General features: G+C 43.1%; 2 protein-coding genes across 2 annotated transcripts; one reads left to right on the plus strand and one right to left on the minus strand.

The window, feature by feature from the left end:
• Positions 1–11,126: 11,126 nt before the first annotated feature.
• Positions 11,127–16,172, minus strand: LOC122125034 (collagen alpha-1(III) chain-like). The gene is made up of 5 exons (XM_042699598.1): positions 15,831–16,172; positions 15,046–15,593; positions 14,472–14,825; positions 12,748–13,404; positions 11,127–11,502 (listed from the first exon to the last, which is right to left on the minus strand). Exons 1-5 carry the CDS (start codon positions 16,170–16,172, stop codon positions 11,127–11,129), a joined length of 2,277 nt encoding a protein of 758 aa, XP_042555532.1.
• On the plus strand, positions 14,675–58,430 carry Gabra1 (gamma-aminobutyric acid type A receptor subunit alpha1). The gene is made up of 10 exons (XM_042699579.1): positions 14,675–14,731; positions 16,509–16,597; positions 19,721–19,833; positions 29,415–29,482; positions 36,260–36,480; positions 37,123–37,205; positions 42,793–42,936; positions 49,845–49,997; positions 54,992–55,194; positions 56,988–58,430. The coding sequence occupies exons 2-10, from the start codon at positions 16,524–16,526 to the stop codon at positions 57,297–57,299; spliced, it is 1,371 nt and encodes a 456-aa protein (XP_042555513.1). The 5' UTR covers positions 14,675–14,731; positions 16,509–16,523; the 3' UTR covers positions 57,300–58,430.
• The last annotated feature ends 13,659 nt before the right edge of the window (positions 58,431–72,089 follow it).

Below are 72,089 nucleotides of genomic sequence, written 5' to 3' on the forward strand. Positions count from 1 at the left end.
AGTATTGCACGAGTGTTTCTGAAGCCTGGAAAAGTAGGTGAGGCTTTGATCATAGCTCTTGGCATAGAAGTGCCCTCCTTCCCCCCGTCTTCAGCCTTCCCGAATGTTCTCCGGTTTTACATCACAGTTATATTGTGATCTTTAATAGCATTAAAAGTATGCGTGTGTCAGTAGCAACTGGGGTGAAAATTGCTAATTGTAGTTATCTCTGTTTCCAGAGGTTTGTAAGGAAAGACTTTCCTTTCTTATTTTGCTCTAGAAATCCACACTCCTACCTTGTGCAGTGTAAACGAAACCCTTTTAGAATCTGCAGAGCACCTGTAAGTTTCATGTCTTTTAAAAACTCCTAAGGAAAGTGAAGCATTTAACTTCCTAAAGGACCAGAGACAGTGTGTTTCCCATCTGGTTTCAGCAGGAGCTGATTCCAACAGAAATGGGAGGAGAGGCTCCCGCAGGTCTGCCTTTCCTGTCACTCACTAGGTTCCAGCTATTCAGCTTTACATTCTCTTTGTACAAAGGAACTAAACTTGTTCAGTCCTCAGTGGTAGGAAACTGAGTCATGCGGGTACTAGAAGGAAGCAAGAGTGGAAAGTGAACTCGACAGACCAGATCAACCTTCGTGGAAAGTTGAAGAGGGACACCATGGAGGAGGTTAGCAGAGACAGGGGTGGAGGGACTTAAGTCGGGTCCTAGGTAGGGGTAGGGTCACAGGTAGCTGGAGAGTTGCTAGGCTTGAGAGTCTGGGAATGGCCTGAAATGTCCTGGTGCTGGGAATCTCTTGCACAGGTTAATGGTTCAGCCAGGTGTTCATTCCAGCTGGGAATCTCCATGCTGTTGTCATCTAGAATGTTCTTTCCTCAAAATTCCATACCTAAAACCACAGACCAGACGTCATTGTTTCACTGAGACTTTTCTTGACCACCTAATGAAAGAAGCTTCCACTCATGACATTAAAAAAACAAAAACAAAAAAAAACCTCTCTAGCATTTATAACCATCTGGAATCACAACACCTATTCATAGCATGTTTGGCTTCATCTCTGATTGGTAATAGGTATGCAGCAAAGGAGGAGGGAAAATGTCAGCCGCAGCCAGTGCTGGACCGTGTGAATGAGAGTCACACCTGCACTATGGTAGATTCCCAGTCTGCGAGTGAGCTGGTGCTAAGCAAGCCTGTGTTACACAAGAGGAAGGGAACCGCAAGCTGTGTTTTACTTCTCTGCCTTCTTGAGTTCTTTATTTTCTGCTCACTTTGTCTATATAGGCTCAGGAGCTCTATAGTACAGAATACTTCATTTGCAAGCTAATATGCTCCTATTACAGTTTCTGGAATGGGGCTAACTTTGCCTGCCAGTCAACAGGAAAACAGCATAAGCAAAGTTATAAACTTAGAAACAATGGCCACCAAACCATGGAAAAACTATCAACCAATAATTGAATTTGGTTTTCTGTGGATCTAGAAAAATAGGTGTCCAAAGTGCATATTTATCAATGGAAGTACTATCTTTCTTTGAACAATGATATAAGAAGAGTTATAGTGATTTTTTCTTGACAAGGTTAACTGTTTCTCAAAATACTGAGTTAATGTGTTACATTTTGTAGGAATGAAGACAAAGGAATTTGGGACATTTAACTTTGTTCTCTATTTTAAAACTTGCTTTTTTTTTTTGCTGAGCTGTGTGGGAAAAATATTGGCAAATGGGAGCAAAGAATATCTTTGATAGAATTTTGTAACTGCTCACTTGCATAAATGGTTGTACAAAACCACAGAGCCCAACTTAGAAGCTCTTCACTACAGGAACAAGACTCACTGAACAATCAAATGATGAGAACTACATGACTAGACAGGAACACTCTATCACTAGACCTGGCAGACAGGAAACGAGTTGAAGAATTCTAGTACCAATGAACACAAAGCTAACGTACCTAAACATAAGCACCTTATGGGATGTACTGTCATAAAATGATTCCTCCAAGAAACCTAAAAAGGAAGTAGCTACATGTTGCCTACCAGTGATCCTGGAAGAAAAAAAGACCCAAAACAATCGGGTATTTATAGTGCGAACCAGAGTGTTTCTTGCTCAAATATATCCTTTCCATTAATTGACAGCCTATATTTTCCAATTCTTTGCTGCTGTGTTGACAGTGGGCCTATAATCGTGTCTGGAGTAGTGACTGAGATTCTGAACTGAGTTATCTCGTTTCTGAAGAGATGTGTTACTCCTGGATGATGATATAATTAAGAAGACGAAGAAGGTGAGCTTGAGCTTCTAGCACGCTTCTGCCACTTCCTCCTCAGCGGCTAGAAGCGCCTGACATCTCAGCAGTCTTGAGAACCCAGCTCTCTCCGGGTGATAATGATAACAAACTCGTCTTTGCAAATAAGAAAAACAAGTGAACACAGCATCTATCTCCCTACACATAGTTTCTTCTGTGGAAGCACTAAGGGTTTAATTCGAGCCTCAAGCTTGCTGGACATCGCTCTACCACCTGACCCAACCCTCGATCCCCGGAGATCACACTCCTACCCACTTCCTTTCATGTCATTAAAAATCAGATGCTCGTTTAAGAGAAATCACACCATATGAAAAGGATAAAATGCAAAGAATTAATCCTTGAGAGCAGGTAATGTATGTAAATCGTATGCTATTCTGTACCTATATTTTATATTGCCTCTATGTGTATGCATATCTTCATATTTATAACTCTGTGTGTGTGTGTGTGTGTGTGTGTGTGCGCGCGCACGCGCGTGCAGACAGAGTCTCATCATCTACCCAGAACGGCCTCGATGTTACTATGTAACCCAAGCTGACCTTGAAACCACAATTCGGACTCTGGAGTCACAATTCTGATGTCAGCGTTTCCCAGTATGAATCCAATTTGAATTAGTATTTCACTTTTTGTTTCAGGTTAGCTTATTCTGATACACAGTCTATGATCCACTCCATGTATCAACCAATAAATTACATTAGTTCAGAAAGCTATCTATTCATGTAAAATGCTCACATATAACCACGTGTCTGTTTCTGCATTCAGATCTATCAACAAATAGTTTATAGCTGCACGTCTTTCTCTAATTAAACTATTCAGTTCTATTTACTGCAGTTTCCTGTACATTTTAGTATTGGATAAAACATATGTCTTTTTTTTTTTTTGTCGGTAGTGGGGCTTGAACTCTGGGTCTGGGTGCTGTCCTTCAGCTCTTCAGCTCAAGGCAAGCACTCTACCACTTGAGCCACAGTACCACTTCTGGTTTTCTGGTGGTTAATTTGAGATTAGAGTCTCATGGACTTTCCTGACTGGGCTGGCTTTGAACTGTGATCCTCAGATCTCAGCCTCCTGAGCAGCTAGGATGACAGGCGTGAGCCACTGGCACCCAGCAAATGTTATGTCTTATTTCACCCTCCCTCTAATTACTGTCTTCACATTAACTCCTTGAGAGAATTTTTGAATCAACTTAGATAGTTCCAAAAAGTCTAATTAAAAAATTGTCTGGAGCCGGGCGCTGGTGGCTCACGCCTGTAATCCTAGCTACTCAGGAGGCTGAGATCTGAGGATCACGGTTCAAAGCCAGCCCGGGCAGGAGAGACCGTGAGACTCCTATCTCCAATAAACCACCAGAAAACTGGAAGTGGCGCTGTAGCTCAAGTGGTAGAGCGCTCGCCTTGAGCTGAAGAGCTGAGGGACAGCGCTCAGGCCCAGAGTTCAAGCCCCACGACCGACAAAAAAAAAAAAAAAAAAAAAAAATTGTCTGGAGGGCTGGGAAGGTGGCTCAGTGGAGAGTGCTTGCCTCCCATGCATGAGGCCCTGGGTTCAATTCCTCAGCACCACATAAGCAGAAAAAGCCGGAAGTGGCTCTGTGGCTCAAGTGGTAGAGTACAAGCCTTGAGCAGAAGAGCTGAGGAACAGCTCCCAGGCCCAGAGTTCAAGCCCCAGGACCAAAAAAAAAAAAAAAAAGTAAAAAATTGTCCAGGATGTATTTTAACGATTATATATGAAATAACTTCTGGAAATGCCAAGGCAATAAATCCATATAGGAATTCTGCAGCTGACCATAGAAAGGGACACTGTGGGACTATAAATTTAAACACAGGCATGTCTTGAAATGCAGTATGATGCTAAATGAGGAAATGTCATCTGGATTTAGATTTGGAAATTGTGTAAAAGCAATGACCTACCAAAGGAAGTTGGTCTCTTTAAATGAAAATCATATGAACAAATAATAATTATTCTATGATTCAGAATTTTTTAAAGATTTTTGTATAAAATTTCATTTTTTCTGTAGTATTTAACTTAATGTATTCACAGAACTGTGGTTCTCTTTATATCTTAATCTATGTTGGAAAAGGGGAGAAAACTTACAGCAAGCACTGTATTTCAAAGGGAAGGAAAGTCAAGAGAATTTGGGGCCCACAATTGTCAAATTTCACGCAGTCACTTACATTGTTGTAAGAGGAAGTCCTATAAACTAAAAAAAAAAACCACTTCTTAAAAATCTTTTATTTCCTTTTCGCATTTTCCTGGTGCCTCATCAGCGCTGACGTGAATAGTCTACTTGCTGGTTTTTATCCTTTCTTTCTTTTTTCTTTGTTCTCACGTTGTTGATAGTCCAATTATGCATTGATTTCAGAAAATCTTAGGAGAGTTAGTCACATTTTACAATGAGCTTTCCTTCCTTCCTTCCTTCCTTCCTTCTTTCCTTCCTTCCTTCCTTTCTTCCTTCCTCTGTTCCTTCCTCCCTCCCTCCCTTCTTTCCTGTTTTGTGATTTTCCAGGACTTCTTTATATATAAGGAACAGATACCATCCTGTCTGAAAGCAGGGCTTGTATTTGAGCCCTCCTTAAGCTGTCTACAAAGGCTTTCTGAACCTTGATTGACCTTCCCCGTGTTCCTCCAAGCCACAGGGCAATTCGACTGAATTCAATGACTTATTTGGGAGCCTGACAAATATTACTCCAGGCACTGAAATCATGATTTAAACATATGGCTGTCAGACTAACTTAGGACAGTTCAATCTGTAAAACAGCTAGTTTTCCTAGAGGTACAAAGTCTCTCAAGGTCACCGGGAGAACGATGACAGCGTGTGGTTCACAGAGCTAACGAGGAGGAGAAAGAGCAGAGCCGCAGACTAGCTGAGCTGCTTTGCCGACATGGTATCTCTAACCTGGCTTTAATCCACGTTCGTAGTTTCGAAGAACTATCAGCACACTTGTGGTTCAAACTGACCTGAGACCAAGAAACGTACAACAAAGCATTTCATTTTGTTTTCAGTGCCACCATCATTGGTATTTGTGTTTGATGGGGATTTTAGAATACTTCTATGATTCACTCAAAAGAAGAGAAATGGCATAAAGGAAGACCTCTATAAGAGTATTCCTGAATTCTTTTAGAACTTGCTAAAATCAAACAAAATAATCTTGTCTTTCAGCGTTGCCTTCTGGGGTCCTATGAATCACCTCCTACTCCAGCTATGTTCCTTCTAGTTGCCAGAAAAAATAGTAAGACAGCCCGAGTGGACCTTTTCCCTCATCCTCTGATCGACTCATATTTCCATATTTTCATCCCATTTGTTCTATTTTTTTTGTATTGGTCCTAGAGCTCGAACTCGGGGCTTGGGCTCTGCCCATGAGCTTTGTCACCCAAGATTGCTACTCTACCACTTGAATCACAGTTCCACTTCCAGCTTTTTGGTGACTAATTGCAGGTAAGAGCCTAACAGACTTTCCAGTCTGGGCTGGCTTCAAAAGGTGATCCTCAGATCTCAGCCTCCAGAGTAACTAAGAATCCAAGTGGGAGCCACCAGTGCCTGGCTCTATTCCATTTTTTTTTCTTTTTTTGTATTTCAGTGTAAAATTTCTTTTGGTTTCACTAAACCTCCAGTATCTTGTTGGAAAAGTAGTTGAGTAGGCATTGGGGAGAAAGAGAATTCTTTATCTCCTGTCCTTGGGTTATGGTTTGAAACTTGTAGTTCAAGTCTTAAGTGTTTGATGTCTTAATGTGCTAGAAGGCCAAGGCTTCTTTGCTTCCAGCTGCAACTATATGATGAAAACCCCCAATGGTCAAGTGGTATTTGATAAATACTGGCTAAGTGTGTCTGCTCAACTTACAGCCTCCACCAAATCGATCAGCATGCCCAAGATCTTGATTTCAAAATAGAGAAGCTAAGAAATATTCCGAGAAAAGTTCACCTTTCCACAGACAAACTGCTGCAAGGTAAAAATAGTTTTAACAATGACCACGGATGCCAATTGGCGAGAATTTTTAAGGTCTTAAAATAAATATTCAATATACAATGAAAATGAGTCCTTGTTTTTATTCCAAAGAAACTCAAGTTCAGAGAAGTGGCCAGACAGTGAACAATTCACAGAGGGGGAAAAGGAAAAAACCACTTCCAAATTGTTTCTTAAATACAAAATATATTTTATGTGTTTATGGAGTCACCACAATGAAACTCCCTTGGACTATCAATGTATTCTAATAAAAAATAAAAATAAATATCTAAATACTATGTAAGAATGCTTTCCTAAGCGTTTATTTTTTTAAAGTCTTAACAATGTTGTTGTTGAAAATATTTAATATTTGTCATCAAAAAATAATTTCAACTTTTTCTTGACAGTTCTACTACTGACACTGTGCTATGATCATAAATGTTTGGCAGTAACACAATTCATGCCTGGGTTCAAATCCAGGCTGTGATTTATACGCCATCCAGATTCTTTATCGGAAAGCAGCACTAGTGAGAATAGAATGAAGGATTGTGTGGGGGAAACTGGTGCTATGTCTGGTATATCATTGCTAGAGAGTAACTGCTGATCTCCACAAAGAAAGGAGTGTCACCGTGAAATTCATCCTGTCATTTCCTTCAAAGGAGTTTAAGAATGGTCTACCTTCTATTGGATTCTACTACTGGAGTGTGTAAGTAGTGACTACCAGAAAGTCCGCTCCGTTGCTCTCCGAATCACTCTTCACATCTTTCAAAGGCAATTATGTGCTGCCACCTCTATGCGCAGTTGCAAGAGGAGGACATATAGAGGTATCTGTATTTGTCATTATGATACTTTTGGTTGTTGGGCCTTGGGCTACGGCGTTTCTGAGGTTGAATTCTTTTTTTCTTACTCAGATCAATTTTTTCTGAGTAAAATTCAAAGCTCTCATGAAAATCAGTCTTTTTCTGAAATTTGCATGACTAATTCGTAAATAATTGTGCAAAAGTGACAAGTCTTTTTAAATTCTTCAGTTCCTTTTCCTCTTCACAAGCTTATGTATCAGCTTATTTATAACATATATGTGATATGTATATGACATATATATGGAGAAAGACTGAAAATGATTCTTTTATATACACATACATATACATATACACATGTATGTATGTATGTATTCATATAGAGAGAGTGATAGAAGCTGGAATCACTCTATACCACATGCGTGTTCTCTCTAGATATATATATATATATATATCATACATTTAGAAAGAAACTGGCAATCTCTGTAAATACATAGCATATATAGGTATATACATTTTAAGATATATGATATAAAGAGGAAAATTGGGGTATCTCTCTATATAAGCTATATGTTATACACAGGAGCTACATGTTATATACAGAGAGAAGTTAAAAATCTGTCCATCTCTATCTATCTATGTATCTGTCCACATATATCTATATCTATATGAGAATATTACATATTTACACACATATTTTTAGCTTTTCTCTTAAAAACTTCTTAATGTTATTATAATAGGGTAGGCTAAACTTCTTTCCCATAGTTACAAATTACAGTAAATAAAATCTAGCTATTTGCATTAGCTAGATGTAACACAGGGCATGGATTACATTTCAATACATTCATATACAATCATAATAAAAATCCATATCCACAAGCCCATTTTAATTTCTTTCCACAGAGCACAATTATTGTAAATATCAGGGAGGGAGCTACTGAACAGATGGGGCATTAGTGTCTTAATTCTTGATTTTTGTTCTAGTAAATCCTTCCGTTTCATATCCTTTTCCCAAATCCTGTGGCCATTCAGGGCATGATGCATCATGTTTTAAATGCTGTTTTAATGTTAGCATTACTTTTTGTTGTACAATTTTAAACAAATATTTGAATGTACAAGTCCAACAGGCTAATGAAACCACATTAGACTTCAAGTATTTTAAACCAGCCCTGCCATAATTATGCCAGAAGATGCTGAATCAACTCTAATTATTTCTTGGAACCAATAGATCTACTATTTTTTATGTCTGATAAGTAATCTCTCTAAATTGATTGTCTAACTCAGATCCTTTTTTTTGCTCCATGCTTCATACTTCATGCATTACAGATTGAATATCTATTTATTCCATTTACCTTGAAAAGAAAAGTAGATATAAATACATATTTCTACAGTTTAAAGTGAATTTATGGAGATAAGGTATACATCCACATATGCTTTAAGTTTACAAAAAAGATAATCACATCTTAAATGCCTTAGTCATAAAAATAGAGAATAAATGTTTCTCCATCATCCTGTGGCACGCAGCAATTTAAAACATCAAATCTAGAATAATGAAGAATTGAAGCACGTTGTGTTTTTTCACCTTCCTTAAGAAACCACAGGTTTCAAGCTCCTGAGTGAATCTACAGAGCTAATAATAACTTTAGAAAACCTTCCTCAGTTTGGAAATTTACTTATACTTTATCAATATTTTATTTAAAATTATTTTTGTCAGCCATAGGGCTGGAACTCAGGGCCTAGGTGCTGTCCCTGAGTTTTGTTGCTTAAGGCTAGCGCTCTGCCACTTTGAGCCACAGCACCACTTCCTGTTTTCTGTTAGTCAATTGGAGATAAGAGTCTCACACACCTCCCTGCCAGAGCTGGCTCGGAACCGTGATCCTCAGCTCTCAGCCTCATGAGTAGCTAGGATTATAGGCATGAGCCACAAGTGCTGGCTCTTTCTCAATACTTTAAAACAAATTCTTGCTCCTACCACCATTTTATTATTCTTTCCCTAACTCTGAATAAATACACATTTATTTGCTTGAGTTGATGGGCTTGATATTCGTGAGAAGGAGATTTCTGAATCTGGGTGACATTTGGGTTACCAGGAAACTGAAAGATGCCAACAGGGGTAGCATTGTATAGTTACTTATGTAGCTATTAAATAATCTCTGGTTCCCATATACAGACGGTAGGTTTTGGTGGATTTTCTGACATCCTATGGAGAGAACAACAGGGCGGTAGATGTATCCTGAGGGGAGTGTACGACTGTGGAGCAGGAGTGGCGTGTTTCCTTGTACTTGGCTATGTGAATCCACACGTCCTCTCTTCTTGGACTGGGTTTTATGTAAAATACTATGACTAAGGAATGGGTAGTGAGATTTACTTTTCCTCTTGGAACATCTTATCAGTAAGAATACAGCCCTAGGGATAAGGTGGTCTTAAAGAAGTAACTTGTCCCAGTAACTTGCCTGATGATTGGCGATTTTATGTGTCGGTGGTTTTTTTATGTACCATGTGGGTCCTGGGGTATAGGAACGTGCTATAAATAGTGCACGAAATGCTGGATGAAGAAGAAATTGATGGAGAGAAGAGACACAGGGAAATTTCCATTCATTAGATACCTTTTAGGTGTTGAACTGGACAGCTAAGCGATGAACATTTGCTTTCCCATGGAATGCCACAGGTAGAATACGAAGTGGTAGTACTACTCAGAAAAATGTCAGAAAATGAGAGAAGCTGAGGCTGTTACACCCGCACACGGGTAAGTGTGGAAGCAATCACTTCCATTCATGCTTAGCCACTTACTGTGTCACAATGAACTGAGTTTGCTTTCTACAAGAATCAGAAAAGCATTACATATTTGGGGAGCTCCACCATCATGGTCGGGATAAACAAACTCTCATTCCCATTGGAATGGGAAAACTTTTATGGGTCAAACAAGGAAGGGATTTTGCTTGTGTTTTTATTTTTATATTCATCATGTTTCTCAGTATGTGGAAAAGCCAAACTATGCTTCTAATCTTAAGTAATAATTTATCTGAGTTAACCAGATAATGAAAGTGTCTAGATTAACATAAAAAAAATATCCTACTTCGGGCTAGGAAGGTGGCTCAGTGGTAGAGCGCTTGCCTCGCATGCACGAGGCACTGGGTTTGATTCCTCAGCACCACATAAACAGAAAAAAGCTGGAAGTGGTGCTGTGGCTCAAGTGGTAGAGCGCTTGCCTTGAGCTGAAGAGCGGAGGGACAGTGCCCAGGCCCAGAGTTCAGGCCTCATGACCAACTAAAAAAAAAAAAGAAAGAAAAAAAGAAAATTCGATTTATTTATTATCTTTAAGTAGTCACACCTAGTCATTAGTCTATTCTTAAATCACAAGTATTTTTACTTTTTTCCCAATGAATCTATTACTTCAGTGTCAATTATAAAGGAATGACCATTTTTCAAATACAGTAGTTTAGTTCATGAAATAAGCTGGCTTGAATTATCTGGCTTGAATTATAACTATTGGAACTAGCAAACTAAATATTCATATGTATGTATGTATGTTCCACTACAACATGTACATGTGTCAATGTATTTGGTAACCGTGTTACACGGTATAGCAACATTTAGACATTCGTTCAATGCATGCATCTGAGCCATGCATTTTGTATTCTAGGTTCTGGCTGAAGCTTATTATTTTATTATTTCTTTATTTCTTTCCCTTAACCCAATTTTATTTTTGGGGGGGTCCAGTCATGGGGCCTGAACTCTGGGCCTGGGCGCTGTCCCTCAGCTCTTCAGCTCAAGGCTAGCGCTCTACCACTTGAGCCGCAGCACCACTTCCGTTTTTTTTCTTTTTCTTATGTGGTGCTGAGGAATCGAACCCAGGGCCTCATGCATGCAAGGCAAGCGCTCTACCACTGAGCCACCTTCCCAGCCCCCCAAATTATTTTTTAATGACACAAAACTGCACCCAATAGAGGAGAACACTCTTGCTATTTTTCCCCACTTGGTTCACATGTAGTTGGAGAAGTAAAAATATTTTTCTATTGAATAGAATCAGCACTGCTTCTTCAATTAGGTCAGGGCTTCCTGCCATTGAACATCGACAGGGGAAGCAGAATGTTCCAGACTGAGCACTAGATGCAGAGCTATTAGGCCTCCGCAGGATTTCTGGTCCCAGGTTTGACCTCAAATGCCTTCTGCCAAAATCTACTAATAGGAGGGTCTTGGCTCCCTGCTCCGTGGGAGAGGAGGGCAGTAAGAGGCGTGGGAGCTACTGGCGTGGGCCTGACCTCCCGCACGGGGCCGGCTGGACCATCACCATCCAGGAAGGCAAGGGAAGGGAGGACGAGCCGGGGATGGACATCCAGAGGCCTGCTTTGCGGGACCTGTCCCCGGTAGGGCCGGGGAGAGACCGGACCAGAGAGCCTCCGCCACCAGTCCCAACCTCGCTTCGCCAGGGAACAGCCAAGAGATGGCGGCCTCGAGGCCCCACGGTGAGGACTGGCGCCATCTCCCCATCTGTAACTGGCGCAATGACCGGTAACGGGGGTGGGGGGTGGGGGCAGGCTCTTTCCCACGTTGTTTCCATCATTAAATCATGATCGATCGTTCGGACCCGCCAACCACTTCGACAATGACTTCCTCAAGGCCACACACACCGAGGAGACAATATGTACATATACACACACATGCATACACACATGCATGCATACATATACACGGATGCACATATACACATCCACACATACATATGCATACACGGACGTGCATTCATACATATACACGCATGCATACATATACATGCATGCATACACACATGCACGCACATATGCATACACACGTGCATGCACACACACGCGCGTGCACACAAACATGAACACATACATATGCATACATGCACACACATGCATGCATACATATACATGCATACACTCACATGCATGCACATACATACACACGCACATGTGTGCATAGATGCACACACGCATACACACATGCACACATACATGCGCATACATGCATATACACATGCATGCATACATATATACAGATGCACATATACACATCCGCACATACATATGCATACACGCACATGCATGCATACATATACACACATGCATACACACATGCACACACATATGCATACACAGTGCATGCATACACACATGCATACACACATGCACACATACATACGCACACATGCACATACACACGCATGCATGCATATACACACATATGTACATGCATGCATACATGTACACATGCATACATACATGTGCGTGCATGCATGTGCGTGCATGCATACACACATGCATGCAAACATATGCAGGCATATACACACAGCCATACATATTTGTACACATTTACATACAGATGCATATATACATACAGATGCATACATATATACACACATACATGCATTTGTGTATACATATACACACATGCATACATGCATATGCATACACACACGCGCATGAATGCATACATATACAGGCATATGCACACATGCATACATATGCGTTCATACATACACATCTACGCACAGATACATACATATATACACGCATACATACGTTTGCGTGTACATATACACATGCGTCTATACACATACATATACATACCTATGTATACATGCATACACACATAAAACATGGTTTCAACGGCTGTGTGAGACACTATTACGAGACAATCAAAAGCACGGTACTTCCGCTCACCCGGGTCTGGGAATCTCCTCCTCCGGCCGCGCGTGTTCGCAGCCATCACACCCACCTGTCAGAGCGGCTCTGAGGGGCTGTGGGGACATCCGGGGACTTCCGCCTCCTGAGTCTTGGCCTGGCGCTGCCCGGGCGCCAGCAGCCGGCCTGCGCTCGCGCCTGCGCTCCGGGGGCGGGGGGGGGGGGGGCGGCCCGCGTGGTGTCCGAGACCCGCGTGCACAGGGGCTGCTCCGGATCCTCGTTGCCACCGGAAGTCCGTGCGTTGCCACGCTTGCGTCCAGACTGACGCCCCTGCGGGGCGGGGCGGCGGCACGCGGGACAGACCGGCGCGGTGGCCCGGATGTTCACTCGGGGTCCTCCCCCGTGAGCCATGGGGGCCACTGCCCGCGGGGACACCCCGGGACCTCCGCGGCCCGGGAGCGGGGCCGGGCCTGCGCCGTCCGGGCGCACGGCAGGGGACACGCGTGGGCCGTGCGGGTGCGCGCGCCCGGCCCGGAGCCCCGACGTGACCCAGGACCCCGACGTGACCCCCAGGCCCCAGAGCACCGGCGTGACCCCCAGGCCCTCAGCCCCGACGTGACCCCGGCCCCGCAGCCCCGACGTGACCCCCAGGCCCTCAGCCCCGACGTGACCCCGGCCCCGCAGCCCCGACGTGACCCAGGCCCCGCGACGTGACCCCGGCCCCGCAGCCCCGGCGTCGGCCGAGCGGGTGCTGAACGGACAGCGCTCCGCTCGAGTGAGGGCAGGTCACAGAGCGCGGGCGGAGGCTCACCGAGCCTGACCGGGGCCGGCGGGGGGAGGGGGGGGAAGAAAGGGAGGGAAAGGGGGGGGAGGAAGAAGAGAGACAAAGACCGAAGGGGAGAGAGGGAGGGAGGAGGAGAGAGAAGGACAGAAGGACAGAGGGAGAGGGCGGGGAGAGGGAGAGGGAGAGGGCGGGGCGGGGGCGGAGGGGAAGCAGGGGTGTCTGACATCCACGTTCCTCCCCGGCCCACCCACCCCACGTCGAGGGTCCGCGGCCGGGATCGGGGCCGGGAGTGGCCATGGGGAGGCAGACGTGACCTCCGGACCCAGACACGACTTAAGCAGCAAAGATCAGACAGACAGACAGACGGACGAACGGACGGATGGACGTCTCTTTGAGCCGGGCGCCAGGCGGGGGGTGGGGGGAGGGCTCCCGGTGGAGTAACGACGACGACCACCACCGCGACGACCTCGGTAATCATCACGACGGCGACGACGGCGACGGCGAGCCGAGTCCGAAGCGCGCGCTCCGGGATAACCGGCCCCGGGGGCCGCGGGACGCGCGCGCGTGCGCGAGGCCCGGACGGGGCGGGGGACGGCGCGCGCCCCGCACGTGCGCCCCGCGGCCTCCGGTGCGCGGCCCGGCCGGGGCACGGGCTGGGGTGGAGGGGGGAGCCGTCCGTGCACGGGCACGCGCCGGCCGGGCCTGGGATCCCGGGGCGCCCGCCCCCCCCCGCCGCGCCCCGCCCCGTCCCCGCCCCGCCCGCGGCCGAGCCGGGCGGGATCGGCGCGCGACGCGGGAGAGGAGGGGACCGGGGCCGGGGCCGCGCGGGGCGAGCGGCGGGCCCGGCGCTGGCGAGGGGCGGGCCGGCGCCCGCGCCCGCGCGGCGGGTGCCACCTTCCTTTCTAAAATAAAATCTGCCTGGCATGAAGTCACCGCCTATTCCACATCCGGTTGGCCCGGGGACGCTCTACTACTGTGGCGGGGCGCGGCGGGCCGGGCGCGCGGGGCCGCGGCGCGGGGCCGGGCGGGCGCACTCGCGGGCGAGCTCCTCACGCGCCGCGGCGGCCGTGACGATGGCCGGCGCCCAGTGACCGGCGGGGCGACGCGAGGCCGGGCGAGGCCGCCCCGGGGCCGGCGCTGCGCGGCTCTGCGCGGCTCTGCGCTCCGCTCCGCCCGGCGCGCGGGGACGCGGGCGCGCGGGACTCCGGGCTCGGCCGCCGCCGCCGCCGCCGCCGCCGCCCGCACTCGGCTCCGGCTGCTCTCCCCGCGATCCGGTGCCCGCCGCGGCCCCGAGGTAAGCGACGCCGGGCGCGGGCGGCGGGCGGGCGGGCAGGGAGCCGGGCGGGCAGCCGGCGAGGCGGGCGGCGGGCGGCTCTCGGGGCTCCACACTGCAGCCGCGGGGAGCTCGGATCCCTCTCTCCCTCTCTCTCCCTCTGTCTCTCTGTCTCTCTCCTCCTTTCTTAGGCACATTTGAATTCTTCCCACGGGGTGGGTGGTGACATGTTGTTTTGGTCTCTCTGTGTCTGTCTGTGTCTGTCTGTGTCTGTCTGCCTGTCTCTGTCTGTCTGTCCCCCCCCCCCCTCGGCCCGGGGTGAGCTGGGGAGGGGCGTGGGTCGGGGTGGGGGGGCATCGCCCGAAGTTGGGACGCGGCCCCGCGCTCGGGTCCCCGCGGCGCCGGGCGCCGTCCGTCTCGCCCCGCGGGGGTCCCCCCGCCGCCGTGAGCCCGTGAGCGCGGTCCCCGTGGCGGGGTCGCGGGGCCGGGCGGGCGCCGGGGCGGCGGGGGGCGCGCGGCGAGCCGGGCCGGCTTCCGACTCCCGCGTGGGGACTGGCGAGAAACTTTCCCACTGCGCGGCTCGGGCGGCGCGGCGGGTGCGGGTCCCGGTGCGGGTGCGGGCGCCGGCGCGCGGCGGGGTCCGTCCGAGGGTCCCTTGGGGAGCCCCCCCCCTATTGACGAAGAGCAGCCATGCGCGCCAGGCTGAGGGCAGCTCGGCCGGACCGACAGATGTCCGGGACCGACAGATGTCCGGGATTAGTGCCGGGCGAGGCGGGGCGGCCTCGCGGCGGCGGCGCGGGCCGGGTGGGTCGGGCCCTCCTCCCCCCCGCCGTCCCGCCCCGCGCCGTCCGCTCCGCTCCGCTCGGCCCCCGGGCCGCTCGTGCTTTCACCGGACGCGGACAGGGTGGGGTGGGGAGCGGCCCCCGGCGCCCGCGGGGGACCCCGGCGCGGGAGGACGCGGCCAGAGCCGGGCCGAGCCCCTGGGCGGGACGGGAGCCGTGAGCTGTCACTGTCCACGCCGGCCGCGGGCTCCCAACTTCCCTGCCCCCCCCCCCCGCCAGCCCCCTCCGCGGGCCAGAACCAGGCCAAAATCCAGCAACCGGACCGCGGTTGCTCGCACCTCAGCCCAGAGGCTCGGAGGCCCCTTCCGCCGCCCGCGAGTCCCCACCCGTGCCCGGGGCCCGGCGTCCAGCAGCCCCGTGTGCACGTGCGTGCCCGCTGGTGAGCACGCGCGCGGGCTCCGCGTGTCAGAGCGGTGCCCTCGGCCTGCTCCGACGCCGGCGCGGACGTGCAACAGTGTGTCTCGGCGTGCGGCCCGGCCCCGCGCCCCCGGCCCCCCGCGCCCACACCGGCTGCGGACGGTTGGCCCGGGCCCAGCGCGGACCCGGGCGGCCAGGGCGGAGGCCGCGACCTCGCGGGGACGCGGCGGGCAGGGCTCAGGCGCCCCGCCGCCGGGAGGCATGGCAGCGTGGCTTGGCGGCGGCGGCGGCGGCGGTTTCAAAGCGAGGCGCGGGAGAAGCGGGGCGCGCGCGGACCCTCGGTGGAGAAGCGGGGCGCGCGCGGACCCTCGGTGGAGAAGCGGGGCGCGGGGACCCTCGGTGGAGAAGCGGGGCGCGCGCGGACCCTCGGTGGAGAAGCGGGGCGCGCGCGGACCCTCGGTGGAGAAGCGGGGCGCGCGCGGACCCTCGGTGGAGAAGCGGGGCGGGCGCGGCGCCAGCGCGGCCGCCTCCCCACGCCGAGCACGCGCGGCCTCGGCCGCCAGTGCCCGGGGCCTGACGCGCCTCCCTCCACTTTTCAGCCGCCGAAGCCGGGGATGAAGAGCTGCCCGGGCCTCTCCGACCTGCTCTGGGCCTGGACCCTGCTTCTCAGCGCGCTCACGGGAAGAAGGTGGGACTCTTTACCTTACTTTACATTGGCGGGGCGCGGCGGCCGGGCCCTGGCCCCGCAAGCCACCAACGGGAAGGAATTAGCCGTGGGTGAATCCGTGACTAAGGGGAATTCAACCAACTCTAGGTCACAGCGCGAGGCATCACCTCCTCTCCACCCTAGAAGGCACTGGAACCAGCCCGGGCTGCCCCTCCGGTCGGTGCTGGTGTGCCACTGTCACCAAGGGAACCCGCTGTTCGCTAGTTTATGGGGCAAAGTTAACTTGGGTGAGCGTCCGCACGCCTCCCGTGCTGGAATCGTGTGGCAGTCGTGGAGAGCACTGAGCCGCAGGCGGAAAGTTTAAGCTATCACCTGCATAAGTGCATGTGTATGTCACACCTGCAAACCATCAATGACTGAAGCCATACGTGTGGGGTATATGAACCACGTATTTAGAAAACAGCTCTAGTTAAGCTACCCAGAAAAGTGAATGAGAAACAAAAAATGTGTAAGTTTAACCGCATTTGAAATAGTTCCTAATGATCTAATCAAGAATAGAAGAAAAAAAGCACTGGAATATGGTCCAAAAGGTGAACGACTCCCCTTCTTCTATTCAATATTTACTGTGTGGCCTATTTCGACAGTCCTTAAATTCAATCTGTCGATTGCACAGATGGCAAATCCCTCACATCCTTCCCCAGAAAAGGAAAGTAAACTCTTCAACTAAAGGTAGAGAGATGGAATAACCCGGAAAGATGTGGGCTTAAGAGGTTTTTTTTTAATTGAGAAGTTGTCTGTTGTTATTTTTAATATCATGCATGGTAAATCTGTAAGCAGCGGGTCATACATTAGTGTCTGGTACTCCTAATTCGAGGCGTTAAGTGGTCTTCAGTGCTTCTGAAAGACTGTATGAAGTGTTACGAATATAACGACCTGTAGGTGGAGGTAGTGATCAGCGTTTTATTATACCATGCTTCGTGTGGAATCAAAATCAGGTATTGCAACTGACATTTCTCTTCAAAATTTATATTCATTTTGGAACACTCTACACTGGCACGACTGTTGATTCCCAAATAAGTAATCTTGAGCTTTTTTCCCGAAGGTTCAGTGGCAATTACAATGTGACATGGTATATTAAAAATCCAAACGAGGAAGAATCTGATTCGGAAATCATATAAAAGAAAGGTTTCTTCCCGCATATGATGGAAGAGCTGTTTTTTTTGGGGGGCAGACGGGGCTAATTTTGAGCTTTTGTGTCAGAATGCCAATTGGCAAAAGCAACATCGAAACAACAAAATACAGAGAGAGACACATTACTTGGATTTTACATAAGTTGTGAAAAATAAAGGAGATGCAGGTGAAGGGAATAGGCACCCTGGACTCCAAGGATTGTGTGAATAATTTAGCAACTTTGTGTGTCACCCCAATTCACCTTTTCTCCCCTTCCCTTTCACATTGCTTTCTGCCTTTGGGTTCTCTTTTAGAAGTTCTCTACGGCTTAAGGTGTCTTAGCATTCCTCTTCCACCTTTATCAAGATGACCTTCCAATATCCTTCAAAAGTGCCTGCATGGCAGCTAGGTTTGTGACAATGAGTTTGTAGAAATAATCACATTCAGAAAACTATCTATTGCTTTACTGCTGTCATCTGCCAGGGAGATGTACTGGAAGTCACAGAACTAACTGAAAATCTGAGTTTTTGAAAAATAGCAAGATGTTCAATTTTAACAAAATGTGTGGCATTAATGTTGTTTAGGAGAATGAAAATTGCTTCATAGACATCCAGTCCACATAGTTAGTCATTCAAAACTTATTCAATGAAAACTTCATCTGAAAAATGATTACTGCATCTTGCCCATACAAAATTAGTTACTTGCACAACAGTAATTCTGAAATGATAATCGATTGTATTTCTTGCTCCCACCAAATAAGTGAATTCTGATTGAAAATGATACATTTTCTCCTGTACTTATCAACCATAGAAGCACACAAGAGGGAAGGAAAAAAGTGTGTTGAATAGAAAATGGAAAGTTACAGATAACGTGGCCCTTTCTTAGTTTACACCCTGCATACTTTAAATTCAAGGTCAGAGCTGTCATTGAAATCTGTCACCAAGAGTGATCCATCCTAAGATAGAAAACGCTTCCCTCAAAGGATTTTGGAAGTGTCACGCTAATCATTACATAAAATACCATTCCATGAGCAAAGATGTATTAAAGTTGATAGAGGAAACACACCATATTTGAATTATAGTCACTCTGAAGTTTGTAAATGAAAGACTAATAATGATAAGAGATATATGCGACAACCTCAAACAGAAATCTTTAGATATGAGTCATTTCATAATTTCTTTGTCTATAGAAGGATGGTAATGAAGTCTCACGCACAAGTTGGACAAACTTGAGTTCTACGTCATGCTTTGCCCACGAATGCTGTCTTACGACAAACTGTGCTACAGTTCAGTGGAGCATTAACTTAGCCTTTTTAAAAAACGACTATGCCTTCATCCAGAGAGGATGTACATTAACTGGAGATTTGAACAACTTTTTAAAATGGCATCATAACTCTGAAGGGGAAGGGGGACTTTTCACCTTGATTAAAATATAATGAACCTAAGAAATATGTTTTGAATGTTTCTTTCTTAAATATATCAAAACAACAACCAAAGCCCAGGGCCACAGAAAATGGATAAAGGGTTGTTAATAGGGAAAAGTTGAGGTTCTGCTACCTCTGAAATTAAAAAGCAAACTCATCTATTTTCAAAATTCCCTTCTGCCTTCTACATAGGTATTTTTAAAACTTTGGTCTCTGCTTGCACAGTGTTGACATTCTTGTTGATGCAGAGAAGACATACATCGCAACATAACGAACGCGTTGAGAACTGAGAAATTAGATCTCAGTCTGAGTAGAACTCATTTCCTATAACTTTCCTCCCATATTTAGAAGGAATAGAAAAAAAGAGCCTATCATGAATAAAGAGGATATGCTAATGGTTATAGTATGGATATTCTTTTAATTCTCCAGAAGGAATTTTCAAAGGCTCAATAGAAAAGAAAGCAGGGAAAATCTAAAAAAGGTTTTAACTGATCAGAGGTTTTGGTTGAAATGTATAATTGAGTCCTAGCTTCTCTTTATGCTTTTCTCAGCCATGAACAGCCCTCGTTACAAGATGAACTTAAAGACAACACCACTGTCTTCACCAGGATTTTGGACCGACTCTTAGATGGTTATGATAATCGCCTGAGACCAGGATTGGGGGGTAAGTCCTATTTTTGTTTTAGAGAAGAATACGAAGTCATTACGATTACAGCCTTGCTTTCCCTTAAATGGCAATGAGAAAAGTAGCAGAGTAGCATGTAGGTTAGTAATTACTCCTACTGTTAATAGTTTAATATGCATTCAATGTGCTGATATGTTGTGCACCTATTGAAACGTATTGAAAAACAGATACACAATTTTCACCATGATGCGCGAAGAGGCTACATTTACTTGCTTTCTCTCTAATAATTGTGATTGTGCGGGATGGGAAGGAGACGCCATTCTGGCTTCCAGACTATCAACTCTGCCATCTTCCTAGGGAACTGCTGTTTACACTGAATTCCAACAGGACATTTCTGATTCTATGGCTTCAAACGTTTATTTTAGTAGATTACGTATCGATCTACTATTTCCTGTTAAGTTATCCATTACCTCTAGGATCAAAAGTGAATGAGAGAGATGGCATTTGTGTGTGTGTGTGTGTGTGTGTGTGTGTGTGTGTGTGCGCGCGCGTGTGTGTGTTTTAAAGCATTTGAACTCACATTTCAGTTTTCTGTACTAAGATTTTTTTTCTTGGCATACCACTTAACTGGTTATATTGATAAGCTTCTGTTTGAGAAGAAAATAGAGCTTAATGTGTATACACATAACCACATTATTAAATATTTCCAGAAATTACACGCTAATTTGAATTATCCGTGGGTAAAATAACCAAACAATCTCATTTACTTAAAGATAATGAAGCCAAATCAAAATATCGATCTTAGAGGAAAAACCAGTACAGTGAGGAAGGAAGTCAGCATTCACAGTCCTGCAGGGGCCCTTCCGAAATAACACGGATGTGACATCGTCTCCAAGTTACTTGTTGAAACTATTTAATGTCAATAGTAAGAGAGCATTTTGATAGCACAGAAGCTTAAGAATGCAAACACTGGTTTTAAAACCAAAAGGTAGCAAGGATTTCAGATTAGTTATTTGCAGAGCTAGGGACTGGACCAGGGGCCCTGTGAAGCTCAGGAAACTCCACCACTGAGCCACATCCTCAGCTCTACAGTGATTTAAAAAAAAAGTGTTGCATCTTTAATCGTAGGCATGAAGCTGTAAAATTTCATTAGTGTCTCAGAGGCTTCAAAAATGTATCTTTAATCCTTAAAGGATAAGTGAGAAGTGTTTATTAAGGGGTCATCAATATTTTGCATGTATTTTATCGATCACTAGAAAACTAATTTTAATATGAGATGTATTTTTAAGACATTGATAAAAATAGAATCAGCTATCAAATTAGGAAATCATGGTAGTACAATTTCTGGCTAGTATAATTTAAAATTATCATAATTTTTTCCTTCATGAATACATCATTTAATTTCACTTCTCCTATACACTTCTGGTATTTTAAGGATGACATGGATTACAGTAACTTTCTATTGAAAAACAGACCTTTTATTTTTTGACATGACTGATTTGTTTTCAGATGAAAAGATTATGTAGATGAAAGTTCCTGAAAGATTGTACCTAGAGTCTAAGCAGGTAAAAGTCTCCTCTTAGTAAATCTGTGATCTAAGCTAGGTTACTTTCTTTTAAAAGAAAAAGACATCTGCTATATTCTTTGTTATGAGAAAAGTCCGATTTTATAAAAGGTAACAACCATGCAACAGACAAGGATATTTTATTCTGAATATCCTCAGAAAATAGAAAACTGTGATAAGCTGAAATTTGAGACTAATGTAAGAAATGTTTCCATGTGCAAATTCATCATGACTTGTTTGTGCAGAAACACATAATGCATCAGAAGGTATAAAATTTCTCTTTGGAGAAGCTTGGGTCCAGTAGCTAGAATGATAGAAGATATTGGGGGATAGTGTAACACTATTTGAAAAGTTTACTTTTGTTGTAGGACATAAAAATACAATACTTAGGAAGAATTCTTTTTTTCAAGATCAGAGTGGTAAAATAGAGTAGAGTATGTAGAGATCTAAGAGTCTAATATATTCTCCTCAGGAGCTAAAGGAGACAAACAAGCTAACCAGGTTCATATTTCAAATATGAAGTAAAGGAAAACTCTAAACAAACATGGATTGAAAGGATCAATAGCTAGAAAATACAAATTAAATAGTCAATAACTATTGAATGGAGTCTCACTTGTAAACGTTTTCGTGGTGAAGGAGAGAACTAGGGAGCTGAACGTGTTTTTGAGAAGCTTTCATCTGAGGCCTGGTCAATGTAGAAGAGTAACAGACTTGATAGGAGAAAGATAAAAGTCAGAAGAGGGGGAACACATGAAAGAAAGTTAAAGAAAAAGAGAGCAGAAGAACAGGACAGAAAAGACAGAAGATGAAGAGCTGAGCGGGGCAGAGGAGTCAGAGGACCGGGAGGAAGGGTGGAAAAGCAGAGGGGCAGAGGCCAAGGCTGAGCTGCTGGGTGGACCTCCAGGCTCGCTTGCGCAGGCAAGGCTGAGTTCATTTTCTCCAAGTTTTCTCCTCAGTGCTTGTGATTCTATCAGTGGTGTTGCAAAGAAAAAAAAAATCAAATAATGTTAAGCTTCACAGATGTGGGGCAAATGTGACGCGTGTTCATACTGGCTCTGTTCGCACTCTGAGGATGGAATAAATGCTCCACGGGCAGAGATGCAAAGCTGAGTCCCCAAGGAAGGCATCAAGCCTTCAAAAATAAGCAACATCTTCTTCTGGCCACACAATGTGACCATTGCAGTCTGATGAGTAGATAGAATAGCAATTCAGACAGAGAGTGGACTTGATCTCTGCTATATTCCTGTTAACTTAGGTCTTAGGTTGTTTACTAAAAACATTAAAAAAAAACTAGAAAACTGAGAGCGTGCCACAAAAACAATAATTTTTGTGATATTTTGTGTGAGTTTGTAAAACTTTACTGGAGGATACGTACATTTTATTGGCACATTTTAATTGTACAAAGTTTATTATAGCATTTCCGTGCAAGCGTAAAATGCTCGTTTTAAAATTCAAATTTGATCTAGCTGGAGTTTACAAGATGATTGATACTCTTAAAACTTTTATTATTAGTTTGCATCTCATGCGATACTGAGATCTGAAACAAAAACTGTATTCATATTTAACTAGTGTTACAACACATATTTTATATTTATATTACAAACAGGATTTCAAAAATAGACACAAGATGTGTCATAATATGGCACTGTTAAATAAAATAAAAAGACTCTGCTGACAATGTATCTGAAAGTCAAAAAGGTTCAGCTTATGCAAATCTCTTCTTGCTGTTACCTTCACCAGAAAATGGTCTTTGTTATGAAATCTTCAGTTAAAATCTTGGAATCTTTCCTTTTGAGCATGATATTGTTTTGCTGTGTTTTAATGCAAGGTGTGGAGATGCTCAGATTTGGCAAATTCAACCTACTTCTTTAAACACAGAAATACTGTGCTTAAGTAATCTGTAACTCAGCTGAGTTTCAGAGAAAAAAGTTACCAAAGGGAACTGCTAAATGAGCAGGAGAGCCACTTAGCAATTCCTGCAGTCGGCTCATGAGTCCAGCTTGTCTAACAGATTCACTGACGTAGCCAAAGGAATGTTCTAGCTTGTTTATAAAACTGTACTCTCACCTTGCCTCTTGTGTATAAACCATCTCTATCTGATCAATGCCAAGCACTTCTTGAAATATTAGAAAGCTGCTGAGGCTATACTCAACTCACAGAGGCCAGTGTTATAAAAAAAAAAAAAAGTTGCATTTGATTTCTGTTACTACTTGATCTTTTTTTGTTTAATAGGTTTTACCAGTGTAGGACCTTTAGAAAATGTTTTCTGTTGAAAATTGCTTATTTATGGCAGAAGGTGAATTGTAATATTTGAAAAATGTCATGGGTCTGAGATGTGAATCTTGATGAGATCATCACAGATGTTTTTGTTTTGTTTTTGTTTTTGAAAAACTTAATAGGAAGAAAAGAGGTCCTGGGGAGAGAATATACAAGATTGCTATATATAATTGTCACGTAACTAAAATGCTGCACCAGGAAATACAAGGTCTCCTATTTCTAGAGCCCAAACCAAACCCCTTCCTCCAAGGGTCCTCTGCTGGTAGAAAACACTCCTTTACAAGGAGGGAAGAAGAGGGTGATTTCTTGGTGAAAATGGGATAAATGCCTACTCCAACAAACCTGACTTTTCCTACTCAGAGCTAACTTGCATCATCTGACTTGTTGGAATCCCCAAATACAGAAGAGTCGCAGATTGATTTGATGTCCTGAAACTTGGCTGTCTACTCTTGATCTACTCATTAGCTAACTATAGGCAAAATTAAATAGCTCCACATAAAAACCAGAGGGGAGGCTTTATAAGGACAGAAATGAGTGACAGACAAGGGGCAGAGATGTTGCTTCGGCGGTGGGCACAGCGGGAACATGGCTGCGGGGAGGTGCCACTGAGCTGGAGTTGGTGAGGAAGCCAGGGTGCTCTGCAGTCCCAAACAGCACTATGTGAAAGCAGCATCTTGAAATGCATGTGGTTGCCAGGGGTGACTAAGACATGTCCACGCAGCCTCCATGCCCCGCGCCTCTGTGTGGACAGACAGACCAACGTCCAGCAAGACGTCTCCAGTCACCCCCTCTCGGTCTCTTTTAGGACGGCCATGTTTACCACTCACTCTGCACAGCAGCATCAGCTACCTTCCTAAGCCGCAGGGCGCATCCTGTCACTTCTGTACCCAAAGGCTTCCTCTGGCATTAGGAAGGTCAGCTGCTTTCCAAATAAACGCCTCTTCAGCCAACACTGCCTCCAGACAGTGATCGCTAGAAGCCCCAGCTCTGGATAGGCTGGGCTCTTTCTTAAAACCCAAGTTTATTCTCACCTCAGGTCCTTTGTCTTGTTTGTTTCTGGTCTTTTCTTAGACCTAGCCATCATTGAAATTTTGTTATTGTTCAACTCAAATGTCAGCATTCAAAAGACATTCTTTCAGAGCATGTAGAAAGAGCTGAATTTCACTAGGAAAATTTGTGTACATAGCTAGATACATACTTAATCTATCATCTATCTACTTGTATGTCTGTTTATCTATCTATTTATCTATCTATGTCTCTATGTATCTATCTATGTATCTATCACCTATGTATGTATCTATCTATCTATCTATCTTCCTTCCTACCTACCTACCTACCTACCTACCTACGTACTTATCTACCTTCCTAATCAATCTAAAATGTTTTCCCTATAAACAGCTGTGAGCAATATAAAGGAACAGGAATTTCTGCATTGTGGTCAATGCCCGTTCTTTCTAGTCTTCTCTGGAGCTGGGCCTACCTGGCATATAGAAAATACCAAGTGAACATTTAGAGGCTAAATTAACAACCCCCCCAAAATACTTCTGGAAGTACCTTCACACTGTAATCTCTTGCTGCACCCCAACACTGCATTCCATTTTGTAGGCATTATTTCTTCATTCAAACTGTGAGCAACTGGCGTCACAAAGATTATATGATTGTACCTAAAATAATACATCTTATACTCAAGGACAATCTGAGTCAAAACTGGAACACTGCGTCTTCTAAGCCAACGTGCTCACTTCTGACTTTATTACACTGCAACTCTTGTTTGTATTTCCTATACTAGTCATCTTCTTGAATGATCACTTCAAAACATCTATTATTTCAATAGTTATTAGCAGGATATTAGCACTGTAGCTTTATAAAGGGAAAACATATCAATTGGGAGTCCGAATATATAATACAATATTTGTAGTATATTGTTTATAGATAAACTTAAAAAAATTGATTTTCAGTCATAGGGCCTGAACTCAAGGCCTGAGTGCTGTCCCTCAGCTCTTTAGCTCAAGCCTAGCGCTCTACCACTTGAGCCACAGCACCACTTCCAGCTTTTTCTGCTTATGTGGTACTCAGGAATCGAACCCAGGGCCTCATGCCTGCAAGGCAAACACTCTACCACTGAGCCACCTTCCCAGCCTTATAGATAAACTTTTGTAAGGGCTGCAAGTATTGGTGACATAGTCAGTGCTAGTTCTATAAGCACACACCAGAGTGCAAACTCTATTACTTGATTTCCTAAATTTATGCTGGAAAAAATGCTTTTTATAACAACACAACGCATTACATTGACCTCAAGCTTACTCTACAGTTTTTTTTTCCTAAAATGTTTTATTAGAGTAAGATCCCTGATTAATTTTGGGAAATGCACAGGTAACTAAGGTTGACTACATTTACATAAAATGTTTCCAGAAATATGGAATAAGCAGGGTTTTCAGGTTAGGGAAACATTCACTAGACATTCCTCGTAACAGCTGATGATAAATCAAAGCTAGTTATTTCAGTATGTGGCAAGAGAAATGGGTTAGAAGGGAAACAATAGGGAAAGTTGGGTCTTCCTCCTCTTCCGTTGCCATCCGTCAATAACTGGTGGTATGTGGAATTTTACTTGCTTCTGACCCCTCCCCTTATTCATTTATTTACCAATTTGTTGTTTTTATTGTAAAGGTGATATGCAGAGGGGTTACAGTGATGTGAATCAGGTATTGAGCACATTTCTTTTTGAACAGTGTCACCTCTTTTTTTCTAGTAGTTTTTCCCTCCCTTCTCCCCCTTCCCCCCAGGTCGTAGAGTTCATTTTCAACCAAGTGTCTCGTGAGTGTATCACTGCTGCATTTGTCCTACCATTTCTGTTTTTCCCCTTATCCTTCCCCAAACAGGTAAACTTACATACAAGACAGATGGTACAGATATCAAAAACAGCTACAAAGAAGAAAAATAAAAACAAACCAAAACAAAACAAAAAGTAAATAACAAAAACCTCTTGTTCCCTTGCTTGGAGTTCATTGTGATAAACATCGTTTTATAGTTTCATATGGTCAGATGCTCACAGCTATTGAGCCCTTGTGATCCTCTCCTAAGAATGTCTTCCTTTGGTCTCACTGTGTGAATGTTTAGAGTCCTGTTTACCATGTTCATGTCTGTGTGTAATTTTTTTGTCTTTTGCCATCCATTGGTTTTCTTGTAGATTTACAGGCACATTCTGATTACGAATGAGAGGACAATGCGACCTATGTCTCTTTGGGTATGGCTTACTTGGTTTAATATGATTTTTTTCCCCAAGTCTTTCCATTTCCTTACACCCCTTCCCTTTACTCTTCATGGTTAACTAGTCTTTTTGGTCTTTATCAGCCTCCTCCAGTTTTGTAACATGGAGTCTTTTGTTAGAATAGAAAGCAAATATATCTATCTATCTATCTATATGTATGTAGAGCATAGTCAGAAGCTGTAATGATATATGCATGTGCATGTGTGGCTCTAAGGTCATGTAGGGACACATGATATGGTGCTCACCCCTCTCCTGCCAGTTCAGGTTATTTGCATTGGAATCTTGCAGTGGCAAATTTCAGAGAATCTCGAGAGTATGGCTGGGAATAAAGTAAGATGAAGTATCTGCAGATGGTAAACTTGTATGGTAAATAAGTTTATAGCCAAAGATAGATAAAATAGGAAAAAAAATAGACTTGAAAAATGTAGGCCCAGTCATTTATGTAAATTGCTTTCCATTTATGCCTAATCTCTGTATGGCACAGAGACAATTATGCACAGAAATAAATGTATCTAAACTTAACTTTGTTTTACATTGTTTGATTGGTGGTAAAATCTTTAGAAAAAGCCATTTAGGTAATTTAAAATTTGATTCTTATGTAGTTCCCTATTAGCAATCTACAACTTAATGGGTGGAAAATCATGCCGCTATTTAGTGAGTTGATCTCTCTCTTCTTCATGATGCTGTATCGTACAAAATAACACAAACTAGTGGCTCCTAACTCACGGAGTGAGTCATTCTGGAAAGCTGTCTGTCTGGAGGATTTCTCTGAATATTCAGCATATATTCTGCCACACTCAAGAGACAGGTATTGATGAGAAATCTCCAGGAGGGCAGAATCAAGCTGCCCAAAGTGGGCATGTGTGTGATCAGGATTATCATTCCCCCAATTTAAAAAAAAGTCATGTGCAGTGATATTTGACTCTAATCCCTGTCTGGGGAGACTTAGGGACTAATATAATTTTAGTTCCTATAATCTATAGGATATAAATGATACATCATAGAGAACTCAAACTGAGCCTTGCACTATGAGGTTAATGAAGGAATACTGTTAAAAGCACAATAAGAAGCGTTTGGTTTGATCAAGACTTACATGTTGGAAGATAAATTAGGTATGAATTCTTCTGACCATAGTTAAAGCAGAAGTTAAATTGCAGGGAATTTATGTATAACTATGTATAAATATGAAGCAGCAGACTTATTCCAATAAGGGGGATATTTGGTATGAAATAATTTAGATTCAACATATGCCCATAGCTCTCATATCTGTTGTGTTTTTTGTTTGTTTTTGGTCCTTTTCATGATGATAAGTGTATATCTTATTATCTCAAAGAAAATCCAAGTGATGGCTTTATTGCGTCATATAGAAATGAAATGCCAAAAGAGAAGGAGAAAATCAACTTTATCTTGTATATGTAGTTTTTGTGAGTAAGTGACATAGCCTTGTATTTTTTCCCGATTGTTTTAAAATTAAAAAGTGGTCCTGATATTCTAGTTAAATGCCAGCCTAGTACAAAAGAATGCATGGGCCTAGAGAGAGGGGGCTAGCACAGAGGGATCCATGTTGGAGGAATCTAGAAGGGACTAGAGCGGGAACCCTCACGGAAGATGGAAGAGAGGTTGAGATGGATGGCTAACAGCTCTGCCGTCAAAGGATTTTATTGCTCGTGGATAGAACTGTGTTTATAATATCCTATCCCGGGCCAGAGAAGCAAATGTACAGAGTTTCTGGACTGTTAGTTCTCGGAGCTAAGGTGAAAATGACATGGCCACCGTTCTCACTGTCACCCTTCCACCAATTGTTCCCTTTTATGTAATCAACATTTTTCTCTTTCTTGATGAGGGACTGTATTTCTGTGAAAGCGTCCCTGTTGAGTTGTCACAGAACTACAGTAAAAGTGTTTTATTGGTTATATATGCCATCAGAGGCCAATAATAAAAACACATGGAACGTGCAACAGAATCTATGCCACAATAGGTCTGCCTTATCTTCTAAATTAAAAATACTTACCTTTGTTGTCCAATATTTCCCCCGGGGTGAATTTGGATAATTTAGTTAAACTTTACTACAAGAAAGCCATCATTTCTAAAACATACTTTTGAGGTCTTCAAGAGTTAATAAAGCTTGCAAAAGTCGACTATAGAATTCCCAAGAGCAGTCTATGTGTGCCTGAGGAATCTGCGTAAAAATATTTAAAGTGTATTACCCTGCTAACATATTTTTATTACTACATAAAGTGATTTGGTAACATTCAAGCAAGAGTGTCCGTCCCTTCTTGAAGAATTCATTCACGTACCCAAGGCGGTACGTGTGCAGCCTCTTTTCTCCACTGAAAATGTTAACTGTGAAATTTCCAACGTAAGCAGTAAATTATCAGGACTATTCAGTGGACCAGTTTTAGAAGTAGCTAATCAAAGCCAATGAATTTCCCATTCGGGTGTGAGGGTGTGGTGTGAGATCTAATGAGGGACTTGCGAAAAACTCACTGGCCCAATTTCCTGCTCCATCAGAGCGCGTGACCGAAGTGAAGACGGACATTTTCGTCACCAGCTTCGGACCTGTTTCCGACCATGATATGGTAAGTGATGGCCGCTTTAGTTCTTTTGGGTTTGTTTTTACATTGAAGTGGTGAGAGGAAAATATAGACTGAATATTTATGGAATCGTTTGTGTATGGAGCAATCTGTGAAGGCTTGGTTGTGTCTCTTGTTTCTGCATGTCTAGTATCTATTCTAGAGTAGAATGTATCTGTGAGTGGGGTGTGCGTGTGTGTATGCCATTTGCTTCCCAGATAAATCAACCCTTCTTCTCTGTCCTTTAAATGCCTTGGTTTCCATCCTACAGGGCATGCAACGCCAGGACTTAGGAGGCTAAGTTGATGCAAAGGTGTTAAGTTTACAGAGAACAGGACAGCCACTAATTCTGTGGTCTCTGAATGATTATTTTTGCCATAAAGGAGAAATGGCTATTGAAGTTGAGGGAGCACTTGAGCAGCATGAGAGAAACAGGTATGGAAAACCCTCGGATAGGAAAGGTTCTGCTTCATTGCAAAAAGTGCATCAAATTATGACCAGAAGTGGGAATAAAATTATATATATGACATATTTGATATATATGCATATATATTTCATGTTTTTTCCCCTAAGGCAACTAAGTCAACATGAATTTGCAGTCTACCAGATGGGAGTTGATAAATCAGTAGAACTCTGCAGATACTTTATGTTTCTGAATTTGTAATGGTCAAACGACTATAAGTGAAATGTCATAAAGAAGCCATGAAGACATTCCACTATGAATACTTCACAGCTACATCAATTGAACGTGTTTTTTTTTTTTTAATGCTCTTATGTTAGCAGTTAGTCAAAAAGTCTTAGAAGGTAGTTCAGAGTGACTCACAATAAAAGCTGCAGAATCATTCTGGCTAAAAGCCAAAGTCAAACTGTCATGTCTGGCTTCCGTTGAGCTCAGAACCATGCACCATTGGCCCTAGGCTAGTTGTTTTTGAACTCTGGGCCTGGGCACTGTCCCTCAGCTCTTCAGCTCAAGGCAAGCACTGTACTGCTTGAGCCACAGGGCCACTTCCGATTTTCTAGTGGTTTATTGGAGATCAGAGTCTCATGGACTTTTCTGCCCGGGTTGGCTTTGAACCATGATCCTCATATCTCAGCTTCCTGAGTAGCCAGGATTACAGGTGTGAGCCACCTGCACCCAGCAGCCCTCATTAGTTTGCCATAGGAACTGCCTGCTTTCTCTAAGGTAGCAACACCGGCTGCAGGATTACAGGCTGTGGGATCTTGGGCAAATCCAATGCATTTCCAACATTCTCTCAAATGATTATGATGGTTGCCTGTGCCAGTAGGATTGTTAGGAATTTAAATGAGATATGTAAATCAAGAGTCTATCAATAGTCTTCAATAAAAATGAGCTGTTATTGCTTTTATCTCAGTTGTCTCTGATTCCCCATCTTCTTCATGGAAATTTCCTCTCTGTATTCATCTAAAACCTTTAGTTTTACAAAGGCCCACATTGAGACCCAAATGCCTTGTAAAACCACTTTTTGATAACTATAGTAATAAACTAACATTGCCTTTTACTTTCTAATCACATTTATTGACCATAAGATACATTTAGGCTTTTGGCTACATACCCAGTAGCATTTGATCATTATTTTTCTTATCTCAGATCAATGCCAAAAAATTGAAAATAATGTCATCTCACAAATTTCATAGTATTAGTGCACTTCTGGCTTAGGTTGAATATTGAATTATGTACTTGATGACAAGTGTAGGAGCCTGTATTGTTAAAACAACAACAACAACAGCAACACTGAAGTCTTATTGAGGGCCTGAATAAATCAAACCTTCATTTCTGAGTTTTGAGCCTTTTGAGAAAGAATAGAATAAAGGTCTTGGGAAATCAAAATATCATGTTTTCTCTAACAGTTTGACCTCCCTCTCTGGCATGTGGTATGGTGCCTCACAAAACAGAGCAATCGATATTTTCGGAAACTGTAAGAAGGAAGCCACCTGTGATTAAAACATTAGCTCCTCATCAGGTGTGGTAGCTCATGCTTACCATCCTAGCAGCTTGGAGGCTGAGATCAAGAGGATCACAGTTTGAGGCTATATCTAGCAAAAAATTCACACGAGCCCACCCCTGTTCTCAACAACAACAAAGCCATGTGTGCTAGATAACAGGTCTGTAATGGTCAGTGTCCAGGACAGTTTGGGCAAGAAGCAAGATTCTCTCTCAAAACCAACCAGAGCTAAGAGGACTGGAGGCATGGCTCAAACTTGCCTGACTAGTAAGCATGAAGCCCTGAGTTCAAACACCAGTGCTGTCAAATTTTTCTCTTCCCTTGAAGAGCGTTTGTCTCAGATTCATTGAGATTTCAGGATCTATTAGATTATTATTTTATTTTATTTTTGGGTCTGGTCATGGAGCCTGAACTCTGGGCCTGGGCACTGTCCCTCAGCTCTTCAGCTCAAGGCTAGCACTCTACCACTTGAGCGACAGTGCCACATCCGGCTTTTTTTTTCTGCTTATGTGGTGCTGGGGAATCGAACCCAGGGCCTCATGCATGCAAGGCAAACGCTCTACCACTGAGCCACCTTCCTGGCCCTCCATTAGATTATTTTGTCTTAGAAAGAGAGTTAGGATCTGTCATGCACCTTAACCCATGGGTATCCTCATAACTGACGTTCTGTGTGCAGTGTGATCTAGTACTAGACGAGTGTAACAGTGTCCACGCCTGTACCACGCTCACAGCCTGACACTCCTGAAACAGACAGGACTTGAGTTATTCTCCCAAGGGATCAAATGAGGCGTTGGCCTGCAATGGATGAGCTAAGTGGCAAGGGAAATTGTCCCTGATCACCTCCCCATGCTATAGAAGATGAATCAGTTAAACCACGTTATGATGGGAGGGTCATGTTTAAAGGGGGAGGGGCAGTGTGATTTAGAGGTGATCGAAATCAAAATGATAAAGCTATGCATTTCAAAAATGAGAAAAAGTATTATCATTTTGAATGTGAGAATAAAATACCTAATTAATAAAAATCAGTAACAGTGTCTACCACAACTGAATCTATAATGTAAGACACCATGATAGAACTCTGTAAACCATACTCACAAGCCCTCATTGGAAGCCTCTCAGCCAAGCATAATTCTCATCCACTCTTGCCAAAACAGAGTGACCCATTGGTGAATCGTACCAACTGTAGCCCGGGCCTTCCTCCCCTCTGCCCCCCCCCCCCGACTCCCGGGCCCCAGGGCCTCCTACTTCATCTGGAATAGGACACAAAACGAGGCCAGCTCCTTCAGTTTATTTTAAAAACCATTAATTGGCTATCAAACAGCAAATTCCCAGGGCACTAGGTTGTGACAGAAATATCCAGACAGCTCCGTGATCGGCCCTGTTTTCTAGAGTGCTTAAAACGTGTTCAGTCCAGGCACGTACAGATGGCGGTGCAAGGTGGAGTGAGAACACTTCAGAATGAGATTGATTTAGGAACATAAGGATGCGCTGTCACGAATCTTCACAAGAAGGCTCACGTTGGCCAAGGACCTGCACTAGGAGGCAGAGTAGCTCTGAGAGCCTTGCCCCTGGGCTGGGGACGGGAACTCGGAAATCTACCATATACTTTAGCAGAATGTTCTAGTTGCTCAGGCTCTCTTTCAAAAAGTCCCGTGTTTTAGGAGGCTTTGCTTCTCCACTTACTTCAGGGTTTTCCTGCCCTGCAGCTTTTCTAAAGAAACAACCACTCTTTGCTTTCCGCTGCATACAAATCTTTGTTGACAAAATGATAAAGTGAGAGATAACTAATGGACTGTAAAATTTCCGGCGCGCTTCCTGTGTTCTAGGAATCCGTACAGCCGTTCTCCAGTATGAACCTGCTTCTAGTTACAGTCAGGTTGATGCTCTCTATTTCATAGGTTAGGAAACAGCGTTAGCGAGAAGGTGGCGAGTACCTGAGGTGTCTGTTCTTGAGAATCTCTGTCCATAGTCACCGATGACCCTGGTGTCTGACTCCTCTTCCAACTCCATGAAAGAGGGGTCTGGCCCGCCTTGGCCCAGATACCAATTCTGTTGTTAATCTACTGAACAATGCACACTGCCTCCTGGGGCAAGGTCATGCTCTGGCCAGGGCCACCAAGGCCACCTAATTGCTAAGGCGGTCACACAAGGACAGTTTTCACAGCATGTGGGGGGGAGATAATTACCCTCTTGCCCAGCATTGGTGGCTCACACCTGTAACCCTAGTTACTCAGGAGGCTGAGATCCGAGGATTGCAGTTCAAAGCCAGCCTGGGCAGGAAAGTCCATGACACTCTTGTCTCCAATGAACCACCAGAAAACCAGAAGAGGTGTTGTGGCTCAAAATGGTAGAGCACTTCCCTTGAACAAAAGAAGCTCAGGGACAGAGCCCAAGCCCTGAGTTTAAGCCCTACAACTGACCCTCCCCTCAAATATATGTCTATATCTAGTTCTATCTATATCTATAATATAGATATGTATTTACACTTTCAGTTAGGCTGAGACCGACCCTCAATTGTGTCATTCAACTTTTATTTCTGCTTTGAACAGAGGGAAAATTAGAAAGAAATTTACTTCATAGTGTTGTTGTTGTGTGTGTGTGTGTGTGTGTAGACACAGGAACAGAGGAAGAGAGGGAGAGAGACAGGCTACTGAAGCATTTGAGGAAAGAATGTCTGAAATGAATTTGAGAATTTCATTGTGCGCCAGTAGCCGAGTCAAGCCGGGCTGATGTCAACACACTAAACCTGTATTTATTAGGACTCTCATTAAGTCCTAATTTTGTAATGGAATCATTGTCTTTGAGATATGTTTTGCCAAAGAGTTGATAATAAAAATCTATTTTAAGCTTATTTTATATTCAAATTATGTTATTAGCAACCCAGATTCCTGGAAGAAGCAGACAAAGGAGACAATAGTTTAGATCTGTAGGGGTCTGGTCAGCTTGAACACCTTTGCAATCTTAATTTATAAGTGGCCATTTTCCTGTACTTCGGAGCAGACTGACTGGCTCAGTTGGAGAGCAGATAAAATGCGTCACACATCATCTCCCACAAATCTAGCTCTTGTTCAGAGGAAGAGAAAATGCAGGGTCCAGACTAGATCTATCCACCTGCTTCCCTGACAGACCAGCACTGTCACATCCCATCCCTTGGCCATGCAGTCCCTACTCCACCTCCCACTCCTCTCCTCCAAGGAAATACTCTTCCAAGCTCATCACATCCACCATGAGTGCATCTGACAGCACTCAGGGCTAAACAGTTTCTCTCTCTGCTGAATTTAATGATGCTTAGCAAATGTTTGCCGTGTGTAAATTCTGGTCATGGATCATGGTGACTTTCACCTGCCAACTCCAGACAGAAAATCCTAAGAAATGAGGCAGCTTGCATGGCCTACATCAACGGAATGGCATCAGGCGGTTTCTTGGTATCTCAGTAATGAGCATGATGACTGGCACGTTGCAAACTATTCACGAACAATGTGGTTTCCTCCACAAGTTAAGGAGTTCAGCCAGAGGATAGTGCTTCATTCAGTCCTTACCCAATCTTTCTTAATTCCCCTGAAGAGGCAGGTAGTGAAATTCATACACACAAGGCCTGAACACTTGACACTAGTTCTGTCCTGAAGAAGGTATGTTTAAGATTAAGAATAACCCACAAAACCAGCTGCTTTCGGATGCACCAGAGTTTAGAGGATTCAAATCACATGGCGTGATGTTTTCAAGTTAGTGTTCCTTCTGGTTTGGAGCCTTTGGAGATGAATGAATGTGGTCATCTTTATTCTAAACCACTGAGCTCCAAACTTAATGCCAGGAGACAGGCATTGCAAGGAGGAGTACTACTCTTTCATTCTTAGGCGCTGGTAAGTCACGTTGGTTATTTTCAGATTGGCAGGTGCTATCTGTGGCTCCTGCCATAAGGAATGCTGTGTTTATTCAAATAAATGGCTGTGAATGATGATGAAGCTCACACATTTCTCATGGGACTTAGCTAACACAATCACACATATACACACACCCCATAAACATGCCCACATGGGCCCATTCTGAATTCCTCTTCTTTCCCCTCCTCTCTCTCCCCACCCCTCTCCCCTTCCCTTCTCCTCTCGTTCCTCTCTTCTCCCTACCCTCCCCTCCTATTCCCCTCAACTCCCATGCTCTCTGGAAGGAATCCTAATTACCAGTGGATATTGATATCTTATTTTCATAATCTTCTCTGTGTAGGAGGATTGGAAGTCTATATACATTATCTGTGAAAAAAATGTTTACTTAGCCAAAAAAGGAGATGAGATTTTTTATACCTACTTTAAACCTATGATTGCCTAGGATTTGGTTGTTAATTTCGGGCGGAGCCCCCACAGAACACTCTGCTTTACTTTTATGACTGGGATTACCTAATTGAAGGGTTTTCTTGATCATGCTGCCTTCTAACATGACTTTTCTTTTCATTGCATTGCATTTTGTGTCTTCTAGTGCTGCAGTGTGGTAGGTTAACTTCATCTGACATACACAACAAGGTGAACATTGGGGATGTTTTTTTTTAATCCAATAAATATATCAGGGATTACATGTTACTTCTTTCCTGGGGTGGTGCTGGGGTTTTGAACTCCATTCCTAGGCAGACATACTATCCCTTCAGCCACACCCCACCCTATGGTCTGTAAGAAGGAGCCAGTGTGCCCACGCCACCGCGGTTTCCTTCTGGAAATACCATCTAACCTCTATTCTGCTTCCGGCATGACGACAGCCGCTCTCTTTGCAAGCTACTGGCCTTGCAGGATAGGACACCGTGTCCTCTTTTCCGTTTCCCCAAACCGCCCAGGAGTATACAATAGACGTGTTTTTCCGGCAAAGCTGGAAGGATGAGCGGCTGAAGTTTAAAGGACCCATGACAGTGCTCCGCCTGAACAACCTCATGGCCAGCAAGATCTGGACCCCGGACACCTTCTTCCACAACGGGAAGAAGTCTGTGGCGCACAACATGACCATGCCCAACAAGCTGCTGCGGATCACCGAGGATGGGACCTTGCTCTACACCATGAGGTGGGGGGCGTGGCCGTGTGCCAGGGGGCGTGGCCTGCATCAAGGGGAGGGTGTGGCCATGCACGGCGGGGGCGTGGCCAGCACCTGGGGCGTGGCCTGTATCTAGGTGGGGGCCTGTATCTAGGTGGGGAGGGTATCGGCTGCATCAAGGGGAGGGTGTGGCCTGGACCGTGGGGCGTGGCCTGCACCAGAGGTGAGGGGCGTGGCCTGCACCCCGGGGGAGGGCGCTGCCGAGCTCCGCCGGGTGCCAGGGCGAGGCTGGAACCTCCAGGTCCTATGGAGAAGATGACTACAAATTGCTTTGTAGTCATGTGAGATCAGACACGTTGCGTGAAACACTGAATACTTCTCTTTTCAAAGCCGTGACCGCGGCTGGGGAGGTGGCTCCGGGGCAGAGCGCTCGCCGGAGCGGAAGAGCTGGGGACAGCGCGCAGGCCGGGGTTCAGGCCCAGGCGCGCACGCGGGCCTCGCAGGCGGACCTCTTCCCCCCGCGTCCGCGGTGGGGTGGGGGGAGGCCCCCCACGCCTCGGCCCGCACGCGCGCCCCGCTTCGACGCCCCTGGGGACAGGCCTCAGCCCGGAGGTGGCCGCCAGCTGCGGGTTCGCGTCTGACTTCTCCTGACCCGTGTGTGTCCTGCCCTAGGCTGACCGTGCGAGCCGAGTGCCCCATGCACCTGGAGGACTTCCCCATGGACGCCCACGCCTGCCCGCTCAAGTTCGGAAGCTGTGAGTGACCCCCCCCCCCGTGCTCCCTGCAGAGACTTGGGGGGGGCGGGTCTGACCCGGCCCGGCCCCTGGGCTGCGGGGCCTGGGCGCTGGGCTGCGGGGCCTGGGCGCTGGGCTGCGGGGCCTGGGCGCTGGGCTGCGGGGCCTGGGCGCTGGGCTGCGGGGCCTGGCCCCTGGGCGCTCCTCGGGTCCTCGGCCTGGGCGCTGGGCGCTCCTCGGGTCCTCGGCCTGGGCGCTGGGCGCTCCTCGGGTCCTTGGGCCTGGCCCCTGGGCGCTGGGCTGCGGGGCCTGGGCGCTGGGCGCTCCTCGGGTCCTCGGCCTGGCCCCTGGGCGCTGGGCGCTCCTCGGGTCCTCGGCCTGGCCCCTGGGCGCTGGGCTGTCCCGGCAACCACTGACAGGCCCTGGGGCCGCCATGGCCGGGTCTCTGTTTGAGTTCCCGCTTACCCCTCCTCCTGGCTGACGGGTTTGGCCTGAAGTTACCTAACCCGAGTGCCAGATGAAAGGTCTTCAGAAGCAGCATAGAACAAGAGAGAAAGGGCTCTCCATAGTGGAGGTTCTTGTTAGAAAGTTCTAGATCATCGGGATTCCCCCTGACGGTCCCCTACCGGATTGGTCCGCGTGCAGTCCCCCGGGGAGGGGCCCGCGGGGTCCGGGCCTCTCACGACAGCCCAGCGGTGGTGCAGGAAGGCAGCGCGGCCATGGAGGAACGGCTGCGGCCTAGGACACATGCGCTTTACATCGGGGTCACTTTTGTGTCCCCCGAACACTGGCTCCCTTTCCTGCAGGGGAGGTTATGTTGATATTTAATATCAACTATTAAATGGTATGTGTTTGAGTGCCTCAGGAAGGTGACACAGTTGTTAGGATTTATTTCACTAGTAAGAGTGGCTGTTTACATGTGATAAACGTTTCATATTTTATATGTAGTTTATATTTTCATATAAGGTGGATGGAGGGAAGTGATGGGTGGTGGGCTGCTCGTTTTGACTTCTGAAATGCCAGCCATGGCACCTTCTTTTCAAGAAGCGGATGAAACATTGGTGGAAAATAAAAGAGTACCTTTATCAGAAAAGATAAAAGCTCATGCTAAAATCCTAACAGGCTTCTCCTCATATCCCATTAATTAAATGTGTGTCACGTTGCCAATGTTATTTGAGAAGGAGGTTGGGAAGAAAAATATTTTTATCTGGGTACACTTGCAACCTGAATAATTTTGGAGATAATTTTAGGAAGAAAGAAATGGATTGTGCGTGGAAAACAACTAGTGAATCACACAGGAAAACTGGAGGTAAAGAAAAGCACCTAAGCAGCTATCTGCCTCAGTGCCTTTGCACGGGATCTTTGCTCTGCCGGCATTAACTCTACCCTTGACAGCTGGACAGGCCTACCACCATTCTTATCTAAACATAAATATCCCCAGGGCCTTCTTTGGCTATGTCGTAGACATTTGGCGACAGTCCTATCGATCTCAGCCTGCTTGATTCAAGAGCACATTAATTTCAGGCTGCTTCTCAAAGTGTTATTACTTTTATTCATTGGTTAGTGCATTTAGTTTCTGACGCATGCCACTTTTGTGAGAGCAGGGCCCCCGGAACGCATTTCCTAATGCAGAGCTCAACGCGACGATTTCTGGCACTACCTGCTGATTGTACAAAGATCGTACTCATCGGCCTGCAGATGCGTCTTCAGGGCTCAGGCTGTGGAGAAGAGGGGTGTGAGGTGTGGGCAAATCCAGCTAAGAAACTTGGCTTTCCCCGCAGACCCGGCCTGGAGAGAGGAGGGGAGCTCGGCCTGGATGCTCAACCCTTGCTCCACTGTGGCGGGATTAGCCTGTTCAGCCAAATGCAAATTGGTGGGACTTGGTTTCTGGAGCAAAGACCTTGCTAAAATGTCAGCAAGGAGGATGCACCAGAGGGGCTCAGGAAGGGAGAGAACGCTTCCCCGTGGACGGTGAAGAGAGGGGCTCCTTTCCACACGCCCCCCCGCTCCCCCAGGATCAGAGCCAGGGAAGCAGAGAGCAAGACAACCACAGTTTAGGGTCAGCCCAGGAAGGAGCTGGTGAAGGATGCCCGTAGTTCCATCTGCCCAGGGGGCCCAGACAGGAGGAGCCCCAGAGCAACACCAGATCCTGCCTGAGAAGTGAGTGGAGCAAAGAAGAGCTGGTGGCATGATTCAGGTGGTAGAGCCTCTGCCTACCTGTCAGAGACCTGAGTCCAAGGCCTAGAATGTACTGCCAATACAGACTAAATAAGGAATAAACGAGAGACTCGGGTGCTGGATTCTGATGTTAAGATCCAGGCAAATGTCGGGTTTGGAAGCTCTTCGTAATTGTCTGCTTCTTATCTGACCGGTTATGAGGCATGGTGCCTTGTAGACAAAAGAGAGAATGAATAGAAACTTAGATGAATTCTGGCAAATACATAGCTTCAGACATGATTTAGCTCAGCTGCCTCCTGCAGATGGGAAATCGGAGGCCGACAATAGAGAAGCGATAATACCAATTACACTCTGCTATTCCAATACTCAAGCTACCATTCCAGTATTGTACCACCACCGAGTCCTGGAGTAACCCTGGCCAGATCATCGTATCTCCATCATGTTTCCTTAGGTAATGCGACTGGGAAACAGAGTTCGAAATCTATGACTAAGTAGTTTTAGACTATTTTAATTATATCTTCCTTTCCTTAGGCTTAAGACATCTCAGCCCAGCATGGTGGCTCATGCCTGTAATTCCAGCTACTCAAGAGAGTTGTTGTTCAAAATCAGGCAAAAAGTTAGAGAGACCCCATCTCAGCCAAGCACGGCGGGGCATCTCTGTCATCCTACCTCTACAGGAAGCACAGATGAAAGCATAAATAGTTGAGAGTGACCCGTGTTGAAACCTGAGACCTTGCTTGAAACCAGTGAAGGCAAAAGGGACTGGGCAATGGCTTAGGCTGCCTAGCAAGCAGAAGGCCCTGAGTTCAAACCCCAGTAAAACTGAAATAAAGTAAATTTCCATAGGAAATATTTCTAGATACTGGAATCTGAGGAATCCGTAGGATCTATTAGTCTTAGGCCTTGAGGTTATGACGTCTCTACTGCAAATCGTCTGCGTTGGCCATCTGAGTGCATTCTTTGCTAGTAAGAAGTGACCGGCACCCCCAATGAGTTGTCACAGCTGCTCTGTGGCGGATGTCCTGAGGACCTGCATGTGAAGAATGCCACAGCTCTATGGAATGAGAAACCAGGGGTGCCAGGCTCCGTGGCTCTCTACAATCGGCTCTGGCCATGGCTGCTAACAGCTAATCCATTTGTGGACTGCCTCATCGCTAACGCCCTGAACACCGACTATACTTGCCTGGCTTATGAGCATCGAATACACAGTGTCTGCCTCAAAAATCTTACAAATGACAGTGGAGTAGAATGCATGACCTGTTACCCCATTGTTACCCCAGTTTTCCCACTAGTCATTCAGTGCTCTGTGCCTCAGTTTACCATCTGTGAAAGGTGAGGACACTGTGTAAACTGAAGTCAGTCCATACTGAGTTTCTTCTACTCAGTGTGTCTTCTTAAGAATTCAATTAGAAAAAAAAAAAGGTTTTGGCTACATGTAGGGATTTTGAAGTCCATAATAATGCAATCTTTCTCAAACTAGTGTGTTCTGTGCTCCTCTGAGAGACTTAAAAGATCCTAGTTTATACTCTTCTCACATGATATGCAAAAGCTGACACATTTCACTCTTTAGGCCAATAAAGGCAACAGCGAAAGAGTTGAAGAGTCAATACGAACACATTCCAAAATATCTGTTTGTCACCTTCATCCCTCTCAGGAACTACTAAATTATATTCTTTCAGACTCCTTGGAAAAATTTGTGTTAGAGATATTTGATTATCAACCGATCTATATATGATGTCAGAGCAGATAGGATTCCTACAGAAAAACACAGAGCGTTGATGACGTTTTTTTCTCTCACATCAACTTGAAGAAGAGATCTCTTGAATAAAAAACTCTGTCTCAGATATGAAATAATATTATTTTCCAGGCAGCTTCATGGTTTTACATTGCATAGTATTCCAGCTTAGATGAAGACGGATCAGGACACAGCCCCCAAGCCTGGTCTCTGGGAACGGTGGGGGAAGAGCCATGAGGAGCCATTCCTCCAAAACAAAATTCAAGTTATATGCAATGATTATGTCAGAATAAACAGGAATATAGTCCAGATTAGAATGTATCCACTTTATTTTCCCATTTAAAATGGATTAAAACATCTTCAGGCCCTGGGGACTGTGTCCACTAAGGAAAGAACTGGCCACTGGCCAATGAGTGGAGCTTTGGCCAACTTTGGCTTTCATGCCCTCATGCCCTGGAAATAGCTTATTTTCTCTACTGTAATATTCCTTATTACTTCAATATCCCTTTGTATTTGACCAGAGAAGAGCAAGTAGTATTTCCACTTATGGGAAGCACAGGTTCTTTTTTTTTTTTTGTCAGTTGTGGGGCTTGAACTCTGGGCCTGGGCGCTGTCCCTGCACTCTTCAGCTCAGGGCAAGCGCTCTACTGCTTGAGCCACAGCGCCACTTCCGTTTTTTTCCTAGTGTTTTTTTTTTTTTTTTTTTAATTGGTGATAAGAGTCTCACGGACTTTCCTGCCTGGCTGGCTTTGAACTGCGATCCTCAGATCTCAGCCTCCTGAGTAGCTAGGATGACAGGCGTGAGCCACGGGCGCCCAGCAGCACAGGTTCTCTAAGTGGGAATCCCAAGTCTAGGACTTCTCCTCCTCCCTGTTGCTGTTCTGTTACTGTCCCACTCCAGTCTTTGTGGATATCAGATGTGTGACCAAACCTCTCACAGGAAATGGTTAGACTGAAGGTGACCTACCGTCATCACCACCATCTGCACAAGGAAAAGCATCACCAAGAAACAAGGGGCAGACTCGGCAACAGTATTTCTAGAATTACTTTTCACATTGATCCTAACTTGCTCCTGGCTTGATGTACTGTGGATCCAAGCTACGGACCTTGTTCTGTTCTCTCTCCTGCCTTTCAATCTGAAAAGGTTTTCCTCTAATGCACTGGCTTTTTCTTACAAGAGAAGAAACATTTGCTTTCCTTTTAAAAAGTTATCTGCCATTTAATGAAACAGTTAATGAACATCAGTCCCTTACAACACCCTTTCCCTAAGCTCTTCCCCATCATGCTGATCAGACACTTGTATCGACATCAGCTCCTGTGAGACCCCCTCCCCCCATGTCAATCACCTGACTTGAAATGGTTCCCCAGTCAGTCTCTGACCCTTTCCCTAGGTGTGTATGGTTTTAATGTATATCCTCTAAGACCAGCAACCTTGTTTTCGTGCATTACTGTATGCCTAGCACAGAACTGGGTCCATCGTAGATACTTAACGATCATCTGTTGGGCAAATGAGCAAATGGCTGAAAGGAGAAACAAGTGTTTTGGTATTCCCAAGAGAATGAGCACAGGTGTTCCTCTCCTAGCCTGGGCCCTGAAACCAGGAGATTGCAAATAGGAAGCTGATAAAACACACTAACCAGTTAGGAGAACCAATGAGGCGAAAATGCATTGATAGTGCCCATCCTCTCCTTTTAGACGCTTATACAAGAGCAGAAGTGGTCTACGAGTGGACGAGAGAGCCGGCTCGATCCGTGGTGGTGGCAGAAGATGGGTCCCGCCTAAACCAGTATGACCTTCTTGGACAGACCGTAGACTCTGGCATTGTTCAGTCGAGCACAGGTAAGTGCCGTTGGCCTTTCATGACTCTTGTAGGAATCTCTTCCAGATCACCCCATTATTGTCATGAACTAATGAATCTTGGCGAGCCTTTCACAATGATTGGTACAGTCAGACATTCAAACATCAGCTGCTGTACAAATCCATTTATACGTCTACCCCTGGAGCTCCTCAGGCTAAAGCCACTGGAGATGTAGCCACAACGCTGGTCACCCAGGTCAAACAGTGGCAGTGCCACCCTCTCTGACAGGGGTCACTGATGTCCTTGTGATATCCTCTAGTTGCATTAGATACTATTAAAAAGCTGAACCTAAGCAGGGTCCTGGTGGTTCACACCTGTCATCCTCACTGCTCAGGAGGCTGAGATCTGAGGATCATGGTTCAAAGCCTGCCCAGATAGGAAAGTTCCCACGAGACTCTTATTTCCACTTAACCAGTCAAAAATGGAAACTGGAGCTGTGGCTCAAAGTGCTTGAGCACTAGCCTTGAGCAAAATTGTTCAGGGACAGTGCCCAGGCCCTGAGTTCAAGCCCAAAGCCTGATCCAAAAAAAAAAAAAAAAAAAAGCTGGGCCTGAATTTTTGAAGTTCCTTCAAACAATGAGGTTAGCAACATCCTAACTGTCTTAAATCTGATTATGGGACCTGATAATTATAAATAAAAGCTGACTTTTTAACAATTAGGTAAACTTCCATTCCCCGTACATAAACTTCCATTCCCCGTAAATATTTTAAAACATTCAATTCCTGAAATACTTTCAAGGGCCAACAAATTATTTTCACAGGTGTCTTAGAAAACTGGAATTTATGTCATTTACTTTGATTTGTGATTTGTTTAAAAAAGACAATTTAGTAGTGTTTAAGGATAGTGATATTAATATTCTCATAAAAGTTATTTTAAATATTAGATTTTTATCTTGGGACATGCACAATCACTACACATTTCATTTTTTTTTCATTATCTCTTACCATGATTGTTGAGTAAGTACTGCTTTAAGAACCCACAGTTATCTTAGAAGTTCAAAAATATTCCTATCTCTTGGTTTTGAAAATGGGAAACACTGTTGCATTAAAGATGAGCTTGTAGCCAGGCACGTGGCTCAGTAGTAGAGAAGTTGCTTCATGTCCAAGGCTTTGGGTTTGATCCCCAGCAGAGGAAGAAACACAAGAAGGAAGGGAGGGAGGGAGGGGGACTGGGAGGGAAAGAAGGAAGGGATAGTATAAAATGATGCAGAATGTTCCATAGTGGCTAACTTGAAATGGCATACAGAGCTATGAAAATACCCCAAGGTGGAAAATGTTAAACATTTGTCTTTCTTACAGTCTGTTGTGTTGTAACAGATACTAAAATAAGCAATGTTTATTTCTTAAACATGGATGCTATTATAAGCTGGATATGATGACAGGCCCTAGAGAATCACTGCTAGAGAAGGCACAGACCTTGCTCTCTCGGAATGTGGACTCTCTGAGCAGACAGCACGTAGACTGCAATTATGGAAATGGGTGGCAAGTGCTGTGATTAACCCTTCGGGCGAGGTCAGGGGCCATGCCTGTCTTCAGTATCCCTGTGATTTCCCGTGGCAGCGGGTACACCAGAGGCCCTGTTAATGAACATCTGGAGATAACCTAGATAATTGAAGGAGGCCTGCTTCAGGAGCTGGCTTTTCACTTTTCCCGTCTGCATGTGCTGGGGGACAGAGTACCAGAGTATCAGATGCAGCAGGTTTCCATGCATTGGTATCAGGGTGGAGGCTGGAGGGTGACGAGACCAGCAGGAGCAGCGTGCAATAGTAGGACAATCGGGAAGGCTGGAGGAGGACGGCCTTCCCTCCAGTTCCAGTCCTGAGAACCTTGACCACGTCACCAGAGCCCTCCATGGCCCCTCGTTCCCATGTCTGTAAACAACTTGAGACGTACTTCACCTATTGCTCCCTAAGGATTCAAACTACCTACTTTGTAGGTAGAAAATATCTCACTGTTTCTTCCAGAAGTCTAGAGAATAATGGAGGAAGAGAGCCCATGAAAATGGTTAGATAAAAGGCCTCTGTGTTCACCTGAACTTCTCCCAGGGACAGCAGTCTCCACAAATGAACTGCTTCCTACTTGCCACCATCAACACACAGTGAACACAGAATCGTGCGGATCCTAGCATCGTCTTTGGGTTTTACAAATCCAGAGTGCACACACTGAAGAGGCATGCCCTTCTCCCACAGCTAAAAATGAGCTTGATGGAATCTTATGGAACAGGAGCAAAACCAGGATGGAAACGGCAGAGTGGTGAATTCTCACCAGGTTTCCAAATCAACCCGATTCTCAATTACTCATCCACTTATCAACTTGTTTCTTCTGCCATTTGATCATTTTCTATGTAAAACACAGTGACTTCACCCAGATAAGAGAGATGGAAGACACCGGCCCTTCGGGCAGGAAGTGAGTGAGGCAAGGAACTAATATTGGCATTCTTCTATTCTACTACCTTCACAGAGTAGTTCTAGAATTGTAAAATTATCACTATCCTCATTTTATAGGCTGAATATCTGTCTGCACCCCAAGGATGTTTGGTCAGTTTCAAGGTCACACGGGTACAAAGAAGGAAAGGTAGAATTAGATCTAGGGCTGTGGGGCTGTAGAGTGAGTGCTGTTTGTTACACAGCATACATGACTGCTAGACAGGACTTTGAAACATTCATCCTCTCCAAGTGTACCACCGCCAGGATCCAAATGCTGGCTATATCTCTTATGGATTCTGTGAGTTTCAGAAATGTGTTCATTTTTCTCTTCACCTCTTCCTGTATATCTAACTCATAAACTGCTGTGAGATTCAAGTGGGAAAACGTGTATCTGCTGCTTAGAGGTTTCTGGTGTGTAAACACTCTGGAATGTTTCTATTAGTGATGGTGGGGCTGGGGCCAGGGAACTTCATGTTGCTGTAGAGGAGGATGAGGTGTGACTGGAACTAGATCCCAGCTGAGACCCCCAGGCCCCTCCCATCCCATCCTGTGACGCTCACTAAGCATTTCTTTAAGGAGAATCGCTGACAAAGTCACCATGGTGACCACAGATCACACACGATGACTTAGGCAGAAAAGTAAAGCAAATGAAATTAGCGTTAGGCATAGAAATCACAAGCGTGTTGAAAAGCCGACGAGACTGGATGCACAAGCAGTGTTTAAACAGATGCAGTGATGACCCCAAGTTCCTCATATTTGCCAAGTTAAAGCTGATCTAGGTTAGTTGAGGAAATAAGATGTACCTTCGGAGCGACTTTCATCATTCCTCAGAACAGAAGACTAAGAAACTATGGGTCCTTTTTTCTCAGATACCCCTGCTTTTCTGGATGATATGATTAAGGTTGACCTTGCTAAGGTCAAAGTACTGAGGAAAGTAACTGACTCCTTTTGACCACAGAGCCTCAGTGATCATCAACACTCCTCAAAGAGTCAGAGGCGCTCATTTATAAAGCCCAGTACACGATTTCTACAAAACTAATTATAAACATAGAATGCGAGACCTAAAAAGAAAAAAGAGAGAAAGAGAAAAGGTGCTCTCTGGTTACCTGGTCAATTCTTTTCTATTTCAAATCAGGAAATAGCTCGAGGTTAAGTGGACTACCACTGGTCCTGAAATACTACCACCAATGTCTGAAATACGTTAATACAGCACTTCTTTTCAAATGGTCTTATCTGTAGGAAATACTGAATTTAAACAACTTGGAAGGAATATTATAGCATTTTGTGGACTCAGCATGCAATAACACTTTATTTAGTGGCTGAGTGGTTGATTTCCCGAGCTGGTCAGAGTGTATATATCTGTTGTTCTATCTTTTAATTAGTAACCTGAGTAAGAGGGGAACCAGATTTTAAAAAAAAATTACTTTCACATTTTCCTCAAAGCATCCTGGAAAATAGTTCGGCTAAATACTTTTCTATTAATTGGACAAATCAGCAAAGCAAAATCATTTGAATTATTTATCTTCTAGTAACTAACATTTGGGAAAGTGAATATTATGAGGCAGATCTAACCCCACATTACTGACAGATTTTGCCACATTACATCCCTTTTTCCATTCTTCTACTCTCATTTATTTTATATTGTAATAGATCAGAAATACTGTTACATCTAATTTACCCAGTTCCCCTGGGGCTCGATGATATGTAGAAGGATATTTGCAAGTCTTCAAGACTGTTGAATTAGAGAAAAAGCATTTCACATGCTTAGAGCATAAGCATTTGGTGTCTAGACTCTCAATCCAATTTTGTTGTCGTGTTTTCGTTTTATTTTTAAATTATTACAACTTGATTCAGACGTTGCTGTCCTTTCTTTCCCTCACTTAAAATTTTAGTGCCAACCCTCCTTAAATTTCACTTAATTTAAGGAGATGTTTCCAAATATTACAAATCCTCCTATGCTTTCCACAATCTGTAAGGGAAATAACTTGTTTATAAAACAAACATAATGTCAAATAGTGGCTCCTTAGATCTCTAAAACACCCTCTTCTTTTCAGACTCTCAGCAAAAAAATGCCACACCGCACACAACAAACAATAATTAGACCTGTGTAGGTACTCATCTTCCTGGCATTATAGGAAAGACGGATTTTTTTTTTTGCTTTGAGATGGTGACATTTTGCTGGGCACCCGGAACAACTGGTCAGGAATAATAACGCGCACCCTGTGGTGCTGAGAGCCAGGAGGGGTTTGTCCTCACAGGAATGTATTTTAGCTGAGCTTTTGGAAGACTGGCTTTCTGAGTTTTGTTTTCATCTTTGGATCACTCCTTTCTCTTTTATTTGACCTTTAAGGCATCACCAAAGGCATATAGACAATATAGAAAATTAATTAGCTCGCGTTTGGCTTATTCTTCAAATGCAGATAGTCATGGATTTCGTTTTGTGTGACCATTTCATCACAGACAGGTGTGGCTTCGGAGGACGTGTGGGGTCACGCTGTATCTGAAGAACTGCTTCTCTCTTTCAGTTTGGTAGGATGGGCATAAACATACAGATAACTAAAATAAAACATACGAGACACTATGGTACATATAAACAACAGCTATAAATTAAGCTGAAAGAATTTAGGAGACGCTTGGCAAATAGCAGGTGTTGTCATTAGTAATCATTACTACTGAGAGAGCAGGAATGAATGCGCGGATGATTCTCTCCTGTAAACAGTCAATGCATTTCTCCTGCCAATACATTTACCAATGTGGAAGAAGAGTGGGGAAAACGGAGGAGTGAAGGGCACTCGTTACTTAAGGCTGTGCCACGCGAGCAACCAGCTGCCAGATGGCTGCTTTTCTTTCCTTTTCTCTGTAATTTTTCTCCTTTGGGTTGGTGCTATAGATCTAACTCGGCTCTTTGCAGAGCTGGCCCTGTCTGTCTGATCAAGGCTGGTCCTCTAACACTGGATCACTACCTCCAGCCTGGTATTTTTGCTAGTTAATTAGGAGATGGAGTTTCTCAGGCTTTTCTACCCTGGCTGGCTTCAAATCAAGAGCTTCTGATCTCAGTCTTCTGAGTGGCTAGGATTACAGGCATGAGCCACCAGTACCTAGCTACAGAGTGAGATTTGTAAAGAGGCTCTGTTTATGGGGATCAAGGGGGTACTAAGTAGTGGGAGTCATCTTATAGGGGTTGAAGTCAGGTGTCCAGAGGTCTGTACAAAGGTGTAAACTACACAGGGGAAGTTCAAAGGAGAAAAAAAATGAGGGAAAAAGAAACCCTTGTAAATAGAATGAAGCTTTCTAATGCAGAACACATCTACTTCTCTCCACCCACAGAGAGCTAAGCTTATCTTCTCGGTGACTCAGGACAAGAAGTTCTAGGATTTGTAATTGGAAAAAAAATGTAACATGAAGAAACACAAACCATTCTTGCAGTTTGGGTGGTGTATCTGCTGTTCCTGGCCTCTAAATAAAGCCAGGGTCTGAAGCGGAGAAAGACCATGGGGGCGCTGAGGCTGCCAGGCTGGGCAGGAGTGCTGGATCAAGAGCCGTCACAGGCCGTGACGGAGCTCAGTGGCAGGGCGCTCCCCTGGAGGGTGTGAAGCTTTGGGTTCGATCCCCAGTACTGAGAAAAGAAATACATCCAGTATACTTACAGATTTTTTTTTCTGGCAACTTAAGAAATGGGTTGTAAATCTAGGTGGGAGCCGAAGAACTCATGCTGCTAGGATGCTCTGGGAAAGGAAACTTGGAAACACGTGTTCCTTCTGCTCCTTGCTTTGGATTTCAGGCCATCTAAATTACTCATTCTAGATCCAAAAAAGTATTAGAACTAAAATGTGCCTGTCCTGACTTGCCTACGAAAGCACCTTCAACAAACACCCTGAGCCAGTTCTGCATGTTCATCCTGGATGTCTGCTCTTTTGGATTTTTTATTTTTTTGGTGCTGGTACTGGGGCTTGAACTCAGAGTCTGGGTACTGTCCTTCAGCTCTACTACGTGAGCCATAGTGCCACTTTGGCTATTTTTGAGTGGTTTATTGGAGATTAGAGTCTCATGGACTTTTCTGCCTGAGCTGGCTTCAAACCTCGATCCTCAGAGCGCAGGATTACAGGCGTGAGCCACCAATGCCTGGTTCTATTCTATGTATATATTAATATATGTAACCAAATCTGGCACATTAAATCCTTAAAGCCAATCTGCAAACAGACAATCAGATTTTTCCCCTAGACATCTCGTGTAGCAACGTGAGGGGGTTTGAGTATCTGCGAGGTTTCTGGAAACTCAATTTCATGCTCATAGTGATTTGAATGTCTAATAAAAGTGCTTCTTTTCTCTCTTGTTCAAAAGTCTTTATCTCCAGTGACTGGATGTCACATAGAGAAGGGACTGTGCTGCAAATGGAAAAACCTCAGTAACAATTTGCTTTCCAAGTTCAAACTGTTCAACTTTCCATCTGTCTCACCCTCCAGGAGAATATGTTGTTATGACGACTCACTTCCACTTGAAGAGGAAGATTGGCTATTTTGTGATTCAAACCTACTTGCCGTGCATCATGACGGTCATCCTCTCACAAGTCTCCTTCTGGCTCAACAGAGAGTCGGTGCCAGCGAGGACTGTCTTTGGTAAGTGTCATGCAGCAAGGGTCTAGAGGGCACTGAACACCACGTGTGCCATATGGCAAAGAGATTGAAGCAATCTCTTGGATTTGCTCTGACGTTACTCTGAAGGCAAGGGTCCAAGAATTGTTGTCATTCCTATTATAGTTTGGACAATACTGTTTTGGTAGTTAAAATCATTCTCTCTCTCTCTCTCTCTCTCTCCCTCTCTCTCTCTCTCTCTCTTTATCTATCTATCTATCTATCTATCTGTCTGTCTGTCTGTCTGTCTGTCTGTCTGTCTGTCTGTCTGTCTAGCCATTTCAGAGAGTTGGATGGACTGCATTGATGACATTTGATCTGATTTTTAAGTACTTTTGCTTTTGTGTAGGGGAGCAGGTTTAAAAGACATTCAAACAAATACACTGGGAATAGTTCATCTATCAGTACCCTTTGAAAAGACTCTCAGAAGACAGCCATAAAGTACATCCCTCCTCATATAAAATTCCTGTTTCTAAACAAAAACAGAACCAAAGCCCTCATGTTTCCTTCAAGAGGGAGAGCTCATGACTGACCGTGACCATAGAAGGCTGTCTGCTTCACCTAACACATACACTACTGAAGAATTACAAAGATGCATGTTATCCTATGAAAACCTTTTAAGTGACCCAAATCATTGAAGTAATCTGATGAAGAATTATTTACAGGGCAAGCAACCTTTCTCTTTTTTTAAAAATTATAAACATTTTTATTGTGAAAATACTGTACAGAGGGGTTACAATTACATGGGCAAGATAATGAGTACATTTCTTATCAAGCATTGTAACCTCCTCCTTTATTTCCCATCCCTTCCCACCCTTCCGCCCCCCCCCCCCCTGCTGCCCCACCACCAAAGTTGGCAACCTTTCTCTAATGGGAAAACTGCCCTCCTGGTGTTGTGTTTCAGAGTTTACATTTGATACAGTTTATGTTTGATCCAGTATCCTATTTCAATTGTAGTTATCAGATTGATGAAAGTATTTCACTATATTTATTCATTCAATCCGTTTTTATTTGAAACCTACTATGATGCTATATGCTAGGAACAAAATGCAATGTCAAATTGAACACAGACCGCTCTTCTCATTGGGGTAAATTCTAGAACTTGATATTGGAAAAATGATAAAAATCATAGAGGCTAGTTGCAGTGTGCTTTTACACTGGGCACTGCTCAATATAATTAACCTATCTTCTGTCACTTAACCCTAACACGGCCCTACCTGTTATAAATACGATCATGTTACTTTCAGAAACGTGAAACCAGAGGAACACTACACTAAGTAGCCTGAGGGCCAGAAGCTCTGAGGGGGGCGGTGGGGCGTGAGGACAGGACACAGGCACTTAACCCCAGAGTTGGTGCCCTGGGCTGATACTTGTAATTACCTCCACGCCATCCCACTGCGATGACAACATCTACGCCATTCCTTGAAACGTAATAATCACATGTTCACCCGCGAAAGACACGATGGCCAAGGTTTACTCTACAGATGCAGTGATAGCCCTGCTGTGCTGAAGACACTGTGGTCTGAAGGAGAGCGCGCGACAGGCCTCCCTCCAGATGTGCCACCACCAGTACCCTGAAAGGTTTCTTATCTCAAACAGGACAGAGCTTCCAGCTCTGCGCACTGTCCCTGACAGCAGACTTGTTACAGACACAGACCAGGTCCAGTTCTAGAGCAAAAGAAAAGTTCATTTCAAACTCATTTCTCTTTATAATGGATATCAAGATGAATAAGTATTGAGATCCCCAGAGCCTGATCTTTTGGTAAGATTCTCACGTGTGTGTGTGTGTGTGTGTGCGCGTGTGTTGTGTATCCCATTAACTTAGGAGGAAATTAAATCTAAATCAGGACACATGGATGAGTTTTGAATGTGTTTTGCTTTCTTTTATTGTTGATGAGTAAGGCCATCACTTGAGTGGAAAAGATTCTTTTAGGTGCTATCTTTTCTCCTTCTCTCTCCAGCAGACGCTACCCTTTCTACTTGGGAATTGTCCGAGGCATTTTAAAATGTTTTATATATCAAAAACATTGCTCTTAACATTTCCAGTGACTGTATATCTCAATCGACTCCTGCCCTTTTGAGAACAGAACTATATATGTGTAAATTCAGCTGGGCCAAGTATTTCTGTGTAACACGTTATATGTTTCCAGTGTTTAAGTTCAATCAGATCACAAATACAACTTTCCTAGACCTTTAGCCTTCTAACATTTATTTAATACACATATTTCTATTCTTTTTAGCCTGAACTTAGCACATTACTCTGAGCTTTATATGTGCCTGAGTAGATCTCCAGTACTTAGAATACGAAAAAAAGGAAAAACAAACTAACAAGAGTTATCTTTTATAAGCTAATTTTCAAAAGAAGAATCTAGAATGCAACAGGCTGATGGCTTCTTCATAAAAGGTCGTCCTCGTGGCTTTCCACACTCTTTTACTTGTAGACAATGGGGTTTGTCATGTTACTTCCAGGAAGTTCCAAGTTTAGGGTCAGCCTCAACAGCTGCCATTTGTACAGGAATAGCTAATTTATCTTTCTGATTTCCAGTTGCCTATCAAGTGAGAGTTCAGGGAAAGTGAAATAGTGTTGCTCAAATAATTCAGTGAGACAATGATTATATATAGATAGAGCTCTCTCTCTCTCTCTGTCTCTATATGCATATATATGTTGTGTATATATATATACTATATATATATATATATATATATATATATATATATATATATATGTTTAGAACTTAGTGGCTGATCAACAAGTTTTATTCCTTTTTTTCTCTAAGGATTTCAAGACACACACACACACACAAACACACACATACACCTCTTATGCTTTAGTGCTATTTAATTGCTTGCAGTCCATGGATACTTTAGGTGGATGCATAACCATTGCAAATTACTTTGTAGTGCTGCTATAAAAATATTTTTTTACTGGTAGAATTATCAAATGGATATTGAAATTTGCAGTGATAACAGTCATTAATTTTGCCATTAGTCACTCTGAGCCTAAGAACTAAACACTTGATTATACTACCTCACTGAACACTCAAACAGCACTGTGCTTTTGACTTTAAAAAATCCATTAGCAAGGAAAAAAAATCAAACAACAAAAACCAGAAACCCAAGATTGTGAAGCAGTTGTCCCAAGGTCACTCAGCAATTACACAACTGGGACTTGAAACTGGGTTGCTGTGTTCCCCAAACACTGACTTTTAATTACTTTGTTATTTTCTCTAGTTAGTATTGATATGTAAATTTGGGGGCTGTTTTCCAGCCAATATTCATTAAATGATTGTTAGTTATATAATACCAACAGTGCCCCAGAATTTTCTGTAATCCCTCCAAAGCTCAAAGTGATTCTATTTCATATAACTCTGACCATGTGTCAAAGATAAAATGTTGATTAAAAAAATCTTGCCATATTTATTCTTGATGATATCCTTTCTTAGGCTATCTTGCCTTGAAATTCTGGAAAACTAGGGAATATTTGTTAGTGGCAAACAGATTACAAATATTCACCACCTACCACGTGACCCAGCTGATTTTCTAACGAGAAGAATCACAGGCTCGAGCCTAAGGCACAAGAAAAGACAAGACCTACCACCGCAATACATTATTTATAGTGTTGAAAGTATCATTTTATACGACTACATTTGGTCCTCACAATAATCCTGTGAGTGACGGGACAGAAATCTCCCTCTCTGGGAATTATACTGATGGTGGAGAGAAGGGGAGAATGGAGAGCAAGCCGTCCAGTTTGGAGCTCTGGAGACTGAGGAGGTGTTTGTTTACTGGAGCATGTTGAGGATCAGCAATGGAGGAGCTCAAGACTACTTCTGCGGCAGGTCACCTGTTTCCTGTGGAGTATTTTCAAACGTTTTTCAGATGGACTAGGAGGAACCTTGCAATATTATACTCAGTGCTGTATCTAATACACTATAGTACAGTATATATTATGAACTGTTATATATATACTGCGTTCTAATAGAGTAGATGAAGTTTGCGATACTGATGAAATCAGCTATTTAGTTGAACATCCAACAATATCATCTTTTGCATAGTAATTCATCTTACCTAAATAAATTGAAAAGACTAACTTGAAAATGGCTTCGACCTTGAATGTAGGTCATTTAAATCCCTGCACTGGAGTTCCAGAATGAGAGAGATTGAGACATAAAAGCAAAGAGCAGACAGACCTGTGGTTAAGGTTTATATTTTGCTTGTCTCTTAGCTGCTGACTTTAAGCAAATCTGTAAAATTTATTATATATACACATATATACAGTATATATGTGTGTAATAGTTTTATGTAACCTGCTATATATATACACATGTATACATAATATATGCATATATATATAAAATATATACACATGTATACATATACTTGTATATGTGTAAATATGTATATATGTGTATGCATATGTATATGTGTATATATGTATATATGCATACACATGCATACATACATGTGACTCCCAGGATTTTCTCTAAATGGACAGTTGTTTCAGAATCAGGAGAAAATAGTGTAAAAGAAAAAGAGTTAATAAAGTGACAGATTATCATCCTAACACTTTATCTCTTAATTATCAAGCAATCACTGGCTTTCTGGTTGAATATTAAAAAAAAAAAAAACCCTGAAGATTTACATATTCCTTGTGGATCAGCGGCAGTACAGATCTGTGATTTCTCTTTCAAGAGCTGGGTACAATGAAGAATGTTCTTTTCTATTCTACTCAGCATGCCATATAGGGGAAGTGCCCATTTGAAGAAGTTCATGAGCGGATGAACAAACAGCTCCTCAACCAAACCTTGGTTTATCCCTCCAAGACATCTCCCACAATCCACAAAAGCCACCGGGGTCAGATTTTCACTCCTCCCCCTTCCTAGCTAAAGTGGGATGGCTTACAAACCACATTTTGCACAGAGTGCTGTTGCTTTTCTTAGCTCCGGGGATGAGAGTTCGCTTGCTTTCTTTCCCTCCAGGAGTGACAACTGTGCTGACCATGACCACTTTGAGCATCAGCGCCAGGAACTCCCTCCCAAAGGTGGCCTACGCCACAGCAATGGACTGGTTCATCGCCGTGTGCTATGCTTTCGTCTTCTCCGCTCTGATTGAGTTTGCCACCGTCAACTACTTCACCAAGAGGGGCTATGCGTGGGACGGCAAAAGTGTGGTTCCAGAGAAGGTAGGCACTTCCTCACACCTGCGGTGCCCCACACATGAAAACGTTTTAATGTAAAAGATCTGTAAAATGTTCTTACAGTCCACCCAGAGCAGACCAGCCACAGTCTAGGGCTCAGGGTTCACCGGTGGCTAATGGCAACTCTATCAGACCACATCGCTTTAAGCCGATCGTTTCTGAAGAAATGTTACCAGGTTCTTCACTCATCCATCACATAGCATGGCTGAGCAAGTGAAACTGAACAGAGATTGAACGAAGGGAATCCTAAATAGTCCTACGTATCTTTTGCCCACTGGAAACATGAGGAGCGATCATCAACTAATTAATTAATAATTAAAGAATAATTAGCTCAGCAACTGAGTGCTGTAAAGCAACACACCCTGAAATGTAGTAGCCAAAAACAACAGCCAATTACTTGCTCAGGATTTGGGGGTAGGAGCAACCTGCTGGGGTAGGGGTTCCCTCCCACAGCTGCCGCCAGCTGGGCCTCTCTCTACCAGACATTCAGTGTTCTCACTCAGCAGTGGCGTTCGTGGTAGGTGAAGGTCGAGGTGTTCACTTTATGACCTTGAGATTGCATAACACCACTCTGCCCCTCCTAATTCCATTCTGCATTAAACCAGGGAAGAAACAGACTCCGCTTCTTTTATTTCTCTCTGTGTTAGGTTTTATGTGGTTTTGAACTCAAGGATTCTCACAGTGCTCTACCACTGTGCCAGGCCTCCAAGCAATTTTTGCACTGGTCATTTTTTTTTATTTTAAATAATTTATTTTGAAAAGAAAGAAATCACCCGTTTTATTTTTTGCCAGTCCTCAGGCTTGAACTCAAGGCCTGGGAGCTGTCCCTCACCCGTTTTTTGCTCAAAGCGAGTACTCTGCCACTTAGGCCACAGTGCCACACCTGGCTTTTTCTGAATAGTGTATTACAGGTAAGAGTCTCACAGACTTTTCTGCCTGATCCTCAGATCTCAGCCTCTTGAGTAGCCAGGATTACAATGTGAGCCACCAGAACTCAGCTCACACTTTTTTTCCTAGCAAAAATCTAATTAAATTTTAATTTTCTACAATTTAATTTTTATGCACTGGTCATTTTTGAGTTTGGGCATTGACTCTTGCCTGAATGTGTACCTGGGACCACCATCCTCCTATTTTAGGCTTCCTGCTGTAGCTGGGGTGGCAGGTGCCAAGCCGATACTCAACTTCTTCCACTGGTATAGATTCTTACAGAATTTTCTGCATTAAGATGGCCTTAAACTGCTATCCTCTGGATTGCAGCCTCCCAAGTAGCTAAGATTACAGAGTCTGCTGAGCACCTACTTTTTTGATGTCTGTAAGCTAAGATTACAGACATCAAAAAAGTAGGTGCTCAGCAGACTCCTTTTTTTTTTAATGACAAGGTATATAATGTATTGTCTGTCAGTGAGATTTTTTTTTTTTTTGTCGGTCGTGGGGCTTGAACTCTGGGCCTGAGCGCTGTCTCTCAGCTCTTCAGCTCAAGGCGAGCGCTCTACCACTTGAGCTACAGGACCACTTCCAGTTTTCTGGTGGTTTCTTGGAGATAGGAGTCTCACAGTCTTTCCTGCCCGGGCTGGCTTTGAACCGTGATCCTCAGATCTCAGCCTCCTGAGTAGCTAGGATTACAGGCGTGAGCCACCAGCGCCCGGCAAACTAAAAACAGAATTGAGTTTCAAAGCAAGGGCCAGTTTAGCCAGCAACTTGTAATTTTGCTTCTTACAGTGGTGTGTGTGTTGTGTGTGTGTGTGTGTTAAACAATTGCTTTGCTTTTCCTTCTACAGCCAAAGAAAGTGAAGGATCCACTTATTAAGAAAAACAACACTTATGCTCCAACAGCAACCAGCTACACCCCTAATTTGGCTAGGGGTGACCCCGGCTTAGCCACCATTGCTAAAAGTGCAACGATAGAGCCCAAAGAAGTGAAGCCTGAAACAAAACCCCCGGAACCTAAGAAAACCTTTAACAGCGTCAGCAAAATCGACCGGCTGTCAAGAATAGCCTTCCCGCTGCTGTTCGGAATCTTTAACTTAGTCTACTGGGCTACGTATTTAAACCGAGAGCCTCAGCTCAAGGCTCCTACCCCGCACCAGTAGGTCCTGTCAGTCACGTTCTGTTGTTCCGTCCTCCACACTGGGAATCGCTTTCTGTTCAAAGCGCAGTGATTCCTAGCTGCTTAATTGCCTCTGTCTTAAAAGAATTCGAAGGTTTCCTTATTTCCATAATTCATATAAGAACAAGAGACCCATGGCTGGCAGTCCAGAGCCGAGCAGAATATGCAGCTCAGAGACAGGAAAGAAAGCTAGAGAGAAAAGTGATATCCAAGGAGACCAAGGTGACAGGAAGGAAAAGAAGTCCAAAGCTAAGAGGAAAAGTGGAAGAAAAAAGAAATGGAGCTGACCTATAACACCCAAATTGCTGGTAGATGTATATTGCCAAATATGCTTTGAAAAAAGATACTGTATATGTCAAAAACTATTTTTGTGTGAAGGTATTTAAGAGGATAAATTATAAATGTTTAATGAAGAAAATTCTAAAGCACCTTTGTCTTTTTGCCCGAGCAATGGGGGTGCTTCTGGAGCGGTTTTCCTTTTTACGTGGCTGTACAGCTTTCACATTTTGTTTCCCAAACTAAATATTCTCCATATTTTCTCCTTTCCAAAAAAATCTCTACTGCATTCTTTAGTTGTCGAATGGTATTTTAAAATTCATAGAAATGATGTAGGCCAGGTTGCCACTGCTCGATGTAGAGTTCATTCACTCCGAGCTGGAGAAACACTTTGAAGACCCTGCTTGGCTACCATCTCATGTTTTGCTACTCTTCTCGATAAAAGAATCATCTTAAGAGACATCTGAATTATTTAATCAACTAGTTTTTCCATTCTATTTCCAGACAGCAAAATTGATTCAATAATCACTCTATTCTTGTTATGAAGATGTTTTTAGAGGGGCAAAGGTATTTTGCAAGCTCTAGAATTGTTGAATGTATTCTTTTATACAACGTCATTAAAAGCTTTAGATTGAAATTTATGACTAGGACACGAAAATACAATATAGAAAATTATATATGTAAATATTCAGCATGGGACTGTACATTTTTTTTTACTTTTTTAAAAGTTATGTTCATACTATTTGCATAGAAGTCACCACGGGTAGCCGTCAGAATGTGGCTGACAGCTAGGAGGAGGCATCCTGAGCCTATACTTCAAGACAGGACAGCATGTCAGGAGCAGATGCAACATACGAGGTGCTGAGTGTCAAGTTCTCTTGTACAGCAAAAGCGCCTAATAGAGACCGTTTTGTTTGGTGTCCCATAGCAGATCAGTCGCTCTCTGCTCAAGTCCTGCCATCCCACATTTTCCTAGGTTAAGCTCTTGTAATATAGAAAGAAAATGGGAAGTATTTGCTGGAGCTAAACAAATTCAACTGTATATTATTGCTATATTTGCTGATACCAACTATTTCAATAAGTGCTGTACCATATGTAACATTCACTATAAAATACATGACAGAGTGTACAGGAAATAGCTTTTATCGGGTAATCTTACTACATTTCATTTATACTGTAGCAATATATTTGTAGGCATACAATGTAAGGGCTTTAAATTAAAAGAGGTCCAGTAAGACTCCCTATAAAAATTCTAGTCTTTCATTACTGCCCAGATGTTTTAGAAATAAATATTTATGCAGAAGGTATTTTTTGAAGTCTCCTTTGTCAGAGTTTCACAGATATTTAAATTTAGTGTTGAGAGTCTACAGGTCATGGCGTAAACATATTTACAATAATATGGCATAAACGTTTCGCATCACTACCAAATAAGACAGTTGAGATTCCAATCTTAGTTTTGAGCAATGGTTTTTCTCTAAAAGCTGCTATCCAATGATGGAGTAAAATATACCTGTTTTCCTAACCAAACTCTGGTTTTCATTTTTCAATGTGTTTCACTGTTCGATTTGGTCTTGCCTAAACTTCATGAGCTAGTCCAATAAAGGCTGACCAAGAACATTCATCCTCTGGTATCATCTGTAGATACTATGTATAGAAAATAAAATAAATGATGGCTCTAACTTCTATGTTGCTGTTTATCTTGTTATTTCTCGACGTTGATCTAATGTATTTCTTGAGAGCATTTTATCTCCCAGACTCCTCTCGGCTAACCTTTGATCTGTACTTTGCTCATTAGATGTGAATACTTCTTCTTAGTCTGCTTTCTGCTATGCAATGACTGCCTTCCTCCCATTTCTTAGTTGTTAGTACATGTGGGTAGCACTCTATTGTATGAACTGATTGCACAGTTATCAAAGACCAACTATTCTATGTAGCTTTTTCTACAGTGCTTTGCTAAACCATGTGATGCTAGTTGAGTCTTCCTTGAAAATAAAGATGCACTCTTATAGAGGACAGTTCCTGTTTACTCCCAGGACTTTTTCTTCCCAAAAGATGACAGTGAATGTTTATTGCACCTTAGTGCAGTGAAGTGGCAATAAAACCCAACAAGAGTCAAGGCTGTTTATGGCAGATGCATGTATTGCTTTACAGAGTTTAGCAAAAGCTCTTGATTTTATGTCATACTGTATTCTATTATCATAATAAAGCTAATGTTATTCAATAATAAAATGGGATACTTGACTCTCTTTTCACACTATCCAAAGCCCATCCATTTCCTTGTTTTATCACGTTTTCAGGTTAGGTGAACCAAAGGTAACAATGACTAGGAGCAACCTGGCAATGTGGAAGGGTTCTCACAATGTACTGAGTTTCTTCCTAAACTATGACTTTTAGAGACTTGCTTCCAAGTAAAAAATGTACAGCCAGGCGCCAGTGGCTCGCACATCTATAATCCTAGCTACTCAAGAGAAGAAATCTAGAGAACCACAGTTCAGGGCAAGCGCAGGCAGAAAAGCCTATGAGACTTTACAACTAAAAATAACTAGCAAAAGGATGGGATGTAGGTGTGGTTGAAGTGCTAGAGTGCCAGACAAGCAAACAAGTCTAGTGAACATGAGATTCTGAGCTCAAATCCCAGTATCAGAAAGAAAAAAAAAACTTCTTTTAACCACTTGGTAGCATTTCAATATCTGTCAAACTAAAGCAAAACAAAAAAATCCAATGTTAAAATGTTTGTAGCGTTTGCATCTATCACTAATACAGAGAATTTATTTCCTGATCTCTCCATAGGACTCTGGTTAAACTGTTTTCGGAAATAGAATCTGAACTCACTCAGTGACTAGTGCATGTAGCCAAGGTTGAGAATCATTACTTTATTTATATTTATTTACTTGCTGAAAATTCCTATAACCAGAAAGTAAGGTAAAAGCATTTATACTCACTTGGAAGACTGAACAATGGTGTTCAATGTCATTAGTCGGCCAAACGAATTAAAGCTATAATGACCATAACAATATACCCGTACAAGGTCTATCAAATGATAGACCATAAACCTGAAGAGAATGTGGAGAAATTGGAACTCTTACATAGCGTATGGAAAAGAAAACCAGTACAACTACCTTGGAAAATGATTTGGAAGTCTCTAAAATATGAAATATCCACTTATCTCAAGTCTCAACAGTTCCACCAAGAATAAGGACACACATTCTCATAGGAACTCATAGATGAATGTTGAGAGGTATATTAGTTCCACAAACTCTACAGAATGAAGAAATAGTAGTATGTGAAAAATGTTTGGCTGACAAATGAGTAACAGAAGAGACGCAGATGGACTGAAAGACATGATGCTCTGGGGTTGTGACTCAAAGTGATGGAGAGACTGCCTAGCAAGTCCAAGGTTCTGAGTTCAAATTCTAGTAACACCAATGCCCCCCCCCAACCTCGCCATCATGGTAAGTGAAGGAAGCCAGACACAAGGCCACAATAGTGAATGTTCCAGTTACACAGACTGTCTGCATTGGCCGAGCAGACTGTGGGATCTGCTGCCGAAATGGGCCTGGGTGTGTGGCTGCTATTTGTCATCTAGACCTTTGGGGCGTAACTGGAAATATGTTAAAATTACATTTAAACAATGTTATTAATTTACCAAAACTAAATGAAAAGGCCTGTTTGAATGTTGAGGACATGTAATGTGTGTGAACGAATGCAGCACACTCAGGGTCCTCTTACAAAACTGAATTCCCTCTCACGATCATGCTGCTTTTCCTATGTGGCAAAAAAACCCAAAATTTAACCTAAAGACAAAAAAAAAAGAAAACCCAAACAGGCCATACCACAAATAAAAAAGGAGAAAGAGATTTCTTATCTATAAATAAGTTAAAGAAGGCTTCCAGGACCATATATGTAAATGATCTGATCCATATTCATGAACCAGGTGACTTATTCAACACCTTGGTAGGAAGATTTAGCCCTTCTCTTGACAACCAGTGTGATCATTAAAAAAAAAAAAATGAAACTTCTCCCTTAGGGGACTGAAGAATTCAGCACCCAAGTATTTTAGAAGGTTTTAGCTCAAGGATTCTCCAGTGCAAATATGCATTAAAGCAGTGGAAAGATTGCTAGAATCAACCTACAGTTTGCAATGTAGTAAATCTAGATAGTGCTCACGGATTTCCATTTCCAGTGAGTCCCTCAAAGTAATCCTAATGTTGCTGTTCACAGGGATAGCGTGGAGAAACTGACCTAGAAATCCCATTACCTGGAGTCTCTGGTAGTCCATCGTTTAACTTCAGAATTTAAGGCAATAACCCAGGTGAGTGAGGATTAAACGTAAGACAGGATTTAAACAACAAAGAATGTTAGGCATCTTTTCCTTTTATTAGGAAAGAGATGCACATTTTACTGTGAATAACAGAGAACCAACGAAATAGATCTTGGAGATGTTGTCCCATTCAGGATAAAATTAATAACTAATAAATTCCTTTCACCAATGGAAACAGGAGCACAAGTAAAATGAAGGCATAAAATTCAATGAACCTATTAACACAGAGGTTCTTTTTCTTATCCAAGAAAACTCGAATATTTTTGAAAGTCAAATTGTTTTCTTCTTTACAGAGGAAACTCATTTTCAGATATCCTGAGCTGTCCTGGCACCGTTAGCCTAAGGATCTGCAGGTGAACAGCGCTGGCTCTGCTATCTGTGGCTGTGCGCACTCTGCTGTCAGCACGCCTTTCCAGAACAAGGCGTGGTCTGTGAGTGTTCTTATGATAAATTCCTGCCATCCTGCAAGATGGAAGTGTAGATTAGCTTACAAAGCTTTCCTATTTTTAGAGTGGAAGACGTGCAGATCATAATAAAACACTGCCAGGATGTTTATAATATTGAAGGTTGTAAGACGACATTGTTGAATATAATTTGAATTTTTAGTACCACAATATTTCATAATAAAGGGGACAAAATAGTCTCTTTATCATTCTGTTGAATACTTTGTGTAACAAAGCTCTTCAGCCTCTAAAGGGTAAATACTTAAACTTGTTTTTAATGCTGGTGATTCTCTGTTGCTCATGACTCAGGTTCTTCATACAGATTACTACTGGCGGTTCATATGTTCATAAAGTTTGAATATGCATTTATAAAAGACAGTTATTCTCATAAATCCAGCTGTGTACTACAAATAAAAAATAATGAAGGCCACAATCTATAAGCCCTCAACCAAAAGTAGATCCAGCATTATGGTACATACTTTTGAACTTCTAACAAGAAACAAAAATATGAACTTACTGTTCTATGTTCATGTTGCCATAACCCTTAGCTATTCTACTTTATTAACAAAGAGAAATATTTAAACAGATGACACTGTAAGAACTGCTTTTCTAGATTAATCCAGATGTAGATTTTGAGGCTGAGCTAATATGTGTAATGAGTTGACTATGTATCAGGCATTGTGTTAGACCTAAGCCATAGAATGCGGATTATGATATGGCCTTTCTTTCTAGGATCATATCTCCTTTTCAAAGCACTCAGATAGTATAGATAGTAATGGACCAAAGCATATTTTACATTTGCGTGCATATGAACACAATTATGAATATGTGTTCAAAAGTACATGTCTACATTACCCCCAATTCCTATAACCTGTGAATATGACTTTATTTGGGAAAAAAGTCTTTAATGAAGGATCTAAAAAGGGAGCTCATACTGGATTATCTACCCCTCAATGTAATGACAGCCCTTAAGCAGCAGTGCTTTTAGAAGTAACAGGAAGATTTAACACAGACATGGAAGACTATGGAAAGCTGGAGACCAAGATTGGAATAATATAGCTGCTTGAGTGATATAGAAAATCTCCATGCCTTTAGAATTAGGAAAAGATGAGAAAGGGTTCTCCCCAGAGCGCCACTGCAGGGACTGCGGGAAGTCTCGATCTGTGCTGTGAGATAAAGTTCTGTTGTTTAAACCATGGGGTTGTGACAATGTCTTACAATGGCCCTAAGAAATGAACACGAAACACGAAGAGACTTCTGCCTTCCGAAGGAGCAGAGTTCTCCCTAAGCAACCAAGCTGGAACGCAATGATTATTAAACCCTTGTAATGGGAGAGTGATCTGTACTGCAAGATTTAGACCTTCCTTACATCAGTCAGCCAAGGGATAAAACTTCCACCTTGAAAAACTGAGGACTGTTCTCCAGCAGGGAGCTGACGATAAAAACCAATTTTTTTAAAAAAAGATTTTGATCTATATTAGGTGAGGACAATAGGTAAAAGATTTTGCTCCCATGAACGAGAAAGAAGCCATTACATGGTTGATAGATCTGTGAACACTAGAACGTGGATGAGTTTAAAAATCATGAGAAAATGGATTCTTTAACTTTATACACTGGCAGTCCTCCTCCTATAGATGTTCTAAATCCATCAACTATCAAGCAAAACGTTTAAACATCTAAAAGTGATCACGTGCTTTTAAACAATCTAAATCTCCAAAGACGATAGTGACACCTGCACATCTTCTCTGGTTTAGAACTCTAACCGGACAAAAGACAGCCCTGAGTCTAAACGAGACTTGTGGTTGCTGATGGTGTGAAGGCCACCGACATTTTTTAAAACAAAGAAAAGACAAATCCCCGATGCTGGAACCCCTCGGCGTTTGCGACCTGCTTGCTCTTGTTGCTGCCAAGGGTTACTGGGACACAACAGAAATGACAGATTGTGTGGAGCCGGTGAGGCTGCCCATGGCCCAGGGCAGCCCGGGCGGTCCGGGCCGCAGCCTTCCGCAGCTGCTAGGCCTGGTGCTCTTTAATCAGGGCTGCTAAATGACCCAGGTGGCGTGGAGTTTGCACACCGTCGAATAACACAGGAAAAGTAAGTGAGTGTTCCCTTCCCAACTGTTCCGTTGGCTCCTGTTCATTGAATGCAAATATCCTCCAGGGAAACGGGGGCCTGATTCAGGGAGAGGTTACAGATACCTTCATGATCCACAAGAATAGAAAACAATACAGATATAAGAAGAAAGATAACTGGACATCAAGGCGCACTCATTCACACAAATAGAAAGCACTGTTTATCAAAAGGTGGGAAATGGCAGAAATACCCACATGGTAATTCATTTTTAGACAAATTCTAGATAGGATAGGTAGTGTCAACCTTTCACTGTCCCGAGAAGATGCTGTCCTTATGCGACTGCTGGCGTTCCTGTGCTACACCACAGGTCTTTCTGGACCTTTGTCTGAGAGGATGTAGTCAGCACTCCAATGTCTCCTTTTACCTCTGTGGAAGCAGTCTTGTGTCTGCTCCATTTCTAAATCTTAACTCCTTTCGTTAAATTCCAAGTTTGTGTTTCATTTTTTTTTCTCTCATTACCTTCTCTGAAAAAATTCCTTCAAGGAATTTTGAAACTGAGTCACTTAAATGGGATGTGCGAACTAAAATATCACAATGGACATTTTAAATAACATTTATTAATTTCTTACTAGCTACCAGGTACTTATCCATATGACCCAATTATTAGCCATACTTTATGAAACTTAAAAGGGAAGAGCTAAAGTAAATTATGGAAATCATCACAACTAATAAGCGGCTTTAAAATTCAGTTTGGGATTTAAAAAAACAAACATTTAAATTGCATTATCCAAGTTGAAAACCTTAAGCCAGGGAATAGAAAAATAAACTTTCGTGCTAATCAGTGTGTGAGAATTCTTTTACCTTCTTCAGCCCTTGACTTCCACAGCTGTAAATTGAATAAACATGCTCAAGCTATCTTTAACAATGTATTTGTATAATTTTATATTTGTTTGTCACAAATTTCTCAGTTTTCCTACAGATATTCAGGGAAACTGGGAATTTCTAGGAACAGTTTAACTCAAAAAGCCAACTAGAGCATAATGCTTTATACCAGAATTCAAATGGAAAATATATATCCTTCCTTTTGAGAGGTAATTTATCTTCCTAGGCAGACATTGCTAATCAATCACCACACTCATTCATGCCAAGGCTAGATGGGGCCTCATTATCCTGCTAAAACTCAGAATTGATAGATGAGAAAAAAAAATTGTCAGCATATCTATGTAGTGATGAAATACTACCAGCCTGAACAGCTGGCATTGTGAAATACAGAGGTCTCTGTGCCAGGGGCAAAGCGTCCTCCTGTTTTTTAAAAATTCCTTGCACCCTATCTATCAATCAGGGATCCAATAAAGCTCTGTGTGTGTGTGTGTGTGTGTGTGTGTGTGTGTGTAATTCAGGGACGGGGTACTGTCACTGAGGTTTGTGCTCAAAGGTAGCAGTCTGCCACTTGAGCCGCAGATCCACTTCTGGCTTTTTGGTTGCTAACTGGAGAGAAGAGTTTCATAGACTTCTGCTGTGGCATTTGTCTTTTTCCCCTTAGTCAGAGGAAATGGAAGGAAGGAGTTTCTTTGAACTAGCTAAATCCCAACCCACACAGCAGAAGGAGAGCAGGAGTAGCCAGATCCCAAGCAGCAGAGGAACAAAGACTGCCAGGCAGTCTGGGGCTGCGTGGCACGGGCCCTGGCACACACGCGTTGCACTGACTCTGCACCCAGCACCTCTCGGCCTTTCGGCCTTTGCAGTGCTCTGTGACTCACGCAGTCTTTAGAAGAGTGTTTTTGTCTAGCTTGGCCATTTATTCACTCCATGGAGAAGCACCATGGCTGCCAATTCTAACAGAGTCCTACTGTGAGATGCCCTGGGTAACAGGCCCCAGCGAAAGGTTCAGGGGAAGAACGCCTTTCTGCTGAAACAAGAAACACGCCTACGCTGAAGAGCACCGTATGCAAGAGAAGGCGACTGCGTCACCATATGAAGTTCAGAGACGGCGGGGATGGTATACTCCTACACTTTTATGTGTGCATTAAAGAGAAGCGAACATTGTATGGATTGGGGTGAGCCATGCTGGAGACCTTAGGGTCTAGGGGTGAGACATGATGGAAAGAGATTTGAACATGGTTGCTGCGATAGTGAGAAGGAAATCAGCTTAAGAAATAGTTGGGTGGGATGGAAAGGGAAAGAAAAAAGCTCTATGTGTCAGAGTTGTTAGCGGTGGTTCACACACACGGACTGACATAAACTCAAATACAGAACTCTGTGGTTAGAAAGTTCTGAGTGTTATGATAGTCTATGTATCACAACACTGGAGGTTTTTTTAAACTTGCCCTTCATTTACTTATAATAAATTCTTCTAATTCCACCATTTCATAGTTTTGCTGCCTAATTAGCAGTAAGTACCCACTCATGCATAGAAAATGGGAAGTTCCACCATTTCATAGTTTTGCTGCCTAATTAGCAGTAAGTACCCACTCATGCATAGAAAATGGGAAGTTGTTTCATTTGACGGGAAATCTTAATCTGAGTAAAAAACATGAACATGTCTGAATGGGAAAGGAAAGATTTCTAAATTTGTGTTGTTTCAAACGCAAAAGGTGGAACACTTCGGTAAGCAGCCATGTACAAGTAATGGTGGTCATATTAGCACATTACAGGTTTGTTAGAGTAGTTTTATAAAGCTCAGAGTTCAACATCTTTTTCTTCCACAACTATAGCAAGCATAGAGTGACCTTTGCTCCTTTTGAGAAAAAAAAAACAATTTCCTGAGAACATGGAATTTAGCAGTAATTAAATGGAAGGCATGGATGTTAATAAGGTTGGTATAATCTGTTCTACAGGAATTAAATTCTTTTTCCTTGTAAAGATTGAACCATGGAAGCTAAGTTTTTATGTAACTATGTTTTGGGGAACAAAGATGTATATAGGGAAAAGAAAATCACCCAATTTCCTAAAGCAAAACAAAAGAAAAAGAAAATTACTGCAGAGATAAAGTGGCTGTAGCCTACCAACCTGAGCAGGGTTTGGGAGTTCCTATTGGAATCTATACTTATATCACCCTATGCACTGCCACAAAAATGGAAAATGAAAACGCAGAGCCCAGGGCTCAAGAGAGTTAGAATTGAAATATAAATTAAATGTAATCATGCAGTGTATTACCACCTCTGCTCCGACACAGCTCAAAAACCCATTTCAGCATAAATACGGCGCTCAGCCGATCCCTCCATAACAAGCTGACCTCCTCAGGAGGGAAAACAAAATGATCTGTTTTCGCAACTGGAGCTGACTCTTGAGTAAGGGAATGTGTTTGTGTAGGCAGAGTCGGCCCAGGGTTGTGATTCCAATGCACTCTTCGGGTTCAAAAGGATATTATTACTCGGTCTGCCAGTAAACTTCCTTTCCTTGTCTCCTGTGTCTCCCCTTCTCTCATTGGGAACAACAGATCAATAAGATGAAGAGATCAAATTGAGAGGAACGATCATGTCTAAAAAGAAAAGCTTTGTAGGCGATTTAAAACAAGCTTTGTGGTTATGAGACTGAAACACAGTGCGCATGAGGATGTTTTGATGTGCAAATGCAAGCATTCAGACGAAGAAATTACGATTGTCCCACTGCAACACCTAACTAGCTTCAAAAGTAAGTTCCCATGCTCTGGGTACTTGTGGAGGTACTAAACAGCAAACACAATACTATAGAACCAGGATTACAGCGATGTCACCCTAGTTAGGAACGCTTCAGAGACTGTGATGTAGAAAAGACCTTCCAAGATTGGGCATGGCGGTGCACACCTGTAATCCTAGCTACTTGGGGAATGGAGGTAGGAAGATCTTCATCTGAGGACAGCTTGGGCAGTTACTGAGAAATCCTAGATGAAGAGCAAATGAAAACAGAAGAACCGGAGGTATGGCTGAAGTAGTGGAGTGGCAGCCTAGCAAGCAGAAGGCCTTAAATTGAACCCCCGGTTCCACAAAATAAGGAGGGAGACAAAGATATCTGGGGCTCGCTCAGGTCATAGAGAGGTCTCCGCTCCATACGGGGTGTAGGGCAAGAGTTGGGGACACAACACCCTAACTGGCCATGGGGTAGTTGGTGGACACGAGTGTGAACCCTAGGCACAGGTGTGCATATTTGCTTTTCACAGTGAATAGCGCATTTTGCTAGATGTCATCCTGCGCATTTTTAGAGGTAACTTAATAGCATGGTGCTTGCAATTTCCATTTCAAACAGTTCATTCCTCTTATATAGGAAAGCGATTGTATTTCGAACAATAACACTTTATCCTTCAACCTTGCTATATAATTGCATATTAATTCTAAGGACTTTTCTTTTGTTAATTCTTTGGGATTTTCTACTTTGACAATCATGCCATCTGTGAACAAAGACAGCTTTAGTTCTTATTTCTTAATCTGTATACCTTTACCCACACCACCCCCTAATTTTTTTTGACTCATTGCAGCCCGCCCTGGCCGGGCTCCTCAATGGAGGGGGAAAATATCCAGTGTCTAACACTGAAGTACGTCCCCTTAGGGTTTGGTACATATTCTGTATAAAGTTGACTAGCTTCCTCTCTATTGATATGGTTATCTGTTTTCTTCAGTTTGCTGTTGCGATGGGCTACGTGAATTGGGATCTGAATGCTGAACTCGTGTTGAATAACTGGCACAAATCTCATTTGATTTTCATAAATTAAACTCAAATATATGATAAAGGAAGGAGGTAGGATGGGTTACATACTATATGGTTCCATTTTTGTAAGACTCTAGAAGAGAAAAGTCTGGTGCTAACAGGATGCACCTTGGCATCGGCCTGGTTCCAAGCATGAAAACAATGAACAGGCAACTTGATACCAGGGGGTACCTTGTCATTATTCATTGCAACTACATGACCATTTGGGGTATTTTCCTAAGTTAAATAAAATGTAATAATCAAGAAACTATAGAGAAACACTGTGGAACTGTTAAGCATGCCTGATGCAGCTCTAATTTTACCAGGATCTAGGGAAAGTCACTAATTTGATGTGTAAAAAACTAAACTGTTGACTTGGATCCAGAGGACTGCCTTGTAGAGACATTAATGAATACAACACACCCATCCTGCTGAGCCACACCCGAAAGGCTACTGTGTAATCAGAAACCTTGGATTCAAATCCTACTCATTTACTTGTTATAAACCTTTGATTTCCTTCCTTCCTTCCTCTCTCCCTCCTTCCTTTTCTTTTCCTTCCTTCCTTCCTTCCTTCCTTCCTTCTTTCCTTCCTTTCTTTTTCTTTCTTCCTTTTGTTGTGGGGCTCAGGGCCCGGAGCTCTTTTGATCAAGGCTAGTGCTCTACTACTTTGAGCCACAGCTCTAGTATAATTTGTTAACTGGGAAAAATTCTGAAGCTACTTCATTAGTTATGAGAGTTAGAGTAGTTACTATAGGTGATACATTTAAAATGCTACAAGGCCTGTATTGATCTGGAAGGACTGAGGAGGAGACGGTTAATTTTGGAGTATTTATTTTGCATTTTTAAAAAAATAGCATTTGAAGCACATAGGATATATGTGTTTGTAAGTCATCTGTTGAGTTTCAACTATTTCTTCTTTTATTTGAATGGTTTAACAGGACTTAGACCCTCTTTCCTAAAAAATCATACCATGTTTCTACAAAAAGAAATACAAGAAATAAAAGGTTATATAAACTTTTCAGTTTTCTCTATAGGAAGCAGAACCCATTTACTTGTCTAATAATCTTGCTATACTATGACACATTTTTAGCATATATTCCAAGCACATTTACATTAATGGACTAATTTTACATACTTGCATACATTTCCTTTTACCAGATCAGGATAGTAAAACTCAATTTGCATTATTTAAACATGAATATAAAATGCCTAGATTTTTAGATATGCCTAACATCATTTTTTATATAAAATTTTATCTTCATTGTTTTTTGTAGACTTTCTTGTTTGGCTCAGTTACTCTCAATTTTAGCCAAGTTAATAATGGATCCCTAGACTCAAGCATCTGTTGATCAATTGCATCTTTTATGGGCTTTAATGTTGATTTTTTTCCTCATTTATGTTCTCATCAAATTTCCATACATTTTCATATTTATTCCTGTGTCCTAGATTCCATAATTGGTTATTACATTTTGAAAAGCATTTTAACATTATATCATAAATAATTTCTGAAATATGTTTTCAAAATCAATGGCCAAAATCATGTAACTTCAATATTTTCCTTAAAGGTAAATTGAGTTGTCAGACTGAATGCTTCTGGGATTAATAAACTAAATTGAAAGTTGCTAAGAGAGAACAATGAGAATAGAATAAGACTTCTGTCTTGAAAGAAGGTTTTCTAGACTTTTCCATGAATCTGAGCTTTATCTATCTCTAAAAAGTGCAGTCCAGATAGCAAGAGTCAAAAAAGAGTCAAAAAAAAGTATTTTTGTTGAATAGACATAACATGAAAATAGTTTATTGATATTTCCTAACACCTAATGAAATTTTTTTATCTACCAGGAAGTTATTTTCTTTGAGATGCTCTTTCACCACAAGTACAATAATTATTTTCTGTGTAATAGCATTCTAGGTGATGTTTACAATTTTTGAGCTCTATGTTCAATTCTTTATGTCCCACTATGATTTTTGGAAAAGTTTATTAAACATTTAACATCTTAGAAAAGCCCAAGTTCAGAACAGAAATTAGATTTAATGTCATTCTGCACCCAATAGTAACATTTCTGAAATGAAGCAATTATTAAAGTAACTATAACAGAAAGAGCTGTTCCATAGACAATCACAGACAACTCCCATGAGAAATACACATAGGTAATCGTGGTTGTACTGCACATACTGTTATTATAAGAGGTTATTTCTACAGGGCCAAAAGAATTCAAGTGATTTCCAAAATTTATTTTTAATAATCATTTGTTGAAAGCTTTTGGTGACTTCAATTCTGGCTAGCTAATCAATTAGTGTTCATATGTTAGGGTTTCTAGAAGATACAAAAGATTCAACACTAGATTGTGAACCCTGCTGACCTCCACACCTTTATTATAATGGCAGCAAGCAATTAATACAGGTGTATGGCCACATTATTAAATGAATGAGAGGGAAGATTGGCTAGTAATGCCCACAGGAATAAATAGATGGTCAACTGATAACATAAGCTAGTAGAAAAAGCTGAATATGTATGCATGGACTTTCCTCCACAAGAAACAATCCAATAGGCTCAAACACATGAGTATTCTATGAATTAGACAAACCAGATACTTAGGACAATTGGACTTATGAAATGAGATCAGCAAATGGAAGTGTTAGAAGATCTGCTTCAGAAGCATTCCAGGCCCACATTTATATACACGTGCAGCTGGAAATCCACCTCTCTAACCACATGGAAGATAGTAGTTTTATTTCTAGCATAAATTAAACCCGGTAAGATTCGTCTTATGCCACCAAGAATCAGATGTGGTAGCATCTCAAGGACAAAGGCTTGGGGATTTGAGAAGTCTGAATATCTAACAGCCTCATTTCCTACCAAAGTTCAGAATTACCTGCGATATATATATATATACAGATGGAAATCAAAACATCAGCGTTTGGAGTAGTCAGCGGAGACCTTATTCTAGAAAGTAAAGTGGACTAGCTAGTTCTTTTCCTAAGAGTTACATTAAGTCA

This window comes from Dipodomys spectabilis, unplaced genomic scaffold (assembly GCF_019054845.1).
Source record: "Dipodomys spectabilis isolate Male_0828 unplaced genomic scaffold, ASM1905484v1 ptg000258l, whole genome shotgun sequence".
Classification (NCBI taxonomy): domain Eukaryota; kingdom Metazoa; phylum Chordata; class Mammalia; order Rodentia; family Heteromyidae; genus Dipodomys; species Dipodomys spectabilis.

Excerpts from the sequence above, each read along its gene's own strand:
- Gabra1 (XM_042699579.1), top strand. The coding sequence starts at position 16,524 with ATGAAGAGCTGCCCGGGCCTCTCCGACCTGCTCTGGGCCTGGACCCTG. Across the intron at positions 19,834-29,414 it reads CCTGAGACCAGGATTGGGGG|AGCGCGTGACCGAAGTGAAG; the intron begins GTAAGTCCTATT and ends CTGCTCCATCAG. Across the intron at positions 42,937-49,844 it reads CATTGTTCAGTCGAGCACAG|GAGAATATGTTGTTATGACG; the intron begins GTAAGTGCCGTT and ends CTCACCCTCCAG.
- LOC122125034 (XM_042699598.1), bottom strand. The coding sequence starts at position 16,172 with ATGCCTCCCGGCGGCGGGGCGCCTGAGCCCTGCCCGCCGCGTCCCCGC. Across the intron at positions 14,826-15,045 it reads GCCCCCCCACCCCGACCCAC|TGTGGAGCCCCGAGAGCCGC; the intron begins GCCCCTCCCCAG and ends CCGCGGCTGCAG. Across the intron at positions 13,405-14,471 it reads CGTGAGGAGCTCGCCCGCGA|CACCCGCTCGGCCGACGCCG; the intron begins GTGCGCCCGCCC and ends CTGTCCGTTCAG.